Source organism: Lissotriton helveticus, chromosome 5_1, assembly GCF_964261635.1.
Source record: "Lissotriton helveticus chromosome 5_1, aLisHel1.1, whole genome shotgun sequence".
Taxonomy (NCBI): domain Eukaryota; kingdom Metazoa; phylum Chordata; class Amphibia; order Caudata; family Salamandridae; genus Lissotriton; species Lissotriton helveticus.
The window spans coordinates 929870475-929942563 of record NC_136065.1 but is presented as its reverse complement, the minus strand read 5'-3'; the positions used below and the strand labels follow the sequence as shown (position 1 = coordinate 929942563).

Genomic DNA, 72089 nt, shown 5'->3' with positions numbered 1-72089 from the left:
TAGCCTCAATCGGATTAGGTGTAATGACCGCGATATCATCGGCATAAGCCAATACTTTAGTTTCAAAGTGGTAGCTAACAATTGGTTTGATAATATTACTTTCTAGTAGCTTCAAAACAAGAGGGTTGATATATAAAGCAAAGAGCAGGGGCGAGCAGGGACACCCTTGCCTAGTGCCTCTAGCGATATTAATATGTCGTGATAACCCTGCTGCTAGGATTTTGGCTTTGGGGCGGGAATACATCGATTTAATGGACTGGATAAATTTAGGGCCGAAATTGTTACGTTTCATAACTTCCCAAAGAAATTTCCATGAAACACGGTCAAACGCTTTTTCAGCATCAAGCAGGATCATCGACATTTGTCCCCCCGTGGCAACTTTGGCATCAAATAAGGCAATTGCCCTGCGAGTGTGTTCCGTGGTTCCTTTACCAGGTATAAAACCATGTTGCCACGGGGAGACAAGATGCTCAACGATCCTGCTAAGTCTGAGTGCCAAGACCTTTGAGTATAATTTGGAGTCCGAATTAATCAGGGATATAGGCCGATACGAAGTTAGCTGTTCGGGAGACTTTCCCTTTTTTGGAAAAACGATTATAGTGGCCTCATCCCAGGAAGTTGGAGGAATACCATTATATTGAACCCCAAGGAACAAGTCATGTAGAATAGGACACAATTGATGAGCAAGAATTTTAAACAAATCAATCGGCAATTTATCAGGACCTGTTGCTTTACCTGATGATAATAATGATAATGCAGCGCTAACCTCTAGAAGTGTGATTTCTTTTTCGAGTTCTTCTTTGGTAGCATCATCTAATAACTTCGTACCTTCAGGGTTAATAAGAAAATTGTCCAAATAATCAGTTATATCTTTTTCCATAGCTGGGGTTTCATCCGAATAGAGATTTTGATAGTACCTTTGGAATTGATAATTAATATCTTTAGCGTGGGAAAAGGTCTGACCATTATCTACTATTGAGGAGATATTATTCCTAACATTTTTCTGGCGTGTAGAGAGTGCCAATTGTCTGCCCACTTTCTCCCCACTTTCATGAATATGTTTCCTGTGTGTTTGATATATTTGGGCTGCTTTCTGACTAAGTTTAGTATTAAGTTCTGATTTCAACAATGTTACTTGCATCATCAGTTGGGTAGCTTCTTGTTTTTGTATAATCTTGGCCGTGTGTTCTTCTTCGGCTTTAGCTAGGGCCACAATTTTCAATTCATATTCTTTTTTGGTAATTTTCCCATTTTTATTTTGAAAACTGATAGTCTCACCCCTTAGTGCAGCTTTATAGGTATCCCACACAATATTCCTTGGCGCACTGAAGCGATTCATATAAAAAAATTCTTCAGTCCAAGTTTTAATATGATTAATATACTCATTGTTAGATAACAGCTTCCTATCAAATGACCAGGAATTCTTTTGAATAGGGTTAGTGTCATAAGTAGTTAACAAAACTAAAGAATTATGATCCGAGATTATTTTCGGCAATTTGTTGATATGTGAGTTTGGTACTAAATCCAGAGACGTGAAGATATAATCTATCCGGACATGTTTCTGATGGGGGTGAGAAAAATATGTAAACCCATGATCAGCGGGATTGTTCTGTGTCCAAATATCAGTTAAACCCAAGCTACTAACCAAACTTTTGACAGCGCGGTATACCCTTGGTTTCCTACCCATATATCTCTGTTTTGATATTTGTATTTGCGTTTGCACCGAGGGTACAGGTATAAGTGAGATGTTAAAGTCGCCACATAAAACCAACGGGCCTTGCCACGTAGCTAATTCTATTTCCAGGTTTTGAAATATTGCGGGGTCATCGTGATTCGATCCATATATAGAACATATAGTAAGTCCATTAGCCAATTTTACAATTGCCCATCTTCCATGTATGTCAGCTAGATGTCGTATTCCCTGTCCAAAACTGGATTTTGCAAAAATAGCAACACCCCTTATATTTAAAGATTGGGAAGTTGTTATTAACAAATTGTATCCCTTCAGACTTAAAAGGGTTCTTTTACTCCAAGGGATATGTGTCTCCTGGATACACAGAACATCAACGGGATTTAATTTAACTAATTCCCCCAGTCTAAGACGCTTATCTCTAGATAAGAGCCCTCCTACATTCCAGGATTGAATAGTTAGTTTAGCCATTGTCAATATCGTAAGATTGTCTATTACTTTTGTTCCAGTGAAGACTTTTGTTCTGCCGTACCTCTTCTGCTAATGTTTCAAAAATTAAACTTGCTCTTGCTAATAGACCTGGTTTGTTTTTTATTTTTTCCTCCCCATCCCCACCCTCTCCCCTTTACACTACCCCAAAAAACCCTCCCGAGCCCCACAAGCCTCCCAGCACCCCTCCCCAAAATAAACCACCTTTACCCCTCTCCCCCTTATGTAGGCAATCAGACTCCATCAGAGTCTGTGTGATGATGTTGCTGCACCACTACTGAGCTACCGTTTAACCATAACAACAGTTCAGTATCAAAAATATTAGACGTGATTACAAGAAATAAAGAAAGAAAGAAAAAAGCAGAGAAAGAGAAAAAAGAAAAAAAGGAGATGAAAATTAGATAATAAACCATGACATTGGCTGATTAATTTCTCTGGAGCTCTGTAGTCTGCCTGACATCAATGTAATTCTGAGCAAGTCAGTCAACACATTATTATTACAGGGATGTTCATAATCAAGGCTAGTCATAAGAAATAGTCGTTGTTTCTATAGAGCATATATCTGATGCATCTATTGATCTCTAAACTTTATCTAGGGTATCTCCTCAAGATAAGTTTTTGCTTTTATTTCGGACTGAAAAAACTTTGTCTGACCGCCATAAACAATTTTTAGTTTTGCAGGGTTATTTAAAAATGCCAGAGCTCCCTTTTCTTGAAAAGGTTTGATCAATAGACGTAGTCGCCAACGTCTTTCCACTGTAGCGTGGCAAAAATCAGGCCTTGAAAAAAATGAGAAGTCACTAAAAGAAATTTTACGATCCGGTCTGGCTTTCTCTGCTATCGCCTGACGAAGCAAGAAGTTTCCAAAATATACCAAGATAGCACGGGGGTACACCCCCGGCTTAGATGGTAACTTAAACGGGACTCGATGGGCCCGTTGAATCTCCAAATCCCAATTCCACTCTTGAATCTCAGGCATGGACTCGCTAAGCAGTTTAATAACAAAGGCTCGCAAGTTCTCCCCTTCCATTTTTTCAGGTACACCTAAGATACGCAAGTTATTACGTCGCTGCCTGTTTTCATAGTCCTCAAGCTTCCACTTGATGTCCATCAATTCTGCTTCTTGAAGCTTAATTTTTTGAGAGTTCTCTGAAGAATCTTTTTCAGCCGTCATCACCCTTGTCTCCATTTCTGTCACTCTTTCACCTATGTGATTACAGGTCTTGGTAAGTTTCTTAACAACTCCTTGCATTTTACGCATAGCTGCCTGAGATCTTTTACTATCAAGTGCAGTCTCTTCTCTGTGGGCTGCTATTGCTTGCAAAATAGTCTCAACTGCTGTGGGAGGTATCTCCATGGTTGCTGAAGTAGCAGCCTGATAGCTATCAAGTTGAAGTGGTTGCGTAGTTTTAAGTGCTACCTTAGGCTTAGATTTAGATTTAGCCTTGGTTTTGACAGTGTTGACATTATGCCTCCCTTCCTCATAGCTATCTTCTGAAGAGTACGGGTGAGGTTCCGATATCTCATCTTCCTCCTCTTCCTCCTCTGTCGATTCATAGCTCTCCGACCATTCGCCCACAGCATCAGCTCCAACCTCTCCGGTTTCATCAGAAAAGGAGTAAAATTCACTCAAATCTCTCTCGACCTCCAGAATCTGACCATTTTGAATCTGGGTTACATTCGGAATTAACTCAGAAATAACTTCATTAATTACAGTCTGCTCAGGGTGAGTATGTAGAGGTCTAATCATTAGTTCATCAGTAGAAACTATATGTCGAGTCGGTGTTTTATACATAGTTTGGTTTTTGTCTAATACTGTTCCGAAAGTCAGTTCTGTCTGCTCAGTCTGTTCAGCCTGTACTCCCAAAATATTCCCTCCGGGGCCTGTGAATGACATAGCGTGCCCCTCTTCCACTTGATTAGTATTAATTTCTAGCCCCTCTGTAGTCTCAGTGTTTTGTGCGGTTTCGAGGGTCCCAGGGATCTCAATAGCTGACAGATTAGTAGGTATATCTTCAGCTGTGGGCTGAGTGCTAGCGGAGACAATTTGGGAGATAGGTATTACAGTACTTGGGCACACAACACCATGAGGCTGAGGCTGAGGCATAGTGAGGGCTGGGGAACTCTCATCTGATATACAGGTCTGATCATCATTTACAAGCACAGACTCATTTTCAGCCCCGGTTTGTGAACTAGCTTGGCTCACTTGTTTCTTTAAAAATAAGTCAAGTACTGACCTCTCCCCAGCAGTACCTAGCTTTCTTTTGGCAGCAATGGCCTCTTGCCTTGGAGTGTTACCAGCAGACAGCGTTGCTTGTTGTGGTTTCTTCGACCTCAGGACTTTGGTTGGTGCGCTGTCGGAATCTCCCCCATCCAATGACCCTTCACGTTGTTGCCGTTGTTGCCGTTCTGCTTCTCTGCGGAGCACCTTGTTTGCCTTCGCAACCCGAGCTCTGGCTGCGGCGGCTGAGGCATTCTTTGGTGGCGCCATCGCTGTTCTCCCTGCTTTCGTCTTCGTTGGCGCTCCTCTCCCTCTCCGTGAATGCGGCCGCGCCCGACAGAGAAAACCGCAGAGCACAAGCACAGTTCTTGGATGTGACAGCTGCGCCGCCCGACACAACCACAGGAGCCCGGATGATACAGGAAGTCTTTCTAAAGCGCTATGCGGGGAAGCGTTGGAACTCAGCGAGGCTCCAAGAAGGTTTGTACATTTTCGTTTCAAATCGCAATCTTGAAACATAGCGTCACATTAATGGAAGGGACAAAGGCACAAGATGCAGTAGAAAGCAAATCCCGTAGTACTTTAGTGTCGGCAGACGTCTTTGACTTTAGCCAATTCCCATAATTTCTCCTCTCTCATTAGTCGGCAGTCTTTTTACTTGAAACACGCTATAATGTAGACGATAGACGGAGCTCGGCGTGGTGCTGCAAACCCGGTCTAGCGTTAGACCGACATCTTGCCTCTTTATTTGATTTTCAAAGGCATTATGCCTATATATGTATTTATCTCTTCAGAACTCATTATTGGGTATCTGAACTGACACCTTATTCTGTTTTCATTCCAAGTTAATTTAGATTAGGGAATTGCCTTTAAAGAACACGCTTGCTGTATTACTGTAATACTGACAGATGTTGTATTCTTTCTTATATTGAAATATTGACTATTGGATTATATTCACTTCAAATGATGATGCTTAAAAGACTAATACATAATTAAATAAATATTGGAACTAAAGAATTGAAAATAAAGCTCTTTAACTCACATATAATTCTCTTTATTGACTATATTAAAGTCATTACTAATTCATCATGTCTTTGGGTTGATGTAGATGGTTGCTCCTTTTTACTTCTCCTTGTACATGATCAGAGGTCCATACAACCAGCGGCGGGGGTTATGTAATTATTATACTTGGAGATTAAGATACCAAAAACTCCTCTCCATCACTGTCATTTATTTATTTATTTATGCGATTTTATATAGCGCGAACTTTACCCGAAGGTGTCGGAGCACTTTACATAAGAACCAGTTGAGAAACATAAGGGCTTAGGATTACATGCGTTACATAAAGGATACAAAAAGAAAACATTGCAAATGTACAAGATGTAAAGTCACACAAGGAGGAGATACAAATGGATATACTCTAAGAGTCACATAGGAATTGTAGAGAGTACAAAGGTCTACTGCACATACTAGTGATTAGAGTTATCTCTATATACATAGGGAAAGGATATGACTGGATATACTCTAAGAGTCACATAGGAATGGTAGATGGTACAAAGGTCTACTGCATATGTTGTTAATAGTGCCACTTTGGATGGACTCAAATGAAGGACCAGCAGCATGGAAGAAGAAAACACACTCTTCAAAGGTCTTCAATCTATTTCTATTCTTATTGGAGTACAAGAGCCATTTAAATATGGGAAGATCCTCTCTTTAATGCTAATCACACAGTAAATTTAGGGCCCAATATAAATCTAGGCAGTCTGGCTGTCCTCTACCAGGGCAATAGTTTCTGTGTATGGGGAGCCACCTAAATACTAATCTTAGGGGAGTTTTAGGGGAGAGGCAGGTAGGGTCAATGGGCACCTTACCAGGGGTGACTACACAATCTATTATGCTACCCTCCAGTGAGGGGGGGGGGGGCATAGATCTAGGTCTGAATGTAGGGGTCTTTCCATCTTCCAGATGGCGACAACTGAAAAATGTGCTTCACCTTGGCTCCTCCACCTTAGGGGTGTAGTTGGCAGAGGTGGGCACACCCCCTGTTCTCCTAAGTTTTCTCACCAGTTATCCCACTGGTTTTCCCACCTAAAGGTGTGGTGTAAACCAGAGGCTGCCATCTGCTGCTAGCAGCAGAGGCTGTGGGTCGCATTACAAAGGCGGCATGCCTTTGAAGCTTTCCCCTTCAAACACTGGCCCATCCTGGGGGGTGAGGCGTGACACCTCTGCCCAGGATGTGCATTATTCCTGGTTCCAGAAAGCAGGGGCACTCTACCCAGGGGTCCAGAAACATGTCTGGTGGTGGCTGGCTGCCTACAACCGGTTAGAGACAACGCCCGAGTGTGTAGGTTTTCAGAGGGCACCTTTGGAGTGCCTACTGAGTACATGGTACAATAAATCACACACTGGCATCAGTGTGAATTTATTGAAAGGAGTAGTTTGGTACCAAACACTCTTGTGTTCAGTGAAGCCATCATGGTGTTGTGAAATTCGAGTTGCCGATTTTCCAGCCCATGTACTCTCATGCAGATATGGTCTCACCGGTGGTATAGTGCACACTGCCTTAAGGCTGTGAGGTCTGCTAGAGGGATGACCTACCTATACCTTTAGGCAGTGTTGGCTGACATGGTACCCAGGCAGGGTGCCATGTCGACTGTCGTTTTCTTGCTCACATGAGACATGCAAGCTTCAGGTCCCAGGCCCCCTTGGTACCATTTACTAGGGAATTACAGGGGGCATAAGTTCAAATTGTGAACATGTTTTGGGGAAGAAGCATTGGCACAGGGGACCTGGTTGACAGGGACCCTGTGCACCACAATAGAAACCACATCAAGACCAGGCAAAAAAGTGGGGGCTAACCATGCAAAAAGAGGCGCTTTCTCACAGTGTGGTAAAATATTAATGAATCACCCTTGCGTACTGAAGTACTAACTGAAATTCCTAAGCTGTGAGTCTTGCTAACAAGAGACATTGCTGCCATTACCTTTCCTATGCATGCTTCAGAGACTTTGGGTTCAATTAAATCTGTAGTAATCATTCAAACCAGTAACAACTGAAAACTGGTAAGAGATTTTCCAAACCATATTCCTTGAACAACAGTTAGGGCCTCATCACAAGTTTGGCAGCACAATGAGCTCGGTGTTCTGACCAGCGTATTACGATTTGGATGGATCAGCTGTGCAAAGACTGCTGATAGATCACCGAGAGTGCAGCAGTTTGCGGTCAGGGAAAGACAGCTGCCATAGCGTGGTACGGAATAGCTGCACCAATGTACGTATTACGAATTGCCTATTCCATGAGCGGACCACGGCGGTCTGACCGCCTGCTTCAAGGTGGCAGTGATGAAGGATTTGGGGTGCGTACTCACCCCTTTCTTCATCTCCCAGACAGATTCCAACGTGGATCCGTTTCTCTAGGTTCCCCCTTCACAGCAGGCTCCTCACCCCGAGGATTATGACCCTGTGTGCGGTGATCTTCTGGTGAGTCCATTTCGTACCATTTACCCATTTGCGATACAGCACCGTTTGACAAACTCTAAAACTCTAAACTCTAAATGCAGCCCTAGTGTCTTCCTCCTTCTTCAAAATATGAGATTTCCATATAACTACTTGAAGAGAAAGTTAAGCAATATTCACAGCATGTAACGTTAGAAAAAATTATGGAAAGGGGAAAATACATACATTGTGCAAGGAACTCAAATGACAACAATTGAAATAATATACCGGCAGTCTTGATTTTTTTTTGGTACTAAACAGTGCCAATCTTAAGACTAGGGTCAACGGTAGGTCTGAAAATTGTTAGCTTCTCTTGCTGTTTGCATATGATGACGGTGGACTTACTGCAAAATTCTGTGCGTTTTTTACTTTGGTGTGGTATCTGCATATTGACTACAAAATATTGTTTGACCATAATATTGTTGTCAAACTATCATCTGTTTCAAATTATTTGGGGCCAAAATATCAAAAGGTAGGTATACGATTTTTTATTTATGTTCATAACATTGATTTTAAAAATATTGTGCACTACGGTTTTGTGGTACTTGATTTTTTTTATGTATTATGTTATGCGTATAGTTTATATTATTGTTATATATTACGATTATTGCAATGTAAAGTTTAAATTCACTTACATTTGTACAGTTTTCAGGTTCTGTGGATTTATTGTAGTAAAGGGAGTAGGGCTTATTTTTCTAAATTATTTCTTTCTTTCATTGTATTTTTTTTTAATTCTTTTTATTTAGAAGAAACAGTGGTGATTATCACATACAGCCAATACATCGATTACACATGAACCCGGTACCCTCTTCATTCCAAAGCATAGGTGGTTACAAGCAAAAATATCATAGTTATTCAGTGAACAGGCAGCCCCACAAGGTGGTCGTCAACTAAGGCCGTCTGTGGGGGTTCACAAATATGTCCCCTGTATTCGTTTCAGTTCGTCCATACACCAGTCCATTTCCGGGGGAAGCCTCTGGCCACGTACACCGTTTTTTCCCGAAGCATACACCAGTCCATATCAGTTTTCCATGAGTTCAGTGTCGGGTGTGTGTCCGCCCCCCATTGCTTGGCAATGTTTCTCTTAGCAATTGCAAAACCCAGCGTGGCCCACAACCGCCCGTGGGTGGATAAATCATACGGCTCCCAAATATTCAAAAGACACCTTTTTGCCTCTACTCTCAGTGCAACTCCCCACACCTCCTGCATGCATCTGTGTACACGGCGCCAGTAGGTTTGGATCCGAAGACACTCCCATAGTATGTGGAAGAACGACCCTTCCTCCCTACATCCTCTCCTGCAGAGCCCATCCCCGCTGCGGCCCATCAACTTCAGCCTCGTACAGGATATGTAGACTCTTTGGAGAATCTTGAACTGAATCAACCGCAGCCTTGCCGATATGGCCACCTCCTTCGGGGACGCCAGGGCACTCCGCCATTCCTCCCCGTCAATTTCCAACCCGTCCGCCTCCCACCTATCTTTAAGTGGTTGAAGTAGGTCTGGAGAATTATTAACAATCTTTTTATATGTAAGGGATATAGCATGTTCAGGCAGGTGACCATCAAGGAGCCTATCCTCCAGGGGGAAGGCAGGCGGGGGCAGGGTTCCCCGGGAATGTTGGATTGCAATGAGTGTCGAACTTGTAGGTATCTGAAATGCTCAGTGCGCGCTAGTTCATATGTACGTTGGAGTGAGTCAAAGGAGACAACCCCTTTGGCGCCCCACATGTCTCGGATATCCCAATGAGGTCCCATTTGTGGACTCCCATAGTCCGGCCTAGGGTACCCAATTTTTCAGACACCCACAGTGGGGTAGCCATGGTCAAAGTGTTGGCCCATCCCAGTTTTCGTTGGACTGCGTGCCATAATGTTACCGTATGACTGGTGGGCCCCGTGAGGGGATATCTGCCAGGCCTTGAGTATAATGCGGCCTCGAAATTACCGCCTGGTAGGAGCAAACGGTCCATTGCAAAACCGGGATCGGCGCCCTCTGCGTATGTGCCTTGATTGATGGCTGAGAGGTAGGCGGCCCAGTAGTACTTCCGGATGTCCGGGAGCGCAATGCCCCCATCGAACCAGCCCAGGTTGAGTTTCTGAAGGGAGATGCGAGGCCTCCCTTCCCATAATAACTCCCGCAGGATTGACTCAATGGACGCAAAATAAGATTGTGGAACCAGGTCGGGATGATTTTGGAGGGCATATAAAAATCTTGTTAAAGCCATCATTTTAAAGAGCGCTGCCCGTCCAAGGAGAGAGAGTGGTAATTTCCTCTGCGAAGCGGAGTCCCACCTGGGGCGGTGCAGCGGGGGTAGGAGATTGCGGTCATACCTAACTATCTTGTCTTTGGAGATGAAAATCCCAAGATAGCGGAATCCTTCCGTGGCGGTTGCAATGGGTCTCCATGCAGGACATACATAACCGACTTACCCCAGTTAATACTGTACCCCGAGTTTCTGCTGAAGCTGGTGAAGATATCCATAGCTACCATAAGAGAACTGCGGTGTCTCGAGAGGTAAAGCAGGATGTCGTCTGCATATAATGAAATCCTGTCCTCCCACCCGTCAGCCCAGCAGAGCCCTCTCAGGAAAAGGTCCTGCCTGATCCAGGCCGCCAGCGGTTCAAGGGACAGGGCGAATAAGAGGGGGGACAGGGGTATCCCTGCCTCGTCCCTCTCTCCAGAGTGAAGACCACGGAGAGCTTATTGTTGACTGTAACCTGGGCCAGAGGCTCAGTGTAGAGGAGATGAACTCATCTAACGAACTCGGGGCCAAAGCCCAACTTTTGAAGGACTGCCATCATATAGGGCCATTCCAGCGTGTCAAACGCCATCATGGCATCTAGTGACACCACTACTGCGTCCTCCTCAATGGTGTGGCATCGTCCCAGAACTCCGTGTAATTGACGAAGATTGAGTGCAGTGTTGCGGTGGAGCATAAACCCGGACTGGTCCGGGTGGACTAGCGTCGGGAGGACGGGCTTGAGTCGATTAGCCAGTAGTTTGGCCAAAATCTTAGCTCCGCATTGAGCAGCGAGATTGGTCTGTATGAGGCGCATACGTCCCTTGGTTTGCCCTCATTTCATTGTATTTTAAATTTTTATTGTCATAAATTAATTTTATTATAATTTTTTAAGCCAGGTTGTGTAGTTTATTGGGATATGGTGTTTTTCTTTATTAGATGATCACTTATAGATTTTTTTAAAGAGCTGTAATTACTTTAACATTTGATTTTAAAACATTTGATTTTATTATATTTAACAATTTGACAGAAATTGTGTTTCATATTGTTGTGATTCATTGAGCATATACTTTATTTTTTAAGTAATGTTCTGGTTAATTAAATTAGGGGTTGATCAGTCTTACAGTTTTTATTTTAGTTGTTATAATTTTGATATTTTTGATTTTAGTAAAATGTTGGGGTGCTATGTTTAAAATAATATATTCTATAGATGGAAATCATTATTCACTTTTTTACAAATTACATAGAGGTTTACATTCATTCTCAAGTCAAAATACTTTATTTTGAAAACAAATTCTTATAGAAATATTACATACAATTCCCAATTCATAAAAATAGGCAACTTTAAATATCCTAAAACAACAATACATGGTTGAACCATTCAATCACAAATACTTACAGATTATACAATTACAATAATATGAATATTACATTTTTTACCAAAACTCAATAGAATCCACCGCCCAAAATCTCCCCTGTGTTTGAAGCATTAAAAAAAAAAAAATAGCCAATAGCAAACAATTCATTTCATCCCAAAAGGCATGTGAGTGGCGCCGAAGCCCCTCTCTAGTGATCCTCAAATAATTGTCTGGTGACAGAAGCGCCATCAAGCCAGGTCATAAAAAGGGGTAGTTAAACATCTAGATCAAGAGCTAGAAGATTTAGGGGCATATGTATCAACCCTTTTCCCGTTCGCAAATGGGCCGATTCTCAGAATCGGCCCGCTTGCGAACGGGAAAAGGCCTTTTGGGATGTATCATCCCAAAAGGGAATCGCAAAATAGGGAATCCCAAAATGTGCGATTCCCTATTTTGCGAAAGCATTTAAGGAATTTCAAATTGCGATTCCTTAAATGCGATGTAACAAGCACCCAAGTTGTGCGATTTCTCCTTAAGAAAGCGCAAATCACCACTAACTTCAAGTTGGTGGTAATTTGCGATTTCTTTGAAAAATGCACTTTTTGCTATTTTTCACACATGCACACAGATGCTCATTTCAGGGCTGCATCAGGGTGTTCTTATGACACCCTTGCACCCTTGAAATTATTCTCAATTTGCGATTCTCTAATTGGGAATCGCAAATTGAGAATGTCTTCCCATTCATTCCTATGGGCCCCCTGGCCCATAGGAATGAAAGGGAAGGAATTCCTTAATTGCGATTCGCAATTTGCTAATCGCAATTAGAATGCCAAGGAATCGCTAACTGTTTGCAAATTTTTAGTTACATCTCGTTTGCGATTCTCAAATAGCGATTCTCAAAAAATCGCTATTTGAGAATCGCAAATAGAGTATTTGATACATATGCCCCTTAATCTTTCACCACCCAGGGCATTATGTGATTGTCAACGGAGACTTTAATTTGATATTGTCAGGCCTAAGTTGGAACACTTTTCAAGACACTATGCCCCACATAAACAGACCACTGAGAGTATTGGTGATCTTGCTGATAGTGCAAATCCTACTGGGAAAATATGAAAATGATTGTTTCAACTGCTTCTCGCTTTTCCTTTTAACATGGTGTGAAGAATTCAGCTTGACAGGAAACATTACTCATTGTTCACATGGCGGATGGGCCATTCTGGATTGCATATACAGCTGACGTTTTCTTTTTTAAAATGCTCTGATTTTTCAGTTATAGAAAGATCTGATAGTGATCATCACCAGTCAATAACTATTTTGAAACTGTCAATTTCACAAACTGAAAAGCTTACCCCTATAGGGAGTACTGAGGGTTTAGGTCAACTTAAGAGAATCAGATGTAGAGCAGAAAATACCATAAACATAGGCAAACCTCACAAGAATCCCAGAAATTAAAGGGTATAGTCCTCAACCTCACAGACCCACTCTAAGCACTGACATTATGGTCAGAAGTGACCACCGCACTATAAGGCATGATGGCCAATGACGAGACCAAAATGTGCCTCGCCATTGCCAGCACAAACTCAGAATAAAGTCTGGTTCATGGTGGAATTAAAACTATTAAAGTCGGAGCTCAAGAAATTAGTAAGCAAACACAATAAAAAGGACAAATACCCTGACACCATGTAGTTCAAACTTCAATTAAAAGCAGAGTATAAGAAGTAGCGGTGGGGAAAAAAAGGAAGTACTTTGAAAATCATTAGTCAGTTGTTTTCAAATTCTTCAAAGTAAAAGACCGAAGCAAATTCTGGAACTATATAAACTGACTTGACAAATGTCAGAACCCTAAAACAGAAAATGGAGTAAGCATCCGTTACTGGGTAGGCCACATCTTGCTAAGCTTCCATGACAACATTTACATACTGGACCAAGTTGTGGAACCTGCATCAGTTTCCAAAATAGTACCCACAAGCAATTATGGCAGCACACAGAAGAAAGCATCACACTCGGCTACGCAATCAACACAAAAAATACCAAAGTTGCATTAAATCTATGCCAGTGAGGAGGTTCCCTGGTGCCTAATGGAATTCCCAGGTCTCTACTCAAGGCCTACATAGATCACTGGGAGACCGGGTTCACACCTTTGTATAATCATTCCAGTCATCTGATGTTACACAGTCTTGGTGTAAATCCATCTCATGCCCCTCTTTAAAAAGGGCAATAGATCAGATCCTACTTATTATCGTTTAATAACTCAACTAGATATCAAAGTCAAAGCTTATACCAGGATCCTATTGCAGTAATTAGAATCATGGACAGAGAGCAAGTCAATTATATAATTTCTTCCTATGGGCTTTAGCACTGATTGCAGCACAATTGACAATATCTTGACCAACTCATGTTTGGCCCATCAAGCAATTACATTGAAAAGTGGTCCTCTTTTTGCCTGTTTTGTTGATTACTATGCTGCCTTCAACAAAGTAGACCTCCAGATTCTATGAAAAAAGTGTCAGCCAGGGATCTCCTGGCCTCTATACTGATTGCTATTATTTCTCTTTATTCCAATACTTGGGTTAGAATTAAAATCACCAGTGATCGTGGTGTCTCAAGGTGAATAACCACAAACAGAGGTGTGTGTCAACTGCTGTACTCTTTAAACACAGCCGATATTGGTGACATACTAAACACAAAGCAAGATCATTCCCACCAAGAATAAGAAATCTTCACCTACAAATTTTGCAATACGTTAACCACATTGTGTTATTTGATCCAACCTACATTGGCCTGCAGAGAACTCTAGATCAACCACAAATCAACAATCTCAAAAACAAGCATTGGCATTGCCAATAGGTCTCGCTTGTGGGACCTTATAAGTATTTAGTTTTGCAGCACAATATCCTTGTTGCACCAAGGATATTGTGCTGCAAAACTAAATACTTATAAGGTCCCAACAGCGAGACCTATTGGCAATGCCAATGCTTGTTTGGCGTTCCCGCTGTCTGAGGTGTAATTGAATCAACCCCAGTGATACCACGCCGCGTAATTTTACAGAATTCTGTGTAAAAAGCGTAATGCAAAACGCCAGCTAGCAAGTGAATTACGTCGGCCTTTTTACATATTTCGCCAGCGCCTTCTTTCGAAGTGTTGTTTTCATATGCACTGTGCAGACTGCAGAGCACTTCATTTCTCCAAAGTGACCTGAAGCCAGAGGTCACCCGCACCAGGCGCTGTCTGTCTGGGGCTCTGCTGGGCGGGCTCACCGAGACTCGTCAATTAGAGAAAAGCTTGCGCTGAGTTGAGTAACGTAAACATTTCTAGGCTTTCACAACAGCGTGTTGACAATCTTGTCATGTTAACTTAAACTGTGAAGATTTAGATCACAGAATTAAAGTAACAAAGTGAGGAAAATATGTGCCGATGTTTAATTTGTGTAGCACAAGTTAGTGCTCCGAAGTTTTGTAAAGTTGGAGACATCCGGCGGTATCTCGTGAGATCTCAAACTGGCGCGGAGGTTGTGAGTCTGATAACACAAGCAAAAGCAAATGGTGGGGGCCTGAAGGAGGAGGGGGTGCGAGGGATGAGTGAGGATGGGGTAGCAGGGGAGGGAACACGGCCTGGGGGAAGCTGGCTGGGGAGGGGGAGGAGAAATCCAAGGAAGGCTGTGTGCGGGGAGAGAGGGGAGGAGAGAGGGGAGGTGCTGGAGCTGAAAGTATGGCCGATAGGAGGGAGGGAGGCTGATGCGCGTTCGTGTTTGATCACGTGATTCACGTGAACGTAAACAAAACGCCAGCGGAAAGCCCTTAGTTTGACGAGGATTTTGGCTACTTGAATTCTCGCTCCGCTCGATGCGCTTGCGCGCATCGATAGGTCGCGAGACCTAACAAGTTAGAATTAAATCAACATAAATCAAAAGGTAATGATTTTTTTGAAAACACTCAAAGAAACCCAAGAAATCGTGGCTTTCTGGTTCATCTACTTTGGGTTATGTCACAGACTACAGTTACCTTAGAAAATAGTTAATTAAAAAGGGCATGCTAAGATACCAACTAGCAACTATAAAATACAGTGGTTCCACTCTCACAATCGGATTGTGCAGACTAAACGCTAAACTACAGAGCCTTTGAAGCATAATTCTAATGGTAACTAGAGTAGAGTAAAACTCATGCCAGCCTTGATATACAGACACCAAGCATTCCCATGCTACTTGGGACTCGATACAAGGCATCACTTTCAGAGACTCTTTTGTCAGCCAAAGAAACCCATGATGAGCATATGTAGGCCTGGAATTAGGCCCACTTAGACAGGACTTAGTGTGTGAAGCCAACTTCTTGAAATATTGGCATTTCGTAATCAACACAAAAAGACAGTCTGAAATATGTTATCAGTTCAACTGTAGAATATGGCAATCACATTAATAACCATTGGTCTAGATATTCATTGACCCAATCCAAGATTTTGAAGTAGGCACTGTTTGCAAGAATACACCAACCAAATTGGCCTCAAAACGATAATTACATTTCAAATTATGTTATTAAGTCATACGGCAGATTTCATTGACTGGGACAAAACTAGGCATGCACCCACAATTTCCTATTGGCGCCACAACATAACTCATTCTGACAAAAAAAAACATGCTCTTTCTATAAAGGAACATCTCGATTATCCTGGTCAAACCAACCACTCACAAATTCAAGATGTAGCTTTGTGACTACAAATATGAATCAGTACTTCACCTTTTGTGGTGCTGTCACGGGGTGAAGCTTGAAAGGCAAAACTTACCAAACAAATGTTTCTTGAGAACAAAATCACACATTGTAAAGATGCATTAAAACATGGCCTCCACTCAAGGACCATTTTGGATCTTTGCAGTGCTGTGAAATATTTCCAAGTGTTTTTTTTTTTTTAATCTTTCACAAATACCTGAACTACTCAAGTTGATTTTACAATCTTTTAGCATATTTGTCATTTTTGTAAACGATCATCTGGTGCAGATAAAGTTGAATTTTTAAAACTCGCCAGTTTAATGGCTTAAATTATTTATTGATTGTTTGTATTGCTGGGTTCACTTTTATGTCTTCAGGCCTTTGTATTGATTTTAATTCATGATGATGATGATTTTAATTAAGGCTCCCAAATTTCTGATTTTTACAGATAAATATAGACAGAAAGAAATGTGTTTCCTGTCTGCATTTATTTTTACATGAGGAAAGATACAATCTACTGGGCTTCTTGCAAGCGACTCTCCATGATGTCTTTCATGGATTCCAGGCGAGCAGAGGGTCCAAGTGAGGTTAAAAAAACAGTAGAAGATTCCCTTAAATGCAGGCACAAGTTAACATGTATTTGTGGTATAATGCTAGTATTTAGCTGTGGGTGTAGTTCTTTGTTACATTTGGTTGCTTAATTTGCCAGAATACAATAGGCGCCAAAGTAAAAGTGCATAATTGTCAGTTAAATAAGTATAGAAATATACCATTTTATTACTTCATTTATTTTCAAAATACAAAACAATTATGGATGAATACAAATATATATGGATGAGTACACATGGAAATGTTAAAAAAAATACCATCAAACTAGGAGTCCTAATTTTAATTAATCAAATACAATAAATGTATTACTTACTATTATGTTCTTGCGTACAATAATATTATTCTTATTTGTTTCTGTTTTACTTTTCTTGTCATGTTTTGATTTTTTAAATTATTACTGTGAAAAAATGCCCCTTTTTTGTGGTCATCCCCATTTTTGGTTAATTTTATTACTAATTTTTAGACTCATCACACTAGGGCATTGGTGTCCAATGCCCGGTGTTTGTGGTCTGACCCTTAAAGCATATACAATTTTTTAATTCGTAATTGGCATATTTAACTTTCCTATAAGACCATAGTATGTGTTGCAGAAATACACTCATGGCATGGAAATTTAAATATAATCTGTGTACTGCAGCACATAATGGGGCTTATTACGATGGCGGGCGGGCGGACACTGCAACGGAGCACGAGACCGACCGCCAAAGTTTAACAACGACTTTAACATTGCAGCGGGCAGTGCTTTAAGCAGCACCAGCCGCAATGTTAAAGTCAATGTTGTGCAGTGCCATGCACAACGTGACAGGCACCGTGCGGTGCCTGCCACCTTGTGCATGGAAATGATGGGGGGTACCATGGGTACCCCCTAGTGCAGCCACCCACACCCCCTCTCCCGGGGGCCCGCAATGGGCCCCCACTGTGATTTCCCGCATGCCTTTCCAAGGCAGAGTCTCCGCCATGGAAAGGCATGTATCCTAATATGGATGGTGGTGACTGCAAGGTGCCGCCACCATTACCTGTGCCTTTTCCGGCCGGTTATCCGACCGGCAGAAAAGGTCCGCTTCAGTGCCCCTCGCCATACTAATATGGTGGGCGGTAAAAATGATTTGTTTGGCAATCTGCCCGTCATCATAATGGGCCCCAATGTGTCACCCAATAGTTGGTAAAGGAAAACATGGCTTCAGGCCTACCATTGTAGCCTTTCTGCTGCAGGTGAAACCTACTGCCTGACCTGTCAAAACAACCCTTTTTACAGAAGAAAACCCTTCCTATTAAGGACTAATGTCACCACTATGTAGGTCTTGTAACCCAAAAGGTAGGGGGCATGGTATTTAAAAGCGTGGCATGCAGAAATGTAATGTTACCATGTTTTATTATCATCGTGGAAGGCCCTTGCTGTCCCATTAGGAAAACTAGAGTACAGATATAGAAAAAAATATCAATTCTGTTATGTAGTGTTTGGAACAAGCTAGAGAAATCGAGGCACTCAGGATTCTTTAAAGTATTCCTGATGCTAGACCACGACCACATAGATTACCATCCTCTTTCACTTGAACTGCACAAGTATTGCACTTTGCAAGAACGACTTTATTTTTAACAGGATTTGTTTGAACAAAGGGTCTCACAATGGCAGCTGTACTTGCTCCAGAAATAGATAAACTGTATAGACTGATTTTGAATCAAATTATATCTTTAACCCACATAGTCTATTAAAAGATAATGCCAAAAAATGGATGCTCTACATATGCAATGTTTTTGTGATCTGGCATTGTGATACTGAGTTGCTACTATCATTTTTTTAAGTAGTTGAATTTCTTAAACAAGAATTTGGTCTTTGCAGTACAGTCAGACAACCTTTAATTACCCTTTCTAGCCGTATCCTTTTTTTAAAGAAAATATATCACTGTACACCACCTTATTTACTAAACCAATGCATTGCTGTGATTTGATAGCCGTCATCCTAAAAATCTAAAGGACAACTTACCATTAAGTCAGTTTTTTTGCATTTGGCACAACTGCTAGAAAAGAAATGATTTTTTAGAGGAAAACAGACTATCTAAAAAACTTACAGCAGATTACTTTCATTTCAGTCTAATAAAAAGATCCATGAAAAGAGCTCGGCATAACGATTGAGAGGCTCTTTTTAAATAAAAAATTCGAAGCAAAAAATCTAGATTTGCTTTTGGGACTGAATCTAATAAAATCAAGAAAATAATTCTCAGAGAATGGCGCCTTTTATAATAATTATATTTTTGTTTTAAGTTGAAATTCTGTTAATTAAAATATTAGATATTTTCTAATAGTAAAATGTTGATATTTAGGGCCTTATTATGACTTTGGCAGTCCTCCAGCAGTGCGGCCACCGCACCGTCCACTCGAGCACCCCCAACCCCATGGTGCCCCCCCACCTAATTAGGATTGTAATCCTGGTTGGTCAGCCGGTGCTGAGGTAGTCTCACAGAGGTGATCTGTTAGGCTGATAGGAGAGCCTAACATGCAGACCGCCGTGAGAGTACCTGAAGCATTTTCTGCACGGTGTGGCGTGCATGCCATATTGAGCAGGAACTGGGGGTGCAAATCCAGGTGGGCACAACATGTGCCCCCTGCATACACCCCCAGGCCCAAGAGAAGCAGGGGGCCCTTTGCAGCTCTCTGCCACCCTTTTCATAAATAAATCACAGGCTCATTGCCATGAAAGCGGCGGTGGACAGGTAACTCGTAATATGCTTGGCAGTGCCGTAGCGGCACAGTCAGCATATTGCAGCTCCCTGACCACTGGGCGACCACTGCGGGATTCTGGATCCCCAGTGGTCGCAGCGGTCCTGTGGAGGTTAGACCACCACACACATAATACTGCAGGTGGGCCTGCAGTGTGGCGGTGGTCGGACCGCCACCTCGATTACGGGGCTCCAATTGGAGCACCATTCTCATAATAAGGCCCTAAGTACACAATATCTTTGTAGTCAATATGTTTGTACTGTATGTTAAATGTACTTTGTATATATGTAAACTCTACATTTCATTTTTGTTGTGGTTAGCTTGACAATTATATTTTTGTACCACAATATTTTTGTGATTAATTTTCTGACACACATATGCATCCCTACAGAAGACGGCTCACAGAGACTTTTTATTGCCTAATTATTTTATCAGTATAAAGCTGGCAATCACCCAAAAAAGGACATCCTAAGGAAGGATAGCCAGTGTTATGGTATTATAAACTTGAATGGAACTGTGAGTTTATGACCACTTGCAGTGATTAGCATTAATGGCCATATTACATTTTAATCTTTATTAGAACATTGGAATGTTGAGAGCTCCATTGAAGACAAAGGATCAGCAGTGGCCTATATGAACTGGTATAGTAGGCCCACGGCTCTCAACATTTCAATGTCCTAATACACAGCATCTTCCTTTCTCCTTCCCCTGCCTCTCTAAAATGTATTATTTAGGCAGAGTACAACGAAAGGCAGAGGCTGTGCAGGAGGACATACACAGCCTTCACCCTTCCCTCCTCCTATAGTTCGGTGTCACTAGGGCTTCAGAAGGTGGAAGGGGAGAATACTGCCCAGCTCTTGGGTCTCCCTGACTTGTTTGAATTACAAAAAGCAATTCAAACAAGCTGGGGAGAACCAGGGGCTGCCTTCAGCCCCCTTTCAAAGATCTTGCTGTGAATGCTCAACAGCTAACAGCAGTGGCCCTGCACGTGCTGTAGGCTGTAGAACAATCACAGCAAGAGCTGTGAAACAAAGGCTTCAGAGCCTGAGGGGGATTTCAAAACTCCGGGGCTCTGAGTGGGCTTTGTGTTCTTTGATTAGAACATTCTGCCCTCATGGGGCGGAATGTTCTAATAGCTTTATAACCCATCCTATATGGGCTATACCGGTCATTGAAGATCTGATCCCTAGCACTGGAGTGGGCCTATAATGGCCGGTATATCCCGCCACATTGGGCTACAAAGCTATAATGATTCCACACATTAAGCACCATTAATGGCCTCACACATTAACCAGCTTGAATGGCTTCCTACTGTAAATACCATTAATGGCCACAGACAAGAGGGACCATTAATGGCCTCTCACGGTAATGAGCATTAACTGCTCGACTGAGCCATGAGCGTTTTTGTAACAGATTAATGAATTGTCCCAGATAGCAACAAGCATTAATGGTTACTCACAGTAACCAACTTTAATGGCCATAGATAGTAATGTGCATTAATGCTCCAGAATAATAAAAACATTACTGGCTCCACATTGCAACAAGTACTAATGACCCCACACAGCAAGCCTCACTAGCCGGCTCTTACTGCTGATACCAGTTCTGATCCCAGGTCTTTAAAAGACCAAGCACTCTGAGGTGCTGTGCAGGTACGCCGGCTGCTCTCCTCAGTGCGTCCGTGGAACCATGTGGGGTCACACACACCACAGGCAACTACTCAGAACTGCTAAATGTGATGAGCTAACCTGGCCACCAAAAACACATGGCATGAGCCAGTGAGTGCAAACAATAGTAGATGCATTCCTACCAGCATGAGAGGCGAATGCAACTAGATGGACATTTTTTAATGCAATGCCAGTGGAAAGAATTTCTTTTGCCTTTGTCGGACAACTACCTAGATCAGGAGTTTTAGTGGAAAACACTATATTATGCCATTGAAGTCAACCCTAAGAATTATTTTACCATTAATGTAGGTGTCATAAGGGAGCTGAAGCATTGGTGAAAATGTGATGCTGATGCCTGATCACATTGAGGTCTGAGAGATGAACCATTGCGGAGAGGAGTGTACTGGCCCATTGCAAGCTAATGGTATTGAAGCGAATGGAAATGAACCATTTTTGGAGTCAAGCCAAAAAAATCAGTAGATGAGAACTATTTTATGGAGGGTCATGAAGGTAAATGTTCTTATTTTTGTATGGAGTTTTATATAGCACTAAGGCACCTTGTGGCCACTTCAGATCACTAGATTAGTACAGCAAATGACTCCAGGTAGACGTGAATAGATAAAGATAATGCTGCACAGTGAATGTACTGAGCTAACACTGAACTGAGAGGTCTTAGTCCTCCTTGGAAATATCAGGAAAGTGTAGGCTTAGGAAACCTTAATGAAAATTAAGGCCCATCCCTGTGATGGAGTGAAGGGTAGTGCAGGTATTGATGTGCTGAAAGTGTATCTGAAATGATAGGTTGTAAGTCTTTCCTAAACTTAAGATAGTGTAGTTGACCTCCGATGGCTGGCTCAAGATCATTTTAGAGGTGCAGGACCTGGACTTTAAGAGATCTTGCTCTGTGTTCCGTCTGGGCATCAGTGGACAGAGGTTTTAGGGATTGGAAGACCATATATTCTTGTTGAGCGTTATTGTTAATAAATTCTACATCTAAATAGATCCTTTTTCATGGAATACTTTTTACATGATATATACTATCTTGAATTTGAACCTTTGTAGTAGAAGAAGCTAATGAAAGGATCACAGAGAAGAACTGATCAGTGAACACAAGAATTCTTTGGTACAACTTGCAACTCGTGGATAGGATGGGTTGACTGAGGATTTGCTTTTTGAAGGAGAATATAATACTTGGTTCAGATTCATAGGTTTATATTTGCCGAACTTGCTCATGATGGCAGGGGGAGTAATGTGGTAAACGTGAGGGTGAAGATAGTTGGATGATAGATTCATAAGTCTTGGGGATCTTTGATTCAAAGATTGAGAGGATTTTATTACAGGGGTGGGGATCTATGTTCATTTTTCATGCTAAGTTAACTATGTTTCAGAAATCCTGTACAAATTTCCCAGATGGGTTTAAGGTACTGAATATACACTATGCATAAACAAATTCTTGCCACCCTTACAGCTTTGTGAGAAATCCTCACATAGAATTTACATTTAATTTTGTTAGTTTCAGAATCAGATATTCTTAATGTGGTTTGCAAATTCAGACCAATGTCTTTCAATATAGCTAAGTTAACATTAAACCATTTGTTAGCTGTTTTCACAGCTCACGTGTCAGACCTCCATTGAAGAGAAGTGACTGTCACATGTTGTTAATTGCGGTGCAGCATGTTTAACCATTCTGGTGGATGGCTTTGAATGCTGGTAGACCATGTTAATTGGAGCGTTTGTTTTAGATCAAAGGGATTTACATTGTTGACTGATCTAATGGTAACTTTTATCATTGAGAAGGTGACTCTTTAGGCAGGCGGGCAATTGCTTGAGCCGTCTCAGGTGAGCATGTACAAAGGCAGGATCAGACCCAGATAAGGATGTAACTTCAACATTATTCAACAGAATATTCTACAGGAAAATCTGGTCAAGAATGTGGGCAGCCTTGATCAGGCATTATGGTTAGCCAGAAGAGCAAAGGGGTGTATTGGTGATCCTCGATGGGATCCCTACATTGTAAATGGAAGAAGAAGGTTCAGAGGGGGCAATTGTAGAGGGTTCTGCATTGCGATCTGAAGAACGATGGGTACTTTACAAATAACCCACAGCAGATCAAGGAACAGATGTTGTATCCAGTATTTTAAATACAGCTGCTTGAAAGGCATGACATGGCACTCTTTGTGATGAGGAAAGCCCATCCCCTCTCTCCCTGGGGCCCCTGTTCTCTCTTTTCTGTACCACAAGCTTAACCACTTCGACGCTAATGACAAAGCCAGCTCGTCATGGGCGTTACCTGCCCTGCGCTCATGACGAGCTGGCTTTGTCACAAACAAGCCATTTATTACTTTTTCAGCGCACAGCAGGTAAACGCGGTAGCGCTGAAGCAGTTAAAACATGTCATGCTCAAAGTATTCAGTACATGTATGGGACTTCTTATTGTTACCACATTAGACCACTGAGAATGAACACTGTTGATGATTGCTGATGTCAAATTGAACTACTGTTATTGACATTTATGATTTCCTTTTAAACTGTACTAATGTTTTTTTCCCTTGAAAGTATAAGGGTTGAAGACATACCGCCAAGAGTTGGCAACATCCTTTACAGTTTTGTATTTGACAGTTTTGAAATTAAGAGTCTTATTCTACTTCTCTCCTTGATTATAAACTCACTGTGCTTCCAAATTTGCTATCTGCAAATGTTGTGAAACTCAATAAAGATTAAAAGAAACAATTTTTAATGATGTGGCCAACTATTTGCAGGAGTGTGGGGGAACTTTTTAGGGGTCCTGGGGCAACCAGTGGTAAGTGTACTCAGATATGTGAATCAGAGACAATTACCACTGGTGTGCTACTCCTCAACCTTACTATTTCACCCAAAACTGATCACCAAGTACACTCCTTTAGCACTTGCCTCTCAGGGTAGCAAAAGCAAGCAGGCCAATTCTTACTCAGGATGGTGGTGTAGGTGTTAGATACTCAGCAATTCATATACATCAATAGATAATCAGTAACTCATGGCCCAGCCAGTACTGGAATGTAAGAATACTACACAAGCACTAGAAAAATACTACACATAATATGAAAAGAGCTTCCTGCAGTGGAAGCATGCTTGCTACTGCCAGTGTGTGTTGCACAGCCTGCTGTGTGAAGTCTGTGCACTACTGGTTTGGCTTTAATCAATGAGTGCCGGCACCTGCAAACTAAGGGAAGGCAAGGAAGCACCAGCACAATTTAATTGGAGGTGCACTGGAGGTGAACTGGGGGTTGGAGAGCTCAGGGGGAGAAGGAGACCTTTCCGCTTGGATTTTTCTCACACAAATCTCGAAATCCTCGCCAAGCAGGTGCATGTCCAGGTTTTCAGCAATGACATGCCTGACAATTTCATACACCTCTTGGCACTTGGAGATTTTTTTGAGAGTCTGACCATGTGATCTCCCTAGATTTTTAGCTGGTCTCAGCTCTAGATCGCAGAGTGGAATGCACTTCCGCGGGTATTTCAGGACACTCTCAGATGTTGATGCCACCTCTACTGGGGAGTCATGCCCAGGCCGTGGCACCATAATTGTAGTATTGTGTTGCAGATTGCGCCCCGTATGCAGTTGCAGCATTACATCACCTCACCTGAGCCTCTCATGGCCTTTGCTTCTTCTCAACAGTGCAATGCCCCTCCTGAGCAGTCAGTCAGCTCTTTGCCTCAAAGTAGGTTGTAGTCAGCACCTCCTGGCAGTCTAGTTAACTTCTGCACTTTACTGGTCCCGAACTTGGCAACATGAGTTGGGGGTCAGCAACTCAAATCTGGCACAGAAAAGAATCTCCTGATTATCACTGGTGTTGGACCCCAGGCTTCTGGTAAGGCAATCTTTGCACACTGAATAACAGTTCCAGTCCCATCTTAATACTCAAGTTGCAGGTAGCCTTTCTGTACTCCAGCAGTTGCCTTTAGTTATGGGCGTGGCACACTACTGCACTTTGCAATTTCCAGTTTTTGTTACAAGTTAAAGCAGGAGGCCCAAGAGAAGCTGGGAATATCCTTTCAGGAGCAACCCAAAACAGGACACAAAGACAACTGAATCTGGCCCACATAACTACCAGTCAGCCTCTGGTGTGTAGCCACTCCTAGAGACAATGGACCAGACAGGGTGGAAATTTCCTAACTTTAAAAAAAACTCTGTCTTCTTTCTTAATGCCAGAACAGTCCTCTTTCTGACCCACTGGAAGGACCCCTGCAATGTTCTGGGGGAGCCCTGCAACATATATCTTCTATCTGGGCTGTCCCACTAAGCCTCCGTCTTAGATACCACCAACAAATACCTGATAAAAAGTAGATCCCACTGCGGCCTTGGCCACATGTACCCTTCGCTCTTCACAAATATCTTCGACATACAAGTAGTGTGTGCATCTACAACATCTACACACAAGTAGCACATGCATCATCCATGCTCTACATGGATTGGTAAAAAACCAACTTAAAGGGGGTGGCAGGACAATCTGCAAAACGTGGGCGATGTTGGTAGGCTGCGCTCACAAGCAGACAAGAGGGCAAAAAGGCCAGTCCCACAACTATAATCACTTTACTGCTACCCCTATCAGCCATGTACAGCCAGATGAGATGACAACAGTCACTTTCTTTAAAAGAAAGGTGCCCCGGGTGTGCACTCTTGACTACAGAGCCCTGTTCTGGCTCTCACTCCATATCACCGGAAAGGCTGGGACCTAAGCTCTGCAGATCCAAGCAGTGGACCTTTCTCTGGCCCAGAAGCGGGGAGACTGTACCAACTTGGTGAAGGCTAAAAGCTTAATATCTTTTACAAATTTGAGTGCTAGATTTAATGTTGTGTTGACCAGCCGATCAAAGTCTTCTGTGTCCACTGTGGAGAGACTATTAGAAAGAGATTGTATGTGCACAGCCTAGGTGAAATGTGACTTCCAGGAAATATATGTTGTTGCCTGGTGTTCTGTGGATCAATGCCATGAAGAATTTAGGGGCACATTAGGATTGCGGTTAATCCGCATCCTCCGGGCCGGCGGAAGCCACCGCCGGCCCGGAGGATGCGGATTAACCGCTGCGGACTGAAAAAAGACCCCCCGCCAGATTAGGATGGCTGGGGGATCTTTTTTCCATCCGCTGCTTTTCCGCCGCGGTCGCCTTCCATCCGCGGCGGAAAAGAACTAACATGGCTGGCGGTGTCTATCAGACACCGCCAGCCATATTAGGATGTCAGCGGTGCTATGCCTTTACACGGCGTGCAAAGGCATACGGACTTTACTTTGGGGGCCCGTTGCGGGCCCCCAGGGGTGAAGGGGGGTGGAGGGTGCACATGGGGGGTAACTATGGTACCCCCCTGCCTCTGCGTGCACGAAGCGGCAGGCACCACGCGGTGCCTGCAGCTTCGTGCACGCAAAGGAACACATGCTTTTTAGGTCTCGCCTGTCGATGCGCATGCGCATCGAGCAGGCGAGACTATAGGGGCTCATCCAGACTTTATCTAACTTGCAAGGAATCGTGGCGATTCCTTGCAGTGCCCGTGACTTTTAAGCTCAATGCGCATGTGCATTGAGCTTAAAAGCGCGTGCACATGCCCCCAGCCGCCTGCCTTGCCTACTCTCTCTCACAGCCTCCCCCAGCTCCGCCCCCTCACTACTTGATTGCACGGCCGCTAGGCCGTGCCTCCCCTACTCTCCTCCCCCCTCCTCCTCTCCTCCCCTGCCTGCCTGCCGCTAGGCCGTGCCTCCCCTACTCTCCTCCCCCCTCCTCCTCCTACTGCCGTGTCGCACCTCTCCCCTCTCCGCCCCCTCCCCTGCCAGCCGTGTTACGGTGAAAGGCTTGTTGTTCTTTGCTCTTGTTGGAAAGATGACGTTGCCGGGGTCTCTGAGCCGCGTCTCTTCCTGCACTTATTCGCTGGCGGCCATGGTCCTGCTGCTGTCCCTGTGCGCGCTGGGGGCCGAGGGCTTAATTTTCCCACAGAAGCCCACGTGAGTACCTCCCCCCCGCCTCACCCCCACCCTTTGCCAGTCTCCCTGGATGTCAGTGTCATTACTGGCACCGGAGTCATCCCCATCACTGCCAGCAGCATCGCCGCCAGCGCTGCAAGCGTTGCTCCCACTACTCTTGCTGCCAAAAGCGCCGCTGCCCGTACTGCTGTCCGTACCATCTTTCTCAGCAGTACTGCTGCCACCGCTATTACTATCACGCTGCCAAAAGCGTCACTGCCCGTACCACTGCACTTACGATCTCTCTCAGCAGTACTGCTGCCACCATCGCGGCTAGTACTGTCAATGCCAAAAGCATCACTGCCCGTACCACTGCCCTTACTAGCAGTACCACTACCATGCAAGCATCGGTACTACCACTATCGGTACCAACGGCGTCACCTCGAGTACCACTGTATTTACGATGTCTCACAGAAGTATTATCAGTACCACAACTACTGCCCCCAGCATGCACGCCTCACTGGCAGCACCGCTGCCCTTGCCATCTCCCTCAGCAGTGCGACTGCCACCTGCACCAGCATGCACACACCTCTGCTGGTACTACCACTGCCAAACACGTCACTGCCTTTACCACTGCCCTAATGCTTTTTCTCAGAAGTACCACTGCCGGCAGTGCACGCTTCTCTTCTACTGCTGCCAACTCCGTCACTGCCAGTAACACTACTCCGGTCATCTCTCTCAGCAGCATTACCGGTACCACTACTATCAGAGGAGCCAGCATGCTTTCATTGAGGCCAGTACCACTGCCTCTCGGGAGTATTTTCTGTGCCGCTGACTCCAGCGTGCAATCCTCACTGTTACTGTCGTTGCCGAAAGCCTCACTGCCGGTAGCACTGCCCTCCAGATATGTCTCTGCAGTATTATCAGTATTTATTCCACAGCCTCGCTGCCAGTACCACTGCTCTTCCGACGCCTCTCAGCAGTATTATCGGTGCCACGACCACCAGCATGCAAGCCTCACTGCCAGTACATCTACCCTTCAGATACCTCTCAGCAGGATTCTCCGTATGTATTCCACAGCATCACTGCCCTTATCATATTTACCATCAGCGGCATCGTTGTCAGTGCCACCAGCACCCCTACCGCCAGCCTTACTGCCTATATCACCAGCAGTGCTGCCACCATCCGTACCTCCAGTACCCCAGCATCTTTGCCAGCAGTACTAGCTATACCATAAACAGTGCTACCAGGATCAACAGTGTTGGAGCAAGCATCCGTGGTAGCTTCGCCAGCAGCAGCGCCAGTGCCGTCAGCATTGCTGCCACCAGCATCACAGCCAGTGCTCCCAGCACTCACTGGCATAACTGCCACCACCCTCCGGTGTTATCATCCGAGCCGCCTGCCTCCGAGAGCTTCAAATTAAAGCATCTGTTGCTGTTGCTTCCCCAGCGCACTCGGCCTCACTTCTCCTCCCCCTAATTAACACACACTTCTTTCACGGCCGCGAGGCCATGCTTCAAAGGGATCCGCTCCCCCTGTAATGTGCAGGAATTAGTGATTTTCCATGTATCTGTGAAAACGTACTTCAAAGCGATCCGCTCCGCCCCCTGCTGCATTCACTTTCCTTCCACGTTCCCTCTTCTTCCTTCCTCTCCCCGTCTCCCTGGTGACACCTCTTTGCCCACTTCTTGTTTTTTAACTTGTTTATTCATGGCTTGCGCCGGCCGTAATTTCACTTTTTTATTCATGGCTTGCGCCGGCCGTAATTTCGCTTTTTTTATTCATGGCTTGCGCCGGCCGTAATTTCACTTTTTTTATTCATGGCTTGCGCTCGCCGTAATTTCACTTTTTTTATTCACCACTTCCTTAGCGGATGAAGAGGGGCTTCTGGGTTTAGGCGGGGATGGGGGGAGGACGCCAGTCAGCTATTATTATGAAGACCACCTATAGAAACCAATTCAGCATGCCGCAGGCTCTTTTATTGAAACACACTGCTAGTCTGGGCGCCCGCACGTGACGTGACTTCATAAATCCTTTAATATTTATATATTTATTTTTTTAGCATCAGAGCCCTAAAGTCCCCAAGCATGATGTCCAGGGGAGACAGCATGGGTTGAAGACCCTTCTGGCCCTGGGGACACTACCAGACTGAGAGAGGCTCTGTTTGGGTGTGGTGCTATTGTATATGTGTATGGTGTTTACTGATGCGCACAGCAACTCTGAGTGCAGTCTCTTTCAATCGCTGACACACACAGCACGTTCCCATCTAATTGTGTGTATACAGTACAACATATTATATCCTATGTCTTCATTAACAATATAGTGTATCTGTACTGAATATATATCCAGCATTTCAGACTGCATTTCAGAGCTTTTAAAAATGTTTATGGCTTTTTTTTTTTGAAATTCTTTAGCATTGGCTACAGGAAACAAAAATGCTATAGATTTACAAAAAAAACCCATAAACAATTCTAAAAGCACTAACTCTAATGCTGCGAGACCTATTGCATTTTCAATGCTTGTTTAACATTGCGGCGTGTGCTGCTTCAAGCACCACCCGCCGCAATGTTAAAAATACAGGATGTGACCGCCAGGGTGGCGGTCACATCCTAATTAGCACGGAGGGACCGCCGCTGCCCCTGCGGACGGTCCCTCCTCCTCTGGGGTCGTCCGCCATCCTAATGAGCCCCTAAGTGCTGGTCTTGAATGAACAGTACATATGTATAGATGTAAATTGGGAGCTTGTGGCAATAGGAATTTCTGTGCACAACTGTTATTTATGATAATTGCAAGTACATCTCCTTCTGTTGGTTCATTCATACTTCTTGCAGGGCTACTAGTTTGTTGAGGACAGATGAGAAGTTCAGAGAGACTTAAGGCTCTGTCAATCCGAGATGGTTGATGTTGTCAGTTTAGAGGAAGTAAAGCATTCTTGAAAGTGTTTTTCAGGTGACAGGGTATTCGGAGTACCACCTTTAAAAGTGGGTGAGTGAAAGAGCACACTATCCTCAGGCAGCATCAGATTGATCAGTAGTGCCAAGATATTGACATCAGTTTGGTTATGAGTGATATTATGCTTCTTAAAGATTTTCTTTCATTTGCAGACTCTCTTGTCTTCTTTAGCAAAGGTAGAGGGAGGTAGGGTGAGGACTCGATCCCCATGAATAGGTTGAGATTCTTGGAAGGGTTGGAGAAGGCACAGTAGGGACAGGTCTTGTAAAGGGTATCCAATTATTCTATTGGATGTAAAGGCGAGGGTGAGCCATCCTGGCTGTGTTTTCCGGGGATGAGCTTGATGGGTAACATTATATGTAACAAAAAAGGAACCCCTGCTACTAGGGTAGTGGTTCCTGGAGCAAGGCAGCAACTATAATTAGAAAAATTGATGAGCTTGATGTGATCAGGGCCTTGTTCAGTGTTGGGGGCTGGAGTATCGGGGGACTGCCTCTATAGGAGGCAAACTCCTGTGGTAATATATGTTTTCTAAGCCATTCCAAACCTTTTTGAAATGTTTACAGTTAGCTGTGTTAGCACGAATTAGAATTATACCCACCTGAAAAAATGGTTATTGAATAGGGTGTGTTCTGATCAGGGGAAGTAACTGTAAGTTTGTTTCCTGTAGGGAATTTTGCAGAGTTGGAAATAATGGTGAACACGAAGAACAGCTTTACCACGTAGATGTGGGCTGAGAAGAACAGTAGGTGTGCTGTAGTTTTACTTGTTTCAGAACTGAATGTGTAGTTTGTGAGGAATGTGTACTTTCTTGTTTTAGAACTTAATGTATAGTTTTTGAGGATTTCAGAATACTATTTGAGAGTTACTTCACTTTTGCATTGTTCAAAATGTTGGTAGGAGGATACCGGATTGCAAAAGTGGGAATATCTGCCATCTTGGCGATTGTAGTGGCTTGTTGAGGTCATTAGTTATGTGACATTAAGAAAGACATAAATGGAAAGAATAGGGAAAAATGCTAGTTCAGTTAAAATGAGTGCAAATGGAAACAGCAGGCATTCTCGCTATGAATGTTGATCCGGTCATTTTTAGTTAATGTTTGTAGCATTTTAAGTTTGCCAATGTTACCCGGGTAGTGTGACTATCAACTTAAGGATGAGTCATTTTGTTTTTTACTGAATATGACACGCCAAGATGGCTGCCACCGGTAAACTGCACATACTTTACAGTAATTGGAGCTAAAATAAGTAAGAAAATTCTGACCTTTCTGCTGACTTGGCAAAACTTTTCTGAGAATATAATGCTATTGAAGTTAATGGTAGGAGTATGATGCTGCACTATGATGCCATTGAAGTCTTTTGAGGCGAACCTTTGCTATAAGGTTCATACTGGCCCGTTGGAGGGTAACACTCTTTAAGTCAGTGAGGCAATCCTTTATTTGGAGGGTGATCCCACTTAAGTCAGTGAGGTGAACCATTGGTGGGTTGTTAATGAAGGTCTGAGATGGAGATACTATTGTAGTCAAAAGAGACTGTTGGGATGGAAAAAAACTTATTTTTGGTAATAGATGTGCACTCCTGCCCTGAGTGCCCAACTGTATTGACCACTGGATCCCTGATGCTGATTTCTGTTGTTGCAGTCAAACAAGGAGCATGCGTGTGCACCATGTCTTAGACCCTTCTCGTGGATTGCAGTCTTGTTTGACCAAGAGGGGCTCCCAAAGTGCTAGTGTCATAGTGATGGAAGGTTAATGCCTTCAGCAGGAGTTAAGCAGCCCGAGCACAGTGGTAGCAGCATACCGTGAAGTGATCAGTAGGAGTGAACAGGTCCTTTTTAATCTGTGTCACTGGAGTATGGTCTACAGGCTCACTCACTTTCTAGATGTTATGCTTAGGTGTGCTTAACTCACCCTTGGCCTACATCAGGTTGTTGTGAAGTGCTGCATAGTGCAGCGCAGAAACGGTGTACCTCCGCAGGGTCTATGTTAGCTTTGGAAGGGTGCAATGCAGGGATAATACATTAATGAGTAGTGCATGCATAGTGTATGCATGTGCCTGAGTGTTACAGTACCTGAAAGATGTAGTGCTGTGTAGTGCCTACAGAAGAAGTTCATGTGCTAATTGTATGTGTACCTGTGAGTGTTGCAATACAAGAAGGCTACAATGCGTGCATGTTTGATGCACATGCTGGATGTATGTGTACCTGTGAATGGTGCAATACTAGGCCTGGGCGATGAACTCCACTCCATTCGCTAAGTTTTCTGGACTCCGCAAATGATTAAGTTTGCGCCAAGAGCTGCCGCTCGGGTAGAATTTCTACATGAAGGGTGCAGTACGTCCATAATAAAGGCACATCCTAGATGTATGTATGCCTGTGAGTGGGACAGTACATTGAAGAGTAGGGCTGGGAGCCCTAGGCTAACATTTTGAGGCATGGATCACTGTGGCTGAAATGCAGGTGTGAACTCTAGTCACTCCCATGGCCTGCATTGGGGGACTATCAGCTTCGGAGACACTCCTGCTGTGATGGACTGCTTTTCAAGAGGAAGGGGGAGCAGAGACGTAGAAGCTTCAAAAGAAGCAGAACTCCAACATAAAACTTCAAAGACACTGGCCCTAATTCACATTTGTTTTCTGGAAATGGACTATAAAAATATATGTTGAAACATAAAAAACCATCATCTGGCAAGCAGCCAGACGGGCTGTGTGAGGAGAGGAAGCTCTGCAAGGTTTCTGCTTGTGACCCGAACTCTGGGCCAAGGCCTGCTAGTCTCCGTGCTGGGTAAGGGGACATCACCCAGGGAATTCAAGACCACCTGCTCTTCAGCACCAGAGCCTGCCAGCTTGCCAAGATCAGTGTGCGCTGTGAGAAAGAGGAGAGCATTGGAGGCAGAGCGGTCCAGTGGGGAGCCCTATCGAGTGCACTCCCTATGTGAGGTGTGAGGAAACAGGTGCTGCAGTAATTGTGTCATTGCCCGAGTGCAGAATTGAGCCAGTGACCCCCGTATGCCAGGAGAGAACCGCCGTGATTGATAGCCGTGAAAAAGACTGCTGAGTGGTAAGGGCTGAAGCCTTGCTGGGTGAAATTGCGGCAACCAGGAGGGGCTGCCATGGAAAAAAATTGCAGGACGGTAAAGGCAGAAGCCTGTGTGGTATTGTTGCAAATCCGTTGTATGCCAGGAGGGATCAACATGGTAAAGACTGCTGTGCATTAAGGCGCGGCGCCTTGTATGGCAGCGATGGGTGTTGGCCCAGTTACTCAGAGTCCATAGTAGGCCGGGCCATGGGACAATTGGAGTATAAGGCCTCATCCTCCTTATTTGGGCCCAGTAGCCCCTGCGTATCCTGTGGTCCTCTGAAAGGGGTTCTGACAGAGACGAACCAGTGATAGGGTGAAAAGTAGTTTAATGTCATTGAGATCAATATAGGTGAATTATATTTGGGTTGGCGATGAAGTCTGATGTCTCAGTTGGGGAATATCTATTGAAAGGTTGATTCGGGGTATGAAGGGGGTGGGCAACAGGGCCAGACTGGGAACCAAAATTGGCCCTGGCAAACTGCTCAGATGGCCCCCCTGGGGGGAAAGGGGGGGTGCGGCCGAGCAGTTTGCTTGGGCCAGTTTCGGCTGATTTTGTTACAGGGGGGCAATATTGCCAGCCCCTGGTAACGAAAACGACCAGCCAGGGGCCCAAAACCGACCCCCACCCTGGCAGCCCACCGGGGAAATGCCCGGTGCCCACAATGGCCAGTTCCGGCCCTGGTGGGCAATAAAATCAATGGAGTCTAAATATTGTTTAGCTGAGGTGCAGACATGTGATCCCACTTAAGCCAGCGGAGATGTGCTACTAATGGGGTGGCAATGCAGGTTTGTGGGAGAGAAATTCAACTGAAGTAACTGGAGCATTGTTGAAGGGTGACAAAGATATTTAAAGTCATTGAAGCCCAGGATGTGAACCATTGCGACCCTTGACCTTCCAGGTAGGTCGCTCCCCCCGCTGTAGCTCCACCAGAGCTTGTGCCCTGCATCCCTGGTTTCTTTGCGGCCCATTCCTGGGTGCTATTTTTCCTCACCCCCCCCTGTGCCCACTGCTCACTTTCCCACCGCTGCTGCCCCTGCGGCCCCACCCCCCTGCGCCCATTCGCTATCCCCTGCCTCTCGCCTCCCAGCTGCTACTCCCTCCTAGCTCCCCTTAAAGAGGCAGCAGTTGCGTGTTGAGGAGAGTGACCCATGACCTTCCAGGTAGGTCGCTCCCCACCCACTGCAGCTACACCAGCGCTTGTGCCCTGCATCCCTTGTTTCTCTCCTGCCCATTCCTGGGTGCTATTTTTCCTCGCCCCCCCCCCCCTGTGCCCACTGCTCACTTTCCCGCCGCCGCTGCCCCTGCAGCCCCGCCCCCCGTGCCCATTCGATATCCCCTGCCTCCCGCCTCCCAGCTGCTCCTCCCTCCCAGCTCCCCTTAAAATGGTGGCAGCTGCGCGGCTGTGCCGCTGGCGCGCCTAAGGCAAGCCCGCCTGCGCCCGGCCGCGCCTGGACCGCGCCCAGCGCCAGAACCCCGCGAACGCCACGACACCAGACTCCACTACGGTGCCAACAGCCTCCACGCACTCAACGCCGGCCGAAATCACACCTGCTTCCAGGCCACCCCGAAACGGACCCAAGGACCCTTCTCCTGCCACACCTGCAGCTTCCCCTGCGACCACCAAACCTCCAAGGACTGGACCCAACCACCTCCGCTGCATACTCCTCAACACCCGCTCCACACGCAAACACGCCGTCGAGCTCTGGGATCTGCTCGACACCTCCGCCCCAGAAGTGGCCTTCCTGACCGAGACCTGGTGGAACGACACCTCGGTGCCCGACATCGCCATCAAGGACAGCTACAAGATCACCCGTAGGGATCGCGCCAACGCAATCGGAGGAGGAATAGCCATCGTCCACAAGTCCACCCTCAAGGTCGCCACCCACGCAGACGACACCCTCAACACCTCCGAACACCTACACTTCCAGATCCACACCGACCCCAGCATCACCCTCAGAGCAACACTCAGCTACAGAACCCCGGGACCCCGGGCTCAGTTCAGCGACTCCCATCACCGACCTCGCCAGCACCCATGCACTCGCCTCCACGGACTACTTCCTCCTCGGGGACCTGAAATTCCACCTCGACAACGACAACTCAGCCACCCTGATCGACAACATCGCCAACCTCTGCCTCAAACAACTCGTCACCACACCCACCCACGGCGCCGGCCACACGCTGAACCCCGTCTTCTCCACAGGCACCCACGTCGCCTTCGACCACACCACCAAACTCCACTGGACCGATCACTGCTGCATTCATTTCACCTTCAAGAAACGAACCAGGCACCACCGCACCCAACAGCTGCCTCGCCACTGCTGGAGCAAAGTCACCGAAGACCGGCTGATCACCACCCTCGCCCAGAACCCACCCACCAACCCAGACGCCGCAGCCCACAACCTCAGACAGTGGATCGACGACTGCCCTAACACCCTCGCCCCGCTCAAGAAACCCTCCAACAGCCACGCCAGCAAGAGAGCCACCTGGTTCACCAATGTGCTCCAGTCCTCCAAACGCGCATGCTGGAAACTGGAGAAAATATGGCTCCACGAAAGCACACCGGACATGAAGGCCGTCGCGGACTGGATGAGGAGCAACCGTCTGAAGCTGAACTCGGACAAGACGGAGATACTCATCCTCAGACCCACCCCCTCAGCCTGGGACGACTCCTGGTGGCCGACCACACTGGGAACAGCACCAACACCCACCGACCATGCACGCAACCTAGGATTCATCCTTGACTCCTCCCTCTCCATGGCTAAGCAGGTCAACGCCATCTCCTCCTGCTGCTACAACAGCCTCCGCATGCTCCGCAGGATCTACAAGTGGATCCCGACCGAAACAAGAAGAACGGTGACACAGGCCCTCGTCAGCAGCAGACTGGACTAGGGCAACGCACTCTACGCAGGAATCCCAGACAAACACCTACAACGCATCCAAAAAAGCCTCCGCCCGACTGATCGTCAATGTCCCCCGCCGCAGCCACATCACCCCCCACCTGAGAGACCTACACTGGCTCCCCGTCGACAAGAGGATCACCTTCAAGCTCCTCACCCACGCACAGCACTCCACAACGCCGGACCAGCCTGCCTTAACAGCAGACTCAGCTTCTACACCCCAACCCGCCAGCTCCGCTCCGCCAGCCTTGCCCTCGCCGCTGTCCCCCGCATCCAATGAACAACCTCCGGTGGCAGATCCTTCTCCTACCTCGCTGCCAAGACCTGGAACACCCTCCCTACCCACATACGGTAGACCCAAGACCTACTCGCCTTCAGAAGACTCCTCAAGACCTGGCTCTTCGAGCAGTAGCAGCACCCCCCCTCCCCTCAGCGCCTTGAGACCCTCATGGGTAAGTAGCGCACTCTACAAGTACTCTGAATGATTGCTTGATTGCTGGAAGGGCTATGGTGTCCAATTGCACTAGTCAAGGAGAATTAATCATTGCTGGGGGTGATGTTCCTTTCGAGACTCCATGTTTTTTCTGGGTGGAATCTGATCACTAGAAGAGGAGGCAGCTCCAACAGACTTAGGAATGTGGTCCATGTGTGAGTTACCTCAATAAACACTGAGACCCTGCTTCTAAAGGCAAATATCAGTAATTCCTCTCAACGCCTCTTCCATGTACTTAACACTCCGAAGCCAGATATTCAAGTATTGCAACAAGGACAAACAACAATTTGCCAAAAAGTTAGTAGTGGGACAGAAATCTTAATTAACACACAGTGGACTGACTTGAGGCAAAATGCACTGACTACAAATGGTCCACACACACCGATATTCTCAGGAATATCAGATGTACGGGGTGAATCTGTATATATAAGTATGCATTCTAGAGGTCTTGCAATGTCGTGAAAGTGTCATGAAGAATCAAGAGAATTATCTTAATAGCTTGGGAATCGGATCCTGTAGAGTCATTGGACACAAGAAATATGCAGCCTGATTCATCAAGCTAAATTGCACTTGCAAAGGGCAAGATTCTCAGAATCTTGCCTTTTGCGAGTGCAATTTTTGCATTTGGAATTCATCATCCCAAATGCAAAATTCGCTATTAAAGAATTCGCACATTTGCGAAGAATTGCTTTTAAGGAATCTCTATTTGAGATTCCTTAAATGCAATTCATGATTCATTTTAAAATTGCGAAATTGCAATTTTGGGCCGCTATTTACCGAGAGGTCAGACCTCGTGGTAAATAGCAAAAACGTAGAAAAATGCATTTAAATGCATTTTTCTAAGTTGCATGTTACACACACACATGTCCTTTGGACATGTGTGTGCGCAACACCAATGTAGATTACATTTCAGGGGTACTACAGGGTGTCCTTTGGACACCCCTGCACCCTTGAAATTGCATCCTTATTTGCGATTAGCTAATTGCTAATCGCAAATAAGGAATAACTCCCCATTCATTCCTATCGGCCTGTAGGCCCATAGGAATGCATGGGGAGTTATTCCTTATTTGCGATTAGCAATTTGCTAATCGCAAATAAGGAACATGTAGGAATCGCAATATTTTTTGCTATTCCTACATGAATCCCGTTTTGCAAGTCCTTAATAGCGATTCCTTATGAATCGCTATTAGGGGCTCGCAAAACGGGAGAATGATGAATCAGGCTGTTAATGCTGAACATCAGATTAGTACAGTTTCTGGCCATTTTTAAAACCTTGGTTGGGGTATAGGTTTGGACATGGGAGGAGTTGGGCCGAGTCGGTGAAGAGAGCCGATAAGACTCCATTTGGGTGCCTCACCATGCAATGACAGGTTGCTAGGGCAACGGACATAAGCTTCTCCCTATCCGGTCAAGCTACGTAAACATTTGCACGTTGCATAGTTATTTTTATCTGTCATCCTCACCTCGCACAAGGCACTTTAGCAAATCTCAACCTTGTACATTGGCACTTTATCCGCAAATTCACAATCGGTTGTAGAGGAAATTCTATATGTGCTCCCCATTCAAGAAATGAAAAAGTTGGTGTATGATTGAAAACCACTTTTAGATCTGTAGGACATATGTTCTAGTATGTACTATTTTTCAAGGTCTATGGTTTAATGATTGTTTAGGCTTGATTTGCCGGTCATTTTAATCTTTGAATATTGGCATTTTTATTTATAGCCTTTTAGGTATGATTTTAATGGGAAACATTATGTAGCTAGCAAGCCAACCAGGGGATCCAGGCTGATGTCAAGGAAAATTAAGCAGTGTTATCATGCATTCTGAAAAAAATTATTGTGCATGCAAACAAAGTAACCCTTCCACTGACATGTGTACTGCCATGCCAGTTGGCAAGTATCCATCCACCACAGTTCTTGCCATATATAGACGACACCCCCCCCTTTCCAGAAGCATCTTCCCCATCTGATACCTTCCAATCCAACAAACCAAATGCCTCCATCGACAAGGGCAATGCCAGCCTCCTAGCAAACCTGCATTGGCCCTCCCACAGTGGTTGAACTCCATGCCTTCAGAGGCATCACCCTCCAACGATGGTTCATCTTCGCCAAACTTTGGTTGAACAGTAGGGGTTAACGCTTCACCGCTTTTACATGGGAGTCGCTTATGCCTCTTTTGAACCTTTTGTTAGACACTTCAATTCAAAAACAATGCTTTTTGGTAAAGGGCTTTTTTTGGCAGGGTGAACATGTTTTATTGTTTTAGTGAGGGAAATAGTCACTGGTGTTGCTTCAGACCTTTGTTAGGGGTTTTTGAGGGCAACCAAGAAGGGACCCAAGGCTTGAAACTTTGGGCCTTCCTTGCAAGTGAGGAGGAAGAAGAAAAAGAGAGCTATGGGGCGGTAATGATCGGATTACTGACTAGTATTCTTAATAAATCTTAATCATACTTGTCCTAGTCCCAGTCCTTTTAGCTCTCCTTCTCTTGGAGTTCAGTGACTTTGCCCTCACTGTCGCTTGCCTTTGTCAGACCTTCTCTGTGACATTGGCCCATTGTGTATGATCCAGGTGGGACAAAGGGAACAATATGACAGTGTTTTTTTCTATGGATATTTTTGTCAAAGCGGTGACTGTCACGTCATAAGTAAGCCTGAAAAGAGGAAAAGGAGAGCTGATTTGATGCTGATAGCTGTTAAATAGTTGGAGCATTCCAAATCGAACTACTTTGGGTTTAACATGGTTCTAAAACACAAAATTGACAGTTTTTTATTTCACTTATTCACCTTTTCTAAGTGTAAATGTTTCTCAATTAACATATGTAAGAGTTCAGTGACCAAGTAAGCCTTTCAGCCATATTAAATAGCATTAGAGAAGCATACTTTATTGCTTAACAATTTCGACGAACAATAAATAACAGGAAATTGGAACATGGTAAAAAGAAGACATCTTTTGAAGATTCCTTCAAAGCCACTGCAATTGAACATGGCCATACTCCCTTCTAAATTGCGCCCAGATCTCCATTACACCTAGGTTAGAGAGATCTCCCCCTTACACGAATGGACACTCCATTTTGCTGAAATAAAACAGCTGCGGGTTCAATTTAAATGCATTCTTGATCCCGCATACACAAAGGGAGCACAACACACATGTGCACCAAGACCCGCACAGTGGCCACAGGATTATATTGTTTGACGTGTCCAAGTTAGAAATCCTTTTTAATGATCTCCGATCCCTCTTGTTTAATGATCTCCCATCCATCCCTTCCTCGTTTTGCTTTTTTTTTATCCACAACATGTCAAAGAAGTGAAACAATTGCAAATATCTCGTTGTAAATAAATGGCAGTGCGCACCACTCGGTAGTACTTATTAACAGCCATTGATGACACAGAGCATTGCCAGATGCAGCGGTTTTTACCCCCAGTTCACCTGCATAGTGCTCTCACAAGGGGCCCATGCATTGTCGGAGTGCGATGCGCCACCTGTCTCCCTGAGCGGCGCGCACGGCTCCCAGTGTGACAGGCCGCGGCCGGGGATGCGTGTGCGGCAGGCCTGGCCTAAGTGCTGCTGGCATGTTGACCCCTGGGTGAACCAGAAGCCCCTGCCCTTCTGACCTTGTCTCTGAGGTGAATCTTCGCGGTCAGCGGAGGCAGAGCCAGTAGGCGGCGAGTACAAGTGTCAATAACTAACTTCAATTAGCGCGGCTACTGAACTCACCCCCGCAAAGGCGCCATTGTGATCTGAAGTGATGCCGCGCACTCGCCCCAGTCAAAGGCGGCCAGTGCGAGGCCGGTGCACGGGACGCCCCAATTACTCAAAACACATGCATGCCAACCTGCTGGCTGACTGATAAGGCCGAAGTCTGGCGATAAGAGGGGGATGCCATTAAAATGAATACACTGTTTTAGGAGGGTGATCTTATAAAGTCTCAATGGAGGCCTGTTGCATTTTAGCAAGGTGACTGTCACAACAAGACCTGCAATTGAGAGTTAGCTGAAGGACATGCAAATATTTAGTTTACAATGCCCTTTTCTCTAAAAAAAAAAAGCAACCTCGTTACACTAGCTCTCGCCCTTTCAAATTTTTGAATGAGGCCACTAACATTAAAATCACCCACCCCCGCCGTCCCCCCATATTGAGACCTGCGTCGAAATGCATCAAGCTTATGCATCATGTGGGGGTCTCGGGCGGGAAAATGGCATATTACATTTAAATCAACAATTTCGTTTAGATTTAAACGGAGGTAAAAACGTATATTTGTGACTCCAACGCAGGTGAACTCGTGCAAGACTGCCGTGGACACGACGTACTGTCGGTGGGCACCACAGTCCGAGTTTGAAAGAGGGCACACCGAACACCGGTCAGCGCTGGAAGCTGCGCAGTTTGCGGGCGAGCTCTGATAGCGGGAGCTCGCACGAGCGTGCCGCTGAGGAGCCTTGCTGACCTCGGTGCTCGCCGCGCGCGCACTCTGGCGCCCTCAGGCCGGGAGGGGGCGGGCTCTCGGGGGGCGGGCCCCGGCGGTGATTACCGCGCGCGGCGCTTTGATGGACACTGAACTTGGCGAGCGCGCGGGCAGCAGGGTTCACGCAGATGTCACGGTCCGTGCGGCCGGGTCAGCGGCAGGTCAGCTCCTGGGAATGGGATGGCAGGCCGAGGTCAGGGCGGGACCGCCCCCCGCCCCGCCCCCTGAAGGCGGCGCCCCTGCCCACTGCAGGCCTGGCACGCTCCGGGGACAGAGCGGACTGGGAGGGCAGGCACGCTCCGGGGGAGCCCTGGAGGGGCAGGAGGGCCGACCGCAGGGCCCGGGGTGGGAGAGCTGGAGGGGCAGTAGGCCGGCTTCGGAGACACGAGTAGGGAGGACTAGACAGGCCTGGGAGAGGTGGCACGCTCCTGGGGCACCCTGCAAAGTGTAGGAGGGCTAACCACAGGGCCCAGGTTGGGAGCGCCTGGACTCCCCGGGTAGCCATCGAGTGGACAATGGGCTGTCTCCAAGGACTGGGCTGGGGCGCTCCCGGGGGAGTCCCCTACTGGAAGGTTGGCTAAGGAGGAGGGGGCAGCAGGTGTGCACGCTCTGGATGAGGTCTGAGGGCCCACTGCGTCGAGGTAGTCCTAGGGACACAATATGGGCACTGGCTGGCTAGGACGCATATATCGGAGGGAACAGCCTCCGAAAAGTCTGGCAGGATAAGGAATAAGCAAGTGACACCCGAAGAGCGCAGAATTGTGCCACGCTTCAGAGTGCCTTTTTCCGGTAGTAGAGTCTCTCTCTCTCCCGGTACTACAGTTCTTTTCCTTTAACGTTTCCACGCTTTTGTTTTGGCACATTTAATGCCCTACCATTACTAAATTGGAGTTAAAATGTAAATAGTTATTTCAGGTTTAAGATAGGGGCATTGTTTCAGAACCGCGCCGCTGGCCTTTCTCTCATTGCACAATTACACCCCTTTCTAAGCCTCTCACATGTGCGGTATTTAAAAAACGTAAGTGATTTTTATGTTACTTTGACATTAGGTGACTGCTGTTGACTCTGGCTCTTTCTCTGAAAATGTTTCATAGGCTGTATCAAAATCCAACAACCATTGACCTTTAGCCTCTACATTTCCATGAACAGCTCTGGACTGGTGTAGGCGTAGTAGATAGTGGAAAAATACATAGGTAAACTCGCCATCTGAAATGTCATATGCACTGCACAGGAGCAGGAAGCGATGGATCTTTATATATTGGTGTTCATGTCGGGTATTCAGCTGGAACTGCAGCAGCAGTAGTATTTTATGTAAAAGTGTACTCTAGTTTGCACTGCCACGGCCTAGTGAAAGAGGCCATTTTTATTGCGTAATTTGTACCGCGCCTATAGAAACCCCTATGACAATTCCAGATGAATTACAAATGCTTTCTCCTAAGTTCAGCAGCTACCATTTTAGAGCCAACCTATGCTACTGAGGTAGATACCATTTCCAGGTTCGGTGTGGTTACTGGTTTCAGATTAATCAAGTTGGATTTTAGCGGTCCTCCAGCCGTTTATCCACTCCTCAAACTTCCATCCGGGCCCGATGGATCCAGGAGAAACCATTCACAACTGGTGAAGAAGTATTTCCTCCGGGAGAGGCAACAGTTCAAGAGAAGGCCATGAGTTCAGTTTTGCTCACAACACTGTTCACACGCCTGTGCAGTGAGTCACACTTCCAAGTAGAGGTTGGGCGCCTTGGAGTACACGCGTAGACACCTGCAGCTGCCCAGGTGTTTGTAGCCAGGACTACTCAGAGGATGTCCAGAACCAGACAGAGAAACCACTTCCTGCTCTGCAATATTTACAAAGCACTCGCGCAAGTGACTCGTGGGTTACCTTATTGAAACTTTCAAGTTCCGAGTAAACTTCGCAGGGGCATGGGGTCGTAAAAAGATTCTTTACACCCACCGTCTTAAATGTTAAACTGTGGTCACCTCGCCGGTGTCAGGGTCTATTTATCCATTAATGTTAAGTACTGGGTGAGCAGTGAAGCCTTCTGTTGGTCGTTATACCCCAGTTATCCCTCAATAATGATAATAAAAAGGAATAAAGAAGATGTTACACAGTTGAGCTGTATATAGAGATTATGCCACGCTGGTTTTCGTTCCTAAATAAAGATCTTTAACCAGAGGACAAGGAGTTAAGTTTAGGTGGCGTGACACAATCTGATTCAATTGGCCATGTGCGTCCAGGCTGTTTCCTCTGTAAAACGATAGAAACTCGGTCTGCACGGCAGTAAGCAGTGGTTTCTCAAGTTAATTGCAGGTTAGTGTTGTACTAAGGTTCAGTTTGACCTTTGGGCTGAAAAACATATATACTTTTATTAGCACACGTCTTGCATTTATATATTTCCATTACTATGTCATACATATAACATGAACACACACATACCACTATGATCTCCCCAATAACGTCTCTAGACTCTTCCCTCCCATACCCCACCTTTGAGTCTTCCCAAACCTCATTTTACTACTATGATCTTCAAAATAACACTATCTAGACGTTCCCCTCCTTTAATTATCCTATTCAAACTAAGGGACTCATATGTCCACCGTCCAAATTAACAACTTCTATTTCCCTACACTAATACATCACTATCAGTGGGTTCAGAAGTAGCGTGCTACTTGGCAAATGGGTTTCAAGCCTCGTCAGTGGCAGATGGCGCTATATAAATACAATTACAATATTTATGTATGGGAACGAGGAATACAAATTGTGAATTTGTGAACCACAGCAATCCTCCGAAGCCGACTAGATGCTGCGTCTTTCAGGCAAAGATCGGCTCTATTGGTTATCTTCGAAAGCCAAGCATTGCATTGCTCACTAGATACATAGATACTCTCAATATTTAAAAACCTATTTAAAGACAAAATGTGTGCACCTGAGCTGTGTGTAAGGTAATGCACGTATGACGGTCCTGGCGCACGTTCCAGGGTGCTTCATTTCGCGGTTTGGCTGCCCAATAATGGAATAACAAGGTTACCCCGCCCAGAGTGGCCGCTTACAGGGTGTTGCTGTATTTTGGTATTTTCCCTCCGAGCGACTTCCTATAAATCTACAGTAAACGTAGAAAACAAGGTGCTAAAAATGTCAGGTTAATAACAGGTCACTGAAATACTTTCTGACACAGTGCCTCACCGAGGTCCCTCAACCACCAACCTTTTTTTTATTTTTTACAGTTTAATTACCCAACCTCTGAAGTTTCACTTCATTTTTCGCGTGCAGTAACTCTTGGATATTTCCAGTTATGATTTGTAAATTTAGCAACATCTGTTTCTAGGTGAGAGGATAACGAGCTGGCGCATTCTTTGCAAGTCCAAGCAGATGCGCAAATAGAGACAGAAATCCCCGCTGATGTCCCTAATTTGGAGGCAGGGGACGAGCAGGGAGTAATTACACCAGGGGTTTAAAAAGGGGTTTAACCTGCTGCCCTCGAAAAGGTGCAGTTAAGTCATAAAAGCAACCGTAAACGGCTTTATGTCCTGGTTACGGCTAATCTTTATGACAAATATCTGATCCCAGCCAGGGTGCCAGGAGCCCGCAGCTCCCCTGAGAGTCTATAGGGCGCAGGGTGGCAGGACAGGCCCCTCCACATGTGGTAGGTCACTCCATGAGTGCATGGTAACAAGTGGAAACACGGGGATGATTCTGTGGAGCGCGTCGGGGGATCAGCTTACTTGCACACTGAGTGAGGAATGCTTTTGAAGGGGCAGATTACCCACTTACAAAATGCACAATTTCTGCTTGGAATGGCTCCCTCCTTGCTAAGCATACCCTATGTGTACCTATCTCTTGGGGTGACATCAGAAGGGCACTTGGTTTCATGCCCTACTTGTCTGCCCATGTCTTGCGTCTACTAAAGAACAGGGCGTGGCCGCCATTTTGTTTTTGTTAATTATCATTACTGTGTAGAGAGACAGGGGTGGGGGTGCTTGTACGTAATTAGTGGACCGAATACATCAGTGTTGCCCTAGTGAGTTAGGACATGGTGTAGAATAGAAAGAACGAAAGCAGTTACTAATATAATGGAAAATGGGGATGGTCATGGTATGCCCCCTCAAAACAATTAATCGTTTTCTAAGTTGTTAGTTTCCGTTACACTTTAACATACTTTACAAACAAGAGTACCGAACTTATCTGACAGAAAATCCAGGTCTAAAATGTGGACGCCTTGCCATGGCACCTGCTTTTTTTTACGGGAAATTGCTGTGCAGACTAGCATTTCAGAAGCAAGCCGTTTACGGCATCAACTATGGCACCAATAAAGGTGCCCATGTGCGTTGTCCATTACACTCCACCCTATCCGGTAAATGGACCTCCACACAGGACCCCACAAGGTCCCCCGTGGCACCGCGCACGGTGCCCCCGTGGCTTGCCCTGCGTGGCACCGGGCCGGTGGATGACTGGGAGCTGCCGGTTAATCCGAGAGTGGCCATAAGCAGCCCCGGGAGGGTGGCCCAGTGTTTACCTTCTGATACAGCCAGCTTTCCCTGGCTGACCCGCGGGTGAACCTGCGATTAGCGCACTATCAGAAGTTTACGGATCTGCCTCTTATTCCTCCCAGAATCCTAGACGTAAAAACAAGCTGGGGCTGCGGGGTGAACCGCAGGGCAGCCTCGGTGTAAGTGATGCTGCTGGGAGAGAGACGCCGCGCGAGCCATGACATAATTCCGCCTTTATACTGTAATGAGGACAGGGCGGAAACCCCGCTCTCGGCTCGATTCTTGGAAACACAGCAAGACAGAGATTTGTTAAAGATGCGACTTCCAGTTTCAAAGCACACCCCCACCCCTCCACACACCGCCGTATGCTCCACGATAGCTCAGGGGGTTGAAGCATCTACTGTGGAGATGTTCATGTATAATACAGGTCCCAGCTGGGTGGACTCCACCTTTCACCATTTTCTTCTTTCAGAGTTTATTAAATATTAAGCGGGTAATGTCAACTTGAAAACTCGTCCTCCTTTTAACTCGACCTGTTGACATTTCCCTGCCACTTTTTTTTCTTTTGATCCTCAAAAATATTTTATGGAACGGGCAAATAAAAACCGCCTTTCTGACTCAAAATATTTAATGAAGGGTGTATCAAAACGTTGTTGCAACAGTAAAATGGGGTGGGTCAAGAGCAAGCAAGAGAGATGGATATTTTATTTTGCGTTTTAGATTTGAACTGTCGGGAGGATATTTCCCGAATGAGAAAGTAAAAATGCTTTCAATTATGATCACACATTTTAACAAAACACGTGAAGCCTCGATCGAAAAACAAGACTCGTATGGTGCAACGCTTATAATTTGCCTCTGAAAGAAAGTACATTATATCACATAATCTACATTTCTGAGCATTTTTTTCACTTGCACCTATCAGTGCCCACCAGAGGCGTTCAGTGCTGAAATTCTGCGGCCGTGCTGGGTGAACTCTAGGCGTTTCCTAGCCTCTTCCAGGTAAGGGAATAACAGTCTGTATTGGTTGTGTTGGTTTTCGGGGATTTATATTTGTAAAACAGAGGCGCCCCCCTTATTAGGCAGGCCCATGAGTCAGGCCTGGAGCCGGCACAAAGCCTTGCTTGCGCCCCATTGTGCGGGGGAATTAGCACCTTTTCACAGTGAAATCCGCCGATTGTGTGGGGGCGCTGGAGGTGGAATACAACTGGTTAAAGGATTTGGGCAGCGTCCTCCGTGGGAGGAGCCAGTGCAGGCTGAAATCTGCAATTAAAGATGAACTTTGTGTGAACTAATTTATCTGACCAAGGTAAAAAAGGGGGCAGAGACCTGGGGAGTATATAAAAAGAGGAGGGCAGAGCAGTTAGCTTATTCTAGGAACACACGCGCCTAAACGTTGTCCCACTCAGGAGGGAGCAGCGCAGGTAGAGAGGGCAGCCCTCTACATTTACAGAGCAGTAAGAGAGCACTTTTTTAGGGATTTAATTCTAAGTTCGCCTGATTTTGCAATTGGACCCTTCTACAGCGCCTCGTTAAGGAGGGCTTGCCAAAGTGCTTTAGGAGTTCTTAGGAGGTACTTTTGGAGTCGGAGAGGGAGGATCCAGCGACCCTCTGCAGGTGTAGGGTCTGACCAGGCAGGTGCCAGTTGAGGGTGACTAGGGTGCGACCGGGCACCGCACAGCGCAGTTTGGGTAGGTAGGCACTGGTACCCCGCCATGGGGCTCTCCACACTCCTCGCCTCCGCCCTGTGTACCCTGGTGCTGCCGCTGCTCCTCTTCCTGGCCGCCGTGAAGGTGTGGGAGCTGTACTGTCTGAGCACCCGGGACCACCTCTGCCGCAGCCCGCTGCCCCCTGGCACCATGGGGCTGCCCTTCTTCGGAGAGACCCTGCAGCTGGTCCTACAGGTACGGAAGCCCCGCGCTAGCGCTTCACTGTACAGTATGACAATGTGTGCGGGATACCACAGGCTACAGACTAACATTTACGCAAACCATGTCCACCGGAGTGGTATCGGCGAAAGAATTGGTCATTTTATAGGTCTTCCCCCGATTTGACTAGAACGATTTTTCTGTGTCTTTGCTTTTATTGCTTCCTGCATATTGGGCACAGGTAGGCGTTCTCTATGCACCGCGATCCTCTTTTAACAACTTAAATTTCATTTCCTTGTTACTTTTTTTCAGAGGCGAAAATTCCTGCAGATGAAGCGCAGGAAGTACGGCTGTATTTACAAAACGCACCTGTTTGGGAGACCCACGGTGCGCGTGATGGGAGCGGAAAACGTGAAGGCGATCCTGCTCGGGGAGCACAAGCTGGTGTCGGTGCAGTGGCCGGCCTCGGTGCGCACCATCCTCGGAGGGGGCTGCCTGTCCAACCTGCACGACTCCTCCCTGCACAAGAACCGCAAGAGGGTGAGTACTCGAGACTGCAGCCAGACCCAATCTCCGCCTCTCTTGTACGCGCAGTAAGCCAGGCCAGTCACTTTTCCTCAGTGCTATTCTATAAGCAAAATGTATGAATGTTTGTGATGTTGTGTCTCCGCTATAGTTCAATTGAAACAGTCCCCGGCCTCTTGTTAGTTCCCGGCGGCTTTATTAAACGGGTACCTATGTGCAGAGACTCTCCATAAAAGGGCCTGCAGCACCACCCTGTGGCAGGCCCAAGATTGCGCCTGGCGTTTTGTCCAGATCTCAGTGGTTATATCTGGCCCGAAGGATTTAAATTAAGCCAGAAGAGTCAGTAGTCATTGTGTAAAAACGCCGGCCTTGCCCACCATATTCACTGTGCTCGCAGGAGGTGTTGGGGGTCTTACACTTTGGACTTGAGATGAAGCAGACCCTGGTTTTGCTGTTTGCCTTTTTGTGGCGAAAGTAATATTTCACGCGCTGGTTATGCAGGGGTTGTTCTTTTGGTCTCACAGGCGACAATACAGGCAGCGGTGCCCGAGTCTCACTTCTGCCCCTCTCTCCCACCCCCAGGTGATCATGCAGGCCTTCTCGCGGGAGGCGCTCCAGCACTACATCCCGGCCATCGAGGAGGAGGTGCGCGGCTCCCTGTCGCAGTGGCTGTCCGGCGGGGCCTGCGTGCTGGTCTACCCCGAGGTGAAGCGCCTCATGTTCCGCATCGCCATGAGGATCCTGCTGGGCTTCGAGCCGCACCAGACCGACCCTGAGACCGAGCAGCAGCTGGTGGACGCCTTCGAGGAGATGATCCGCAACCTCTTCTCGCTGCCCATCGACGTGCCCTTCAGCGGCCTCTACCGGGTAAGCAGGGCTCCTGGCAGGAGGGACTGGTGGTGTGAAACGAGTGCCTCAGAGTGGGCCGGTGGTGCTGGGTCGAAGTCAGTCACACGTCAAAAGTTAATTTCAGACGGCTTTTGGTCAAGTGAGTGACTTGTCACAGTCCTTACTGCACTCTGTGGCTTATTTACAAGCCCCGTGCGCCACTCCTACCTCACTTTTATCATGGTAAAAAGTGACGCAACAGCGGCGCAAGGGACTTGTAAGTAAGCCCCTCTGGGGCTTATTTACAAGCCCCATGCGCCACTTGCGTCATTTTCCCATGTTAAAAAATGACGCAAAAGTGGCGCAAGGGGCATGTCAATCTGTCCCTTTTGTTTAAACCTTATCGTAAAATATTTTCCTAGACAGTCCGTCTTTTCTAATAGGAACTACCTAAATTGGAGAGGCAGTTGTGTGCCATTCACATTCAAGGCCCTAGTATATATGTGAAGCTCACTGTGACCTGCTTGTAGCTCGGATGCACTGTGTACCTAGGGGTGGTCCCGGCTGCCATGGCGCCGCAGCAGGTTTTTTACCGACTGAGCTATCCCCTGCTGGCGGTGGTGGGATGCGTCCTGTGATTCGAGTGAAGCGGGGGGCCTCGGGCTTCCCTCACGGGTGGTGCCTGGACAGGGCTGAGGACTCAATGTGTTATGGAAATCCCATATATATTTAAGTAAAACTTTTCTTCTTCCTCCTCATCAGGGTCTAAAGGCTCGGAATGTGATCCACGCCAAAATCGAAGAGAACATAAAGGCAAAGATGGCCAAAAACTCGAACTGCCAGTACAAGGACGCCCTGCAGCTGCTGATCGAGCACACACAGAGGAACGGCGAGCAGCTGAACATGCAGGTAAGGTGCCGCGAGGCGAGGCCGCGCGCACTGGGCGCTCTGCAGCGCAGGGCGCACGGGGGTGACCACTGCACGCATTATTCGGGAACGAAGTCCATGTCGCCGCATCCACGTGTGGCTATTTGACGTTGTTTACACGTGTTCAATGTATTGCTAAGTGCGCGTAGGTGCCCCTGGGCGCCTGCATGGTTTTCCTGCAGTTATTGCTTCTCTAGTCCTGCATACACCCTCGGTCCACAGCACGACCCTCTGTAGTGCGAACATGTTGCTAATGTCAGACATTTTCTTAATGTGCTTCGGTTCAGTGTCCATTGGGCGCTTACCAATTCCCTTCTGGTTTCCACAAACAGGAACTGAAGGAATCCGCCACCGAGCTCCTATTTGGAGGCCACGAGACCACGGCTAGCGCCGCCACCTCCCTCATGACCTTCCTGGCGCTTCACTCGGAGGTTCTACACAAAGTCCGCAAGGAACTGCAGATCAAGGTATGTATGGTATGACCTGTCCAGGAACAATTGTGTTTGTCACTTTAGTGATGCGGGTGGAGGTAGTGGGCACACATGTATGCCCCACTGCAGTTTCCTTTGTGCAGTCGGTGTTAAGTGCACTTTTACAGAAACGGTACAGCAAAATGCAGCGGGGCCTGCGAAATATTGAATGCAGAGCAGAGCTTTATTATCTGTTTGTCGCGGCCGACATAATCACCTTTCGCATGTTATTGCAGGATTTACTGTGCAGTGGCGGCCAGGAGAGCAGACCCCTCACACTGGAGGCCCTGGAGCAACTCAAGTACACGGGCTGCGTCATCAAGGAGACTCTGCGGCTCAGACCTCCTGTCCCAGGGGGGTTCAGGGTGGCCCTCAAGACTTTCGAGCTGAATGTAAGTTGCATTTTTCATATTTGCCCTCACTGTCATGGCAGCCATCCCAGAGGCCCTAAGCAGAGGGCCTTCAAAAGCAACAGTGCAGCCCCAGCGCAGAACAAACGCCTTTCAGTATAATGAATGAGCATCTTTGTGGTAGATGCAAGGTTCTTTTCAGAAGTAGGCTTCCAATTGTTTGTGTGTAAGGCTAACCCAGCAAGTGGGTCGAGGCACAGAGCCTCCACATGGGCGCATTCCAGTTCTTTTATTTTAAAAATACAAGCTGTTGGAGATACTCTTTCTCTAACACCCACTTTGAATTTGCCGCTACGCGCCATGCCATAACTTTATTTTACCAGCCCGATGTTTTCTGGGAGTTGTAGTCCTGGTTCACTAAAGTTGATGCAGTGGAAGAGGCACACCTGAACATAAGGATCGGGAAAGGAGCCTCAGGACTGGAGCGCGGCTTCCTTAGTGACCTACTAACCTTGCTGTATAAAACGGCACCATTACCATAAACAGAATATTTATTAAAAAAAGTGTGTGTAATCCTAGCGGAATGCCCCCGTGCCAAGTTCGCAGTATATGAAGCTGAATAAAATGGTGGCTTCCCTTTGAACTACACGACAGACATATGCAGCATACTCAAACTTAAACATTACGGGCCTTATTTATGAAGGACTTGCGCCACCGGTGCGTCACTTTTAACATGGGAAAAAGTGACGCACCGGTGGCGCAAGGCTTTCATAAATGAGGCCCTACAGATTTACAAGCCACGTTTGCGTCACTTGTTAAAAGTGACGCAAAAGTGGCGCAAGGGGCTTGTAAATCTGCACCCCCTGGCTTTTTTACACAACCCTTGCGCCGGTGCGTCACTTTTCATATAGGAAAATGACGTACGGGCGGCGCAAGGGGCTTGTAAATAAGCCTCTAAAACTGGTAGCTGAGCAAGTTTGGGTCAGGGGGGTATCCGAGCTTACCTGAGGGGTCCGCCATGCGATCCCACCAGGCAGCGCGCTTACCCAAGCGGCGGGAGGTTCACGGGGTCAGTTGGGGCAGCACTGCAAACAGCTGACAATTTGCAGCAATTTCATGGCTGTCACTGCTCTCGGCCTCTAGAGGGCCTCGGCCGCACTGTTTCTCTTCCCTCACGTATGCGCTTGAGACTCGTCTAGCATCTTCTAACCGCCTTGCCTTCTTTCCCTCGCAGGGTTTCCAGGTCCCCAAAGGCTGGAACGTCATCTACAGCATCTGCGACACGCACGACGTGGCCGAGGTGTTCCCCGACAAGGAGGAATTTAACCCGGACAGGTTCATGTCCTCGCACCCTGAAGACAACTCTCGATTCAATTTCATTCCCTTTGGGGGCGGCGTGAGGAGCTGCGTAGGAAAAGAGTTTGCCAAAACCCTGCTCAAGATCTTCACGGTGGAACTGGCTCGGACCTGTGACTGGCAGCTCCTAAACGGGGCCCCGACTATGAAAACTGGGCCCACGGTGTACCCCGTGGACAACCTGCCCACAAAATTCATGGACTTCAATGGCATCATATAGTATACCTGACACCCAACACTCCGCAGCAATAGCAATTACGTGTTTGTATATATATTTTATAGCAACATATATATCTGTTAACTTACTTATTTTGTATTTAACTTGTAAATGTATTATGCCATAGTTATTTATAAACCTTCTAAAATATTTTTGTAAACACTGTTACATACTTTTGAATGTCCAAGCACTAACATTATGGGACTGTGGCCCATAATAAGTTTATTTCTGTAGAAATAAAAGTTTTTCTATTTTGAGAAAATTACTTCAGGTTGGTGTTTTGTGTCTCCTAGCTTTTAAAAATTCGATATAAGGTACACAAGGCTTTTATTTAGTTATTTCAGCTGCTAAATACACAAAATAAGCGATTGTAGTAGCCACGTTGTTAAATTCAACCAATACTCGTTACAATAAAAAAAATATATATATTTAGGTGCCATCCACGGAAGGCTGGTTTGGATAGCATCCACACTGACAGGCAGATACACATGAATATATTACTTCCCACACTTTCTAAAAATCTGGCTTCAGTTAATTTCAAAGATGCCATGTTTGAATAAATGTACTTTTGTTTGCCTTTTCCATTTTGTGTTTTTATACAGGTAACTGTTTTCACGAGCAAAAGAAAAACACCTTTAAGTACACGAATGAGCGTCTTTGTGGTAGCTGCAAGGTTCTTTTCAGTAGTTGCCTTCCAATTGTTGGTGTGTAAGGCTAACCCAGCAAGCGGGACGAGGCACACAGCCTCCACAGGGGCGCATTCCAGTTCTAAAAAAATTACAAGCTGTCGGGGACACTCTTACAACACAATGCCTGCAGTGTACTCTTTCGGTAACACAGCACCCACGTTAAAGTTGCCGCTACATATGTGACGCTAATCTGCCCATGTCATCATCCGGGGCATAGATGCACACAAAACATGCACAGGGCTGCATAGTTTGGAATCTACCAGCAGGCACTCCATACCCCTTGTATTTCACTCCTGCAGGTTCCTGCCTTCTCCCTTTGTGAAAGTTTTTACCGTCTTCTTTACCCACTCTTGCTGTTGGGAAATTTCAGGTGAAGAAAAATAAGACCCCCTCCCCGCAACTACCAGCTCAAATTAAGCACTTTATACCATACCAGACTGCCAAGGAGTCACATACAATGGCACCAAGAAATGCATCCCCCCTCTCTGGCCCCCTGTGTATGGACGATGAGTTCTCCCTGGTACTAACGGATTAAGCCTCCTGCTCTCCGGGAAGGCTGGCAGACTGGACTAAGACCCCTCTCCCCCACCCCTTGCAGATGTGCAGGACACAATTCATAAAAATAGGACATTTATTCAATAAACTCCATTGAGTGGCCACTTAGTTCCTGGTCCCCAGCTCTCGCCAAGCAGGAGCAAACAGTAAGTCAGCCCCCAGCAGGCGGGAGCAGGAAAAGTGCTGCTCACTGGGAGTGGACTTTTCATCTGGTTTTCTGCCCAAAACGGATGAAAGAATTGCTCCTGCACACAGGGAGCAGCATTTTTTGCTGCTCCCTGTGTGCAAGAGCAATGTCGGCTCCCGCTAGAGGCTGGGAGCTTGCGGGGACTGCAGAGGGCATTGATGCTCCCCTGGGGTCCCCAATAGAGTAGACTGGGTGCCCTAGGTGTGGCCAACCCAGCATCAATTAGCTGGAGGATGGGGTCCCTGGGCAAAAATTGGCCCCGGGGAGAAGACCACATGGCCCCCTCCTTCCCTTCTTTGATCTTTAATCCTTGTGGGAGGTGAATGCATCGCTGATCTATATGTGCTGTCTGTGATGAATGGGTTATTTCTTGGTCTCTTGGCAAAAGATTCCATGGTTCTTCCGTTAAATGAAAAAGAGGATGCAAAAGTGAAAAATCACCTGTCTGCATCTAGCATTTGGCCCTGCCCCGTTCATCGTAGTAGTATGCAAATGTATTCCCACCTTTTGGCAGTATGATGGACAGCTTACCAAAAGGCCCCCAATAGGTTTTCCATCAATTATAGTGATGCATTCTTGATGCCAAAGAATATGAGGGCATCTCCACCAAACAAAGAAGCACTTACTTCATATGGTTAAGAGGAAGGACCCTTGTTTGGAGTTTAACTTCTTCGTAGGGATGTATGACGTTATAACGCATACTTTTACTCCGCAGACCATTACAACGCGACTTTTACTCCGCATACCGTTACAACGCATAGCGCCTTGGGGCGCTGGATAGTGGTAAGTATAATTTACTATTCTAACTCCAGTCCCCGTGGACCCTAGGGAAGGTGTTGGATAGTAAATTATACTTATTCCCTATCCTAGAGCGCCCCCCAGCGCAATGCGTTGTAATGGTATGCGGAGTAATGGTCGCGTTGTAATGGTAGTGCGGAGTAAAAGATCCGTTGTAACGGGTGTATACCTCTTCGTAGTCTCATTGTCTTCTCTATAGAAGGGTTCATGTTATCACAGATTTCTTGATGACTGCGCAGAGGTTCAATTACATTGTCGAAACACACAAGGTCTCTGGAGACATTTCCTCGTGGTCCATTGCGCAGCTGTAGTGTTGAATATACACTAGACCTTTACTCAACAAGGCAGCACTTACTAATTAACCAGTAGAAAGTACACCCGTTGGGTAGACATTTAGTGCAACACTGTTGACTCTAGTTGGACAAAGCGGCAGTTGAGGTTCTGTTCTGGCGCGGTCACTCACACAGCTGCTGACATACCCACACAGACACTCAGGCACCCACTAACACATTTATTCAACCACTCTCACATCCACTCAGACGCATACAGCCACTCACACACCTACAAACCAATCACACACCCATCCAGCCACTTGCACACCCACTCACCCACACAACTACACACCCACCCATACAGCCACTCATACCCACATACTAATCCATACAGCCACTCTCAAACCCATACAGCCAATCACACACCCACTCTCTGATTCAAATCTACTCACACCCTCAAAACTACTCACACACCCTTTCATACACCTATACAGACACACAGACTCAATCACAGACCCATACAGCCATTCACACACCCAGTCGCCAACCCATACAGATACTCACACCCACTCACAGACCAATAAAGCCACTTACAGACCCTTACAGCCACTCACACATCAATCAATCAATCAATCAATCAATGACACTTATAGAGCGCGCTACATACCCGTAGGGTCTCAAGGCGCTGGGAGGGGGGGGGGGGGGGGGGGTGCCGCTACTGCTCGAACAGCCAGGTCTTCAGCTTCTTCCTGAAGGAGAGGTGGTCTTGGGTCAGGCGCAGGTCGGTCGGGAGGGAGTTCCAGGTCTTGGCGGCCAGGTAGGAGAAGGACCTTCCTCCTGTAGTCGCTCTTCGGATGCGGGGGACGGCGGCGAGGGCGTGGTTGGCTGATCGGAGGTGGCGTTTGGGAGCGTAGAAGTTGACTCGGCTGTTGAGGTAGCTCGGGCCTTGGTCGTGTAGGGCTTTGTGTGCGTGGGTGAGGAGGCGGAAGGTGATTCTTTTGTTGACGGGGAGCCAGTGAAGGTCTCTCAGATGTCCGGAGATGTGGCTGGTTCGTGGGATGTCGAGGATGAGTCTGGCTGAGGCGTTCTGGATCCGCTGGAGTCTCTTCTGGAGCTTGGCGGTGGTCCCGGCGTAGAGGGCGTTGCCGTAGTCCAGTCGGCTGGTGACGAGGGCCTGGGTGACGGTCTTCCTGGTCTCGGTGGGGATCCACCAGAAGATTTTCCGTAGCATGCGTAGGATGTTGAAGCACGCCGAGGAGACGTTGTTGACTTGCCTGGTCATGGAGAGGGAGGAGTCCAGGATGAAGCCCAGGTTGCGTGCATGGTCTGTCGGTTTGGGTGCGGTGCCCAGGGCGGGGGGCCACCAGGAGTCGTCCCAGGCGGAGGGTGAGGAGCCCAGGATGAGGACCTCCGTCTTGTCCGAGTTCAGTTTCAGGCGGCTGGTCGTCATCCACTCGGCTACCTCTTTCATCCCTTCGTGCAGGTTGGCTCTGGCGGCGGCGGGGTCGTTCGTCAGGGAGAGGATCAGCTGGGTATCGTCGGCGTAGGAGATTATGCTGAGGTTGTGTTTGCGTACGATGGCCGCGAGGGGGCTCATGTAGACGTTGAAGAGGGTGGGGCTCAGAGATGATCCTTGGGGGACGCCGCAGATGATTTCGGAGGCCTCTGACTTGTACGGTGGTAGACGGACTCTCTGTGTTCTTCCGTCGAGGAAGGAGATGATCCATTCCAGCGCCTTGTCCTGGATTCCGATGTTGCTGAGGCGCCGTGCTAGGGTGCGGTGGCAGACCGTGTCGAATGCCGCGGAGAGGTCTAGGAGGATGAGGGCCGCTGTTTCTCCATTGTCCATCAGGGCTCGGATGTCATCGGTGGCGGCGATGAGGGCGGTCTCGGTGCTGTGGTTGGCTCGGAAGCCGGACTGTGAGGGGTCGAGGGATCCGTTCGTCTCGAGGAAGGCGGCCATCTGCTTGTTGACGGTCTTCTCGATGACTTTGGCTGGAAACGGGAGGAGCGAGATGGGGCGGTAATTCTTGAGGTCGGTGGGGTCCGCTGTTGGTTTCTTGAGTAGAGCGCTGAGTTCGGCGTGTTTCCAGCTCTCGGGGAAGATGGTGGTGTCGAAGGATGTGTTGATGATGTCTCGCAGGTGGGGTGCGATGACAGCGTCGGCCTTGTTGAAGACGTGGTGAGGGCAGGGGTCGGTCGGTGATCCGGAGTGGATGGAGTTCATCGTGCGGATGGTGTCTTCAGTGCTGATCGGGGTCCAGGCGTGGAGAGTGGTGGTGGGGGGTGGTTGTTCGGTCATGGTGTGCGTTGGTTGGTTGATGAAGCGGTTGTGTATGTCCGCGATCTTGTTGTGGAAGTATGAAGCGAGGGAGTTGCAGAGGTCTTGCGATGGGGTGATGTCGTTGTTTCCTGCGCTGGGGTTGGAAAGCTCTTTCACGATGTTGAAGAGTTCCTTGCAGTTGTGTGCGTTGTTGTCCAACCGGTCCTTGAATGCTGTTTTCTTGGCGGCGCGGATCAGCTGGTGGTGTTTCCGGGTGGCAAGTTTGAAGGAGGTCCTGTTGTCTGGTGTCGGTTCCCTTCTCCAGACTTTCTCGAGGGCTCGGCAGTTCTTCTTGGAGCTCTTGAGTTCGTCGGTGAACCATGGGGCCTTCTTGCTGCCGGGTCTGCTAGGCGGGGTCCTCAGTGGGGCGAGTTCGTCCGCGCAGTTGCTGATCCACTTCGTGAAGTTGTCGGCGGCCTGGCTGGGGTTCGCTGAGCTGGCAGGAGGGTGCTGGCTCAGGGAGGTGGCGAGCTGGTCTGCTGTGATCTTGTTCCAGCTTCTGCGGGCGGCCTGTTGCTGGTGTTGGTGGGTCGTTGTTCTCTTGAAGGTGAAGTGGACGCAGCTGTGGTCCGTCCATTGAAGCTCTGTGGCGTGGCTGAAGTCGATGTCTGTGCTGGAAGAGAAGACTGCGTCGAGTGTGTGTCCGGCGAGGTGGGTGGGGGTGGACACCAGTTGCTTTAATCCCAGGTTGGCGAGGTTGTCGAGCAGGGTGCTGGTGTTGCGGTCGTTGTTGTTCTCCAGATGGAAGTTGAGGTCTCCCAGGAGGATGTAGTCAGCGGAGGGGAGGGCATGCGGGCTGACGAAGTCGGCGATGTCCTCGCTGAATTGTGTGCGTGGTCCAGGGGGTCGGTAGATCAGGGTGCCTCTGAGGGTGGTGTTTGGGTTGGTGTGGATCTGGAAATGCAGGTGTTCGGCGCTGGTCAGAGTGTTGTCGGTGCTGGTCGTGAGACGGATGGTGCTCCTGTGGATGATGGCGATGCCTCCCCCCATCTGGTTGGCGTTTCGGTCCCTCCGGACGATCTTGTAGCCCTCTGGGATGGCGATGGCGATGTCAGGAGCTGAAGAGGCGTTCATCCAGGTCTCCGTGAGGAAGGCAACGTCAGGGGCTGTGGTGTCTAGGAGGTTCCAGAGTTCGATGGCGTGTCTGTGGACGGAGCGGGTGTTGAGCAGGATGCACTTGAGGTGGGTGCTGCTGGTGTTCGACTTGGCGGGTGCTGGTGCGAGGCAGGCCCGGGTGCAGGTGAACTTGCAGGCGTGGCAGCTGAAAGGTCCGTGGGTACGTCGTGGAGTGGCTTGGTGGCAGTCTGGAAGTCGGCCGGTGTTGAGTGCGATGAGAGTGGCGGCGGAGTACGTCAGGCGGGTCGGTCGGGGTCTTCGGGGGCCAGGGGTCCTGGCGCTGGTCGCGATCCGGTCGCGGACGGGCGCAGACGGGCTTACCTTTGGCGCGCCTTCGGCGCACAATCGGCGCACCCGCTGCGCGTGACCGCTGCGCGTTCGCACGGTCGCCATTTAAGGCGAAGTGCGCGGGTGGGCGGAGCAGCTGGGAGGCGGGAGCGGGGAGGGAACAGAAGAGAAAAGGGGCGGGGCCAATGGCGGTGGCGGGAAGCGAGAGCGGAGGGCGGCGAGGTAGGCGGGCAATCAGGAAGGAAACTGGACACGGCACAGAGGATGCAATTTAAATTAACAGGCACAAATGGAGGGCAAAACGAAGGAAAACAGAAGGAAAAACGGAGTTACGGCAGAAGCAAATGCAGGCACAAATTACGGGCAAAACAAAGAAAAACAGCTAAATAAACGAGCAGACGGCAAAAATAAACAAGCACAAATATAAGGCAAAACAACTGGTAAACCAGAGGGGAGCGACCACGGCGTCAGCGAGGCCGGCGGCGAGGCAGAGGGCAGGCAGAGGGAGACACACGCAGCAGCTGGTGGCCGTGCGGCGCGGGGGTGTCCCACAAGTGGGTCACACTCACCTGCGTCGCACGGTCGCCATTTAAGGCCAAGTGCGCGGGTGGGCGGAGCAGCTGGGAGGCGGGAGCGGGGAGGGAACACACCTATAAAGCCATTCACACACCCACAAAACCACTCACACACCCTCTCACAGACGCATAAAGCCACTCACACACCCACTTACTGACCTATTCAGCCACTCACACACCCATTCTCAAAAGTTTAAAGGTTACAGTTAGGAAATAAAATAAAATAAAGAGTTTCATAATTCACTAAAAACCCCAAACGTTACAGGATGGTATGAAGTCATCCATAAGCGGGGCCTCTGGCGAGTTGCTCGCTGTTTTTTTCCTGGACCATTTTGGGCCCGGAAATCCCATCCCTCAGCCTGCCCCAATAACCCCTTCACTGCTAGGCCTCCCCCCGTGCTAAACTTTTTTTTTCTATTTAGGGTAGTTTGTGCTTAGGCCCCTGTAACTTTTTGACCACATAAGGTATCCACGCCAACATTGCGTCCTTTTCTTCCAACATCCTGGTGATTCTAATGGTACCCAGAGTTTGCGGATTCCCCTGGAGGAGACCCAGAAATTAGCCAAAATACAGCAAAATTTTTATGTTTTGGGGAAAATGGGGAAAAGTGTTGCAAATGAAAGCGTCTGGGTTTTTTCCCTACAAATGGTATCAAAAAAGGGCTTGAGGGCCAAAATCACCATTTTCCCAGCTTTTAGGGAATGCCAGACTTTTGTCAGAAAACCAACATTTTTCACACCGTTTTGGCATTTTTCTGGGACATAGCCTATTTTTGCTATTTTTTGTGCTTTCAATCTCCTTCCAGTTAATGGGAGACATGGGTATGAAAGCAATAATTGATCCTGAAAAGCTATACATTTTTAAAAAGGGGATATATAGGACTTGTAGGTTCACCAAGAACCCGACGAACCCAGAGCCAAAAACTGAGCAGCGACTAGCAATGTTTTTTTATTATGTGCCGTGTATAACCCAATTATTCGGGGAAAATGTATACATGGAAAAATCGGTATGAAAGACACCTATGTATTTCTGAAATGGGAACAAAATATAGAGTTTAGAAACAGTAGATATTTGCACATTTCCAAAATTGGGAATATTCATGCTAGCATGAGAATTATAGGTCATTTTTCAAAATGACTTCTTTTTTACACATTGTCTTTCATTTGGAAGGCAGAAATGCATCAAAAGTCAATAGGTAATAACATTTGCTTTACAAATCTGAATTACCCTGACTCTCCCGATAAAAATGGTACCTCACTTGTGTGGGTAGGCATAGTGCCCACGTCAGGAAACGGCTCAAAACGCAACGTGAATACACCACAATTTCAAAATACCCAATTTTTGCAAAGTGCCTAGCTGTAGTTTTTTAACCCTAGCTCTGCCGGCACCTAGGGAAACCTAGAAAACCTATACATTTTTGAAAACTAGACACCCAGGGGAATCCAGGATGGGGGGACTTGACTGACTCTCACCAGGTTCTGTGACCCCGAATCCCATGCAATCCTAAACAATTGTCAAAAAAACACATTTTCCTCACATTTCTGTGGTGGAAAGTTCTGGAATCTGCGTGGATCCACAAATTGCCACCCACCACGCGTTCCCCTAAGTCTTCTGATAAAAATGGTACCTCACTTGTGTGGGTAGGCCTAGTGCCCGCGACAGGAAATGCAACGTGGACACAACACAATTTCACAGTGAAAAATGACCCTTTTTTGGAAAAGTACCCAGCTGTAGTTTTTAAACCCTAGCTCTGCTGGCACCTAGGGAAACCTACCAACCCTATACATTTTTATATAGTCTTAAATGGAAGATTAGCCTCTGACTTCCAGGCAGCGTATACACATTTCTCCCACTCTAGACTGGCTAGTGGGTACTTGGGCCTCCCACACGAGTGAGGCAGCATTTTTATCGCGAGACCTGGGGGAATGCTGGATGGTAGAATATTTGTGTCAGCCCGGTGTGTCAGCCGAGTGATGCCACAACTTGCCCACACAAAAATGTGGGAAAAAAGGGATTTTTTTCAGCTAATTTTCAGGTTTGCAGGGGATTCTGGGTAAGAAAACGTTGGGTGATCCACGCAAGCCATACCTCCCTGGAATCCCCCGGGTATCTAGTTTTCAGAAATGTGTGGGTTTGGTAGGTTTCCCTAGGTGGCCGCCGAGCCCCGGATCAAAAAGACAAGGGACCCCCTTGCAAAACCATGTTGTTTTGTGATAGGCAATTTGATGTCGCCTCAATACGTTTTGGGCCCTTGCCTGTCCTGGGTACTTGGGCTTCCCACACAAGTGAGGCACCATTTTTATTGGGAGACCTGGGGGAATGCTGGGTGGTAGGAAAGTTGTGTCAGCCCGGTGATGCCACAACTTTCCCACACAAAAATGTGTGAAAAAAGTGATTTTTTTCAGCAAAATTTCAGGTTTGCTGGGGATTTTGGATAAGAAAACTGTGGGGGATCCACGCAAGCCATACCTCCCTGGAATTCCCGGGTGTCTAGTTTTCAGAAATGTGTGGGTTTGGTAGGTTTCCCTAAGTAGCCGCCGAGCCCGGGGCCAAAAAGTCATGGGACCCCCTCTGCAAAACCAGGTCGTTTTGTGATAGGCAATTTTGATGTCGCCTCAATACGTTTTGGGCCTTTGCCTGTCGCAGGTACTTGGGCCTCCCATATGAGTGAGGCACTATTTTTATCGGGAGACCTGAGGGAACGCTTGGTGGTAGGACATTTGTTTCAGCCCCGTGATGCCACAACTTTCCCGCACATAAATGTGTGAAAAAGGTGTTTTTTTCTGCTAAATTATAGGTTTTCAGGGTATTCTGGGTAAGAAAGCGTTGGGGGATCCCGCACGCCCTACCTCCCTGGAATCCCCTGGGTGTCTACTTTTCAGAATTGTGTCGGTTTGGTAGGTTTCCCTAGCTGGCCGCTGAGCACGGGGCCAGACATCCAGGTGACCCCCCCCCCTTGCAAAACCAGGTAGTTTTGTGATAGGCAATTTTGATGTCACCTTAATAAGTTTTGGGCTCTTGCCTGTCACTGCTACTTGTGCCTCCCACACACGTGAGGCACCATTTTTATTGGGAGACCTTGGGGAATGCTGGGTGGTAGGAAATTTGTGTCAGCCCAATGATGCCGCAACTTTCCCACACAAAAATTTGTGGAAAAAGTGACTTTTCAGCTAAATTTGAGGTTTGCAGGGGATTCTGGGTAAGAAAACGGTGGGGGATCCACTCAAGTCATACCACCCTGGAATCCCCTCGGTGTCTAGTTTTCAGAAATGTGTGAGTTTGGTAGGTTTCCCTAGATGGCCGCCGAGCCCAGGGCCAAAAACCCAGGTGACTCTCCTTGCAAAACCAGGTCGTTTTGTAATAGGCAATTTTGATGTTGCCTCACTAGGTTTTGGGCTCTTGCCTGTCGCGGGTACTTGGGCTTCCCACACAAGTGAGGCACCATTTTTATCGGGAGACCTAGGGGAATGCTGGGTGGTAGGAAATTTGTGTCAGCCCCAGGATGCCACAACTTTCCCACACAAAAATGTGTGAAAAAAGTGATTTTTTTTCAGCAAAATTTCTGGTTTGCTGGGGATTCTGGATAAGAAAACGGCGGGTGATCCACGCAAGCCATACCTCCCTGGAATCCCCCGGGTGTCTAGTTTTCAGAAATGTGTGGGTTTGGTAGGTTTCCCTAGGTAGCCGCTGAGCCCCGGGCCAAAAAGTCATGGGATCCCCTTTGCAAAACCAGGTCGTTTTGTGATAGGCAAATGTTGATTACTTGTCTCGTTACCCCTCAACTCTTTTCTTGCAAGCAAGAAAGTTAGGGAAGGGGGATGTGAGGGGGTCGACTCACTATTATTATTATTATTATTATTCTGACATTTATTGAGCGCACGGCTACCCCCAACGGGAGTGTCCCGGCGCTGTGGACCGCAAAATAGAAAACCTGAAAAGTTAACAGCTGGAGAATAGGAAAGTCTTCAGATTTCTCCTGAATTGAGGTTCTGAGTCCGTGAGGCGAAGATTGAGCGGCAGGAAATTCAAAAGTCTGGAGGCTACTACCGTGCAAGCTCTGCCCCCCTTTCTCGCTAAACGGAATCTGGGGGTGAGTAGGAGCCGAAGGTGATTAGATCTGAGTGCCCTGGACGAGTGGACTATCTTAAGTCTTCGTCTGAGGTATCCAGGCCCCCTGCCCTTCAGAGCCCTGAAGATGAGCACCAGGGCTTTAAACTGGATACGTGCAGCGATAGGCAGCCAGTGAAGGTTCCTCGAATGTAGGGAGATCGAGTGGTGGTACGGGATCTTACAGATCAATCTGGCTGCAGCATTCTGCACCATTTGTAGCCGACGTAGGAGATAGGCTGGCATTCCTACATACAGGCTATTGGTGTAGTCCAGGTGGGACATAATAAGGGCATGGATGACCGTCTTCATGGATTCCAAAGGCAGGTAGGGAGAGATTTTCCTGATCATGTGGAGTTTGCCAAAGCAGGCCGAGGTGACCTTGTGGATCTGATTTTTGAAGGATAGTTCATTGTCAATTTGGACGCCAAGATTGTGTGCCACCTTGACCGGGCAGGGGGGCGGGTTCAACTCCTGGGGCCACCACTTGCCCGGCATGAGGGGAGATGTTTGATTAAAAAAAGAGTATCTCAGTTTTATCGGTGTTAAGCTTTAGGGTGTTGTTGGTCATGCAGGTGACAATGTTGGAGAGGCAAGTTTTGAATTTCTCCAATCCATGGTCCGAGTGGTCTCTGAATGAAAAGATGAGCTGACTATCGTCAGCGTAGGAGACAACTCTGACCCCGAGTGCCTCAATCACCTTAGCCAAGGGTGCAAGATAAATATTTTAAAAAAGGGGACTGAGGGCTGACCCCTGCGGGACGCCACAGCTGAGGTTTTTTTGTCTTTAGACCAGTAGGGTCGGCACCACACCTGTTGGGTTAGTTTCGCCAGGAACGATGTAATCCAGGTTAGGGGGGTGTCACATATCCCAATCTCATGGAGTCTGTCCAACAGTATGGAGTGGGAGACTGTATCGAAAGCTGCGGACAGGTCGAGGAGCACTAACATGGCCACCTCTCCTCTGTCCACGCTTTCCCTTACGGTCTCTGTGACCTCCAGCAGTGCCGTCTCCGTACTGTATCCAGACCTAAAACCGGACTGCGAGTCATGGAGCAGATTATTTGTTTCTAAATAATCGGAGAGTTGTTCTTGAACAATTTTTTCCAGAATTTTTGCCGGTTTATGGAGAAGAGATATTGGGCGATAGTTATTGTATACTGCCGGGTCTGCTTCTGCCTTTTTTAGCAGGGGAATAAGGATGGCCTGTTTCCATGTCTCCGGAAAGACACCAGTTAGGAGGGAGGTATTCCATATAGTAGTCAGGGGTTGCCCGACAACCGACGCCACGGCTGTGAACACCTGGGCGGGCATGGGGTCTAATGGAGAGCCTGACTTGCATTGCTGGATTTTTCTCACGGCCAATTCCAGAGAGATGGGTTCAAACGTGCGTAACCTCGTATCACGAGTGGGGGTAGGGTGTTGAAACGCCGTCTCTATGCAGGGCATGCCAGGGGTATTAAAAGAAGAAAAGATTTTATTGATTTTCTCATGGAAGAAGTCAGATAGACCGTCGCAAAGCTCTTGGCTTGGTTCAATCGTGTGAATGAGGGCTGCAGGTTTGGTAAAATCTTTCACGATTTGGTTGAGCGTTTTTACTGAATTATCCACTGTGGCTATTTTATTAGCAAAATATTCTTTCATAGAGGTTTGTTTAACTTTGTGGAACTTTTTTTAGCGCAAGCTTATAGGTCAATTTGGCAGCTGGGTCGTAGTTGCGACGCGACGTGCGCTCCAGCCTTTTGCATTCTCTGTTTACATCACACAGGTCTGGGAGAACCATGGTGCAGATGGTTTAGAGCGGGCAGAGGAGAGCAAGGTTACAGGCTCAATGGATTCTAAGGCTGAGGTGAGATGCCGGTTGAAATGCTCTACCTCGGCATTCAGGTCGTTCTGGGGTTGCCAGTGCGCGGCCGCCAGGGCGGGTTTAAGTGTGTCGTTCGTGACCTTGAACCACTTTCTGCCGACATTATTTGTCCTGCATTGGGGGGTGGGAGGGAAGTGGATCCTAAGGTTAAAGGGTATCAGGAAATGATCAGACCAGGACAGAGGAGCAGGTGCTAAGGTGGTAAGGCCTGGTAGATTCAAGAAAATGAGATCTAAAGTGTGACCAGCTGTATGGGTAGGCCCATGTACTTTCAGGTCGAGATTGATACCCGCCATGGTTTCTACTAGGGATCTGGCTGTAGCACAGGTGTTGACGTCAATGTGCAAGTTGAAGTCACCTAAAATGGTGAAATGGGGATGTTTTAAAGAGAAGTCCGCCAAGGTCTCTAGTAGGTCAGTAATGCGAGAAGATAGAGAGTTTGGCAGGTTGTAGATCAGCGCCCCCACACAGATGAGGTGTGCAGCCTCGAAGAGGCTAAAATACATGGCTTCGATCGGTCCGGAGGTGGCCAGTTTCCTGGAAGTTATCTTCCAGTGTGCCCTGAGAATTATGGCAATCCCTCCTCCCAATTTTTTGCCAGGTCTGTTGATCCCAACAAGTTGGTAGTCGGGGTGGACTGCAAGGGAAATGTCGGAGTTAGAAGTGTCCTTGATCCATGTCTCCGTTAGGAACATCAGATCCCAGGAGTTAGAGTGAAGGGATAGCCAGATGTCATTTGCGTGCTTTGGAAGGGACCGACAATTAAGGAGGCATGCTTTGAGTTCACGTGGGGGTGGCGGATACTGTCTTCCTGTAGTATCCCAACGCCGGCACAGCCGCGACGGGTTGAGATGGAAAGCACACCCCTTACAGGCGAACTGCTTACTGAGCAGTACGGGGTTGCACTTAATGTGATTACATTTGATCTTAGGTCTTAAGTCGAGAAGTTCATTTCTTGCCCAACTACGACGCTTTAATGTGTGAGATTGGGCAGAATGGCTGGCGCGGGATGCGGCACATACGCGGACGGGCGCAGATGGGCTTGCCTCTGGTGCGCCTCCGGCGCACCAGTTGCACGGCCACTGTGCGCGTCCGCTGCGCATCCGGTAGTGCATCCCCTTAAGTGTGCATACGCCCTCGCCCTGAGCTCCACCCTCCCAGCGCTGCCGCGACTAGATTGGCCGCCCTACCCTCCACAACAATCAGACAAAGCCCGTGGTGGACCGGGGTAGGGGCGGGTTAGAATTACAAGCTGGCATTTACAAGTGGGGAAATTTTTTTTTACCGACTACAAATTGTTTTAAACCTACTATTTATAGGAAAAAACATACCAAGTGATACTCCTGGGTAATTGGGGCATATATTATTCGTGCCCTTTTACTTCATTTTTTATTTTTTAAGGATATAAACATGTCATGTGAAACAGGAAACTAAATGTTTTCTCACAGTTAGCAATTTACAGTCATTTATACAAATATACAAGAAACCAACTAACGAGTAGCATTAAGTCAAAACCCTCTCAGTGAGGGTTGGATGGATGCGTGTGCTGATAGCAAAATCATTCATGGGGCACCTTTAAGTTGTTTATAGTGTTCCCATCAGAGTTCCATCCTGTACCGCCCTACATCATTTGGGAATATCACCAGTAGTACACCAGGAAAGACCCAATGTACGATTTGGCACAGCGTTAGCCTAGTAAGGATTAATTACCCAATGGATGTTATATAGCAGATAGGAATCAGGATGTAAACTGGTAAGCAGTGCTAATTAGTGTAGAAAATAAAGAATTTTTCAAAAGTGGTGGTTTAAAAAGGGGTAGAAGAAGGAAAATGAATTTAATAGAAACCTTCTGCTCCCACTATCTAAAAACAGTGCAGAAGGTAGTGTCAGCAAATAACTACCTAGACAGTTTACATGGTCATGGTCGACATGTTTCTGCCGTTTTATCTGTGCCCCGGGGTCACTTACTGCTTCGTCAGGACCTACAATGCTACTGCTTAATTAGTGCATCAACATATAAGGGAAATCAAATAAATTAAATATCACCTTCGATTCTCCTGATGAGAAGACCGTGGGATTTCACATAACAGCACACACATAGAAGGAAAAAGAGAACACGCCTGTTAGCAAGTATCTCTTGCGAGGCTAAGATTATATAAAGTGTCTCGCTATAAATGATAACTTATCCATTATCTTTAACACTTATCTTGTTCTATCAAGGAGTCACAAGAGAGCAAAATTACCACTCGTGTAAAGCACTCACCCGCTATTCAGGAGAATGTTGCCACACCTCACCCGGCATTAGCTCAGGTACAACGGAGCCCCGCTCTGTGTAAACATGCAAAGCAAACAAACAAAATAAACGGATTAAAGGAAGCACTGTTTGGTTGAGACAAGCCACTCGACATTTAAATAGTTATTGGAAGTGCCAGTTTATAACACACAACTCACCTATCCGTCGGTACTCCAGACGTCCAACTGGGCTGTCTGTGGGAGGTACCGACGGGGTGAGTCAGCCCGCTTTTATGAGTGCCGGTGTACATCCCGAAAAGTAGACGCCGCGCCCTCAGCTGGAAGCGTCGTGCGGAGACTTCCGGGTATTGAGAGATGTCTCCCGAGTGGTCGGCGCGGCGCGATGACGTGACTGCGTCGCGCTTGGACCACTGGGTACTGTAGTTCTAATGAGTCCAATATTTACTCGCAATTGAGAACTACTTGATCTTAATTCTTATTATGAGGAGTCTTCTCATATCCTTACTGGGTGGCGTCATTTCGCCAAAACACAGTGTGTTATGTCACGTTTATAGCGGGATTTATGGGCAACGTAGAAGGTGGCGCTCATCTCTTATTACCCCCGACGTCTCGCTAGAGGGAATACAAATCTTTTGTATAGTTGATATTTGGTGTCATGTTGAAACTAAAGAGACACACGACGGAGAAGTGCGAGATAATGCTTACGATGTCAATATGTAATCGCGCCACTTAAGCACTATGTCATCTTGTTAGTATAATTCATACTAGACACTGCAACTCAGTCACATATCAATTAAAACGTGGGGAGATGGTATCGTAAACACAGTGTGTTGTGTCACCTTTATAGAGGGATTTATGGGCAATCTGGAAAGAGGCGCCTATCACATCTTACGACAGACGTCTCTCCAGAGGGAATACAAATCTTTTGTATCATTGATATTTGGTGTCATGCTGAAACTGAAGAGACACTCGAGGAAAAACTGCATACGATGTCAATATGTAATCGCACCACTGAAGCACTATGTCATCTTATTGGTGTTGTTCATACTAGACACTGCAAATTGGTCACATATCATGTATAACGTGTAGAGATGGTTCGTTAATGATATCGTAAAGGTACATTACTTGGGGCAATCTACTCATTAATGTCAGAGCATTGTTTTAGCGTAATATGTACAGTGCTTATAGCTTTAGAGTGACATCCAAGGAATATCTTCGTTCAGTCCTTGCTTGTCTGTCCCCAATTTGTACACCCATCTCTGTTCACGCCGGAACAGAAAACTTTTGATGTCAGTGATATGGATAGGTATCAATGGTTGCTCTAACACAGTCCAATGTAGATCGGACGGAGTATGTTTAGTTTGTAAGAAATGGTTCGTCAGTCTAGTTGCCTGTCTAGAGCACCGAATTGAACTTTTGTGTTCGGAAATGCGTGTCTTAATTTTGCGGGTTGTCATGCCTACATATCTCTTATTGCATGGGCAACTAATTAAGTACACCAAGTTGGAGCTATTACAATTTGTAAATCTCCGCTGTTCCCAGGGTCGACCAGTCCCTATGTCAATAGTATGTGATTTGATGGTATTGGGACATGCTGCGCAGTTCCCGCAGGGATGGTGTCCTGTGGCCGCAGGCATGTCCCACAGAGTGCCCAGTGCTCGTGGTAGTTCTCCTTTGGGGCGAGTATGGACTAGTTTATCCTTTAAATTCTGCCCTCTTTTAAAGGCGAACAGTGGAGCTGGGATGGAATCGCCTCCAGTGTTGAGAATACTCCAACGTTTTTTTACTATTCTCTAGATTTGGTTGGACTGGGTGGTAAACGTACTCACACAAGTCATCCGATCTTGATGGGGTTTAGGTGGCAGAATCTCCAATAACCCTTCACGGTTATTATTGGAGGCTCTCTTTTTTGATCTCCTGACTAAGCATTTGGGATAATGCTTTTGCAAGAGATCCTTTTCTAGGCATTCAGCATGGTATTCGAAACGGTCTTTTATAGAGCAGTTTCTTTGAATGCGCAGAAATTGCCCAAAGGGCAAGTTGTCCCAGAGGGACTTGGGATGACAGCTGTTGTAATCTAGTAGAGAGTTTCGTGACATCGGTTTGCGGTATAATTCTGAAGCCAGCCCAGTGGGTGTGGGTGTGATCAGTATGTCGAGAAACGCCAGCTTGGATCTGCTTTGTTCCATTGTGAAGCGCAGAAAGCGATTTCTCTCATTCAGCCATTCGTGAAACGTTGTAAGTACTGCTTCACTACCTCTCCAGATCACCAAAATATCGTCGATATATCACTTCCACAGACGCACCTTGTCTGTGAAAGGATTGGTGTCGGAGAAGATATGGTCTAGTTCAAATTTATGAACGTACAGATTCGCTAGCGACGGAGCAAAAATGCTGCCCATACTCGTCCCACTGACTTGGAGATAGAGCGAGTCTTCGAATTGGAAGAAATTTTCAGTCATGGCTATATTCGCCAAAGTCATTATTAGCCTGACTGGGGTAATGGAATCCAGGTCTCTCTCTGTAAGGAGTGCTTCTACTACTTCTAGTGTCTCTCTCTGTGGGATTGAGGTATACAAATTCTCCACATCAAATGATACTAGGATGTCGGTTTTGCAATCAAATTCGATCTCTAGCAGCAATCTTAGAACATCCTTAGTATCCTTGAGGTAAGTTGGCATTTCACTCACCATGGGCTTTAAAAATACATCAACGAACGTTGATAAGGGCTCTAAAGAGAGCCAATCCCTGAGATGATAGGGCGACCAGGAGGCGGACGTTGTGGTTTATGTATTTTGGGTAAGTGATAGAAGTAGGGAATTCTAGGGTTCGCAGTACATAGGAACTGCCCCTCTTTTGCTGTAATCCAACCCTCGCTGAGGGCTTCCTCCACGATCTGAGCTATTTGTGTAGTCAGTCTTTCAGTGGGGTCTGAAGTTAGCTTTTGATATGCCCTGGTGTCATCCAATTGACGAAGACACTCTAGCCTGTAGGCATCAGAGTCGAGTAATACAGTGGCCCCACCTTTATCGGCCGGTTTGATAACCAGAGATGGATTGTTGGCTAAATTCGTAACTGCATCTTGTTCTCTTCGTGAGAGATTCTGGAAAGGTCTGTATTCTTTCCGAAAAAGTTCTTTCAGATCTTGGTCTACAGCCTCTTCGAAAGTGATGACTTTTGCTGGGATCCCCATTGTAGTGGGATTGAACGTTGAAGGTTTCTTCAAGCCGGTGTTATCGACTCTAGTGGAGGTTTGGCTTTGAGCCTGTTGTTTATGTGCAAACAGGTAATGTAGTCTTATTTTTCGATAAAACTTGCCCATTTCAATTTGGGTGATGAAGGGATCACTTCTGTTAGTGGAGACAAAGCCTAAACCTTTGTTCAGAACTTTCTCTTCCATCTCAGTAAGTTGGTGCGAGCTAAGATTTATCACAATGTTGGACCGCTCGACGTCCCTGCTTGGTCCTGCCCGACTACCTTCCCGCTCCTCAGTCCCATTGCCTGGGGGGGTGGTACATTCCAGCGCATTTGGCCCTGTTGCACCGTCCGTTGGCGTCCTCGCGTCCTCCGGCCAGACCCTAAAAAAGGCTGCTGCCCATAAGTCTGGAAGGATTGATGTGGATCATATAATCCCATCATCGGAGGATAAGCAGGAGGTCCCCATGGTGATGGTTGCCACCAGGGAGGTGGTGGTGGTCCAAACTGTTGACCATAGCCTCTCCAGTTCCTCCTGTTGTTGCCTCTCCCTCTCTGTTTCATAGAGGGGTCACCTTGTTTGGAGGTGTCTGAGTCGCTCGAGCCATTATCCGAGCCAGAGGAGCCATAATTAGAACTTACTTTTTGGTTGTTTTTGTTGTATGTTGGGGGAGAGTAGTCATCGCTAGTATACGGATAGATCTTAGTAGTGCTAAAATTCGCTAGATCTTTTTTGAATTTCTCTAATTTCGTGAACAAAATGGAGTCCCGAAAATCCTTGCTAGTCTTGTTCCCTTCTTCCTGTTTTTTCGAGAACACTTTGCTAGAGGATAACGTAGCTCTGATTTGCCCTTCCAGGGTCTGGATCTCTACCAGAATATTGTCCGCTGTTTTTTTGGCTGTCTTGATAATCAAGACTAGCCAGTCGCGTGTGCATCTCCACGCTATGAGATACCAGTCCCTTAGAAAGTCCTTGTCGTCCAAGAATAGACGTGGTGCATTATTGACTATCAGCCCACTAGGTGCGCAATTGCCACGCAAATACTCTGCCATTATGGTGCCGTGCACACATACCCTAGCTTGGTTCTTTTTAAGCACGAGAACTTTGGTCCATCCCTCATCAGTATTGGCTTGTGCTGCTGGTACCAGATCTACAATGCTGGGATTCTCTGATAAAATGCTTTGTACTTCATCTTCATCAAAGGCTAAGCCTAGATTAGTAGCCATTATTCTAGAAGATCGCGGTGTCTAATAGCCTGATTCCTCAGTCAAAAAAGTTCCTCAACTTCAACTAGTTCTATCTGCGTGTATGTGTAAGTAGTGAGTGGTCATGAACTATCATGTACGCACAATCTAAAAGAAAGAAAAGAAAAACTGACCCGCAGCCATACGGCTGCTCAAACAACAATGTTAACCAAGGGGGGGTCAGAGGGAAAGTTTAACGACCACAATGCTACGTCCCTCAAGACTACTAGAAACCAACTAACGAGTAGCATTAAGTCAAAACCCTCTCAGTGAGGGTTGGATGGATGCGTGTGCTGATAGCAAAATCATTCATGGGGCACCTTTAAGTTGTTTATAGTGTTCCCATCAGAGTTCCATCCTGTACCGCCCTACATCATTTGGGAATATCACCAGTAGTACACCAGGAAAGACCCAATGTACGATTTGGCACAGCGTTAGCCTAGTAGGGATTAATTACCCAATGGATGTTATATAGCAGATAGGAATCAGAATGTAAACTGGTAAGCAGTGCTAATTAGTGTAGAAAATAAAGAATTTTTCAAAAGTGGTGGTTTAAAAAGGGGTAGAAGAAGGAAAATGAATTTAATAGAAACCTTCTGCTC

At 46.8% G+C, this 72089-nt stretch overlaps 1 protein-coding gene across 1 annotated transcript; it reads left to right on the top strand.

Moving 5' to 3' along the window:
* The first annotated feature begins 41199 nt into the window (after positions 1–41199).
* On the top strand, positions 41200–52281 carry CYP26A1 (cytochrome P450 family 26 subfamily A member 1). Its single transcript, XM_078643402.1, has 7 exons — positions 41200–47379; positions 47656–47883; positions 48451–48735; positions 49459–49605; positions 49956–50090; positions 50330–50485; positions 51678–52281. Exons 1-7 carry the CDS (start codon positions 47191–47193, stop codon positions 52017–52019), a joined length of 1482 nt encoding a protein of 493 aa, XP_078499528.1. The 5' UTR covers positions 41200–47190; the 3' UTR covers positions 52020–52281.
* Positions 52282–72089: the final 19808 nt, after the last annotated feature.

What these genes read in the sequence shown, in the direction of transcription:
- CYP26A1 (XM_078643402.1), top strand. Translation starts at nt 47,191, where the DNA reads ATGGGGCTCTCCACACTCCTCGCCTCCGCCCTGTGTACCCTGGTGCTG. An exon ending in TGCACAAGAACCGCAAGAGG is followed by an intron (nt 47,884 to 48,450) that starts GTGAGTACTCGA and finishes TCCCACCCCCAG; the next exon opens with GTGATCATGCAGGCCTTCTC. An exon ending in GCGAGCAGCTGAACATGCAG is followed by an intron (nt 49,606 to 49,955) that starts GTAAGGTGCCGC and finishes TTCCACAAACAG; the next exon opens with GAACTGAAGGAATCCGCCAC.